This window comes from Cryptomeria japonica, chromosome 3 (genome assembly GCF_030272615.1).
Source record: "Cryptomeria japonica chromosome 3, Sugi_1.0, whole genome shotgun sequence".
Taxonomy (NCBI): Eukaryota; Viridiplantae; Streptophyta; class Pinopsida; order Cupressales; family Cupressaceae; genus Cryptomeria; species Cryptomeria japonica.
In genome coordinates this window covers 409,820,847-409,892,935 of record NC_081407.1, presented here as the reverse complement: position 1 = coordinate 409,892,935, position 72,089 = coordinate 409,820,847, and the positions used below count along the sequence as shown (strand labels likewise).

General features: G+C 36.8%; 1 protein-coding gene across 1 annotated transcript; it reads right to left on the bottom strand.

The window, feature by feature from the left end:
* Nucleotides 1–12,030: 12,030 nt before the first annotated feature.
* Nucleotides 12,031–63,574, bottom strand: LOC131069526 (chlorophyllide a oxygenase, chloroplastic). The gene is made up of 9 exons (XM_058005004.2): nucleotides 63,355–63,574; nucleotides 59,921–60,148; nucleotides 55,636–55,740; nucleotides 55,232–55,525; nucleotides 54,988–55,135; nucleotides 54,185–54,369; nucleotides 53,916–54,028; nucleotides 12,659–12,953; nucleotides 12,031–12,502 (listed from the first exon to the last, which is right to left on the bottom strand). Exons 1-9 carry the CDS (start codon nucleotides 63,496–63,498, stop codon nucleotides 12,335–12,337), a joined length of 1,680 nt encoding a protein of 559 aa, XP_057860987.2. The 5' UTR covers nucleotides 63,499–63,574; the 3' UTR covers nucleotides 12,031–12,334.
* Between the last annotated feature and the right edge of the window lie 8,515 nt (nucleotides 63,575–72,089).

Below are 72,089 nucleotides of genomic sequence, written 5' to 3'. Positions count from 1 at the left end.
ATCAAACTAAAGTAGACATGTATCATAATACAATGATGTCAAAAATATCGGCTACCAAAGAGCTATCCAAATATCAGTATAGTAGCAAATGTCACAAATGCAAAGGGCACCTCAAATACCGCTTGCACCAGATTTCGTGGTACCACCCCCACCACCACCCTCACCATCCCGTCGAGGAGGACCCATCACATTCCCATTACACTGACCCCTCTAAGACCGCTCTAATCTTGCCCGCCACATCTGGGAGTAGCTCATTGTCCGCTGACTACTGGGCACCACCTGCCCATATAATCCCCACCAATAATCAATCTGAGCTCTTGCCCGACGCATTTCCCTCATCACCTTGTCTCTGGCACCCTGTCCCTGTACTCCCTCTAATTCTCGAACCTTGTCATGTAGTTGCCTCACTCTACCTGTCGCATCATCCCTCTTCCTGAGTACAGTTGTCATCTCGACTCCCTGTGCAAATAACTAAACATCTCTGGCAGCAATATCTGCATCCCTATCATCAAGTTGAGCCTCTAAATCTCGGATGCGATCCTCGGCAGTGGTGAGACGAGTTTGTAACCACACTATCATGACCTCTCAAAGGTCCCCCAATCCACCACCTGCAGGTCCATGTCCCTCCTCTATCGCCACATCTCCACCTACATCCCCACTACCACCCATATCTCACTTTTCTCCTCCCTATCCCCTCTCTCCTACTGCTACTAATGTCGGTCCCTGTCCCAACCGCAAAGGAAGCCCACCCCTGCCTCTCCTCAAACCCCTACCACCTAATCCACCTCCTCCACCCTCATCTCCACCTCCTCTCCCTCCTCCACCTCTCCCATCTAATCTCCTCCTCCTCCCCTGCCTCGAAGCCCTGACATCCTCAAATGGTGGTATCGACTCTGCTGGATCTAAAATCTAGGGAAAGGGATGTGCGGGCAAATAGTGTGCATACTCATCTGTCACCTCCGCATCTACCACCTCTACTCGATATGGCCATGGTCTCGCCTGTAAAGTCTGAAACTCTGCCAACGGCTGATCGTAGGGCAATATAGGCCCCCACTAGAATCTCTCTCGAACAACTCTAGCATACTCTTTGAAACCCTGTGGCATACCCTGTGTCTGACCAAACTGCCTCATCACTTGGTCAGGCAGATGTCTCTCAACCACATAAGATGTACGCCAAATCAAAAACTGCACTGTGAATATATAGGGCATCGCCTCTACATCATCCTCCCACTTCTCACAATCCAGGTAAGGATGCCATATCACTGTATCTAAATCATCCAGCTCCTATCGCCAGTACTTCAGCTTCCCCAACTGGGTTTGTGTCATCATCCCTCCGTAGATATAAACATAAGGTTGATCAATCGTCCTAAATCTCATAAACATGGGTCTAGTGATTGGCAAGTTCTCCCATGACCAGATATGTAGCAACGTGATCCCTACGCCTAGCGAGGTGATGTCATGGTAAACCACCTCGTGCAAATCCCTGTACAAATGGGCCAATACACACGGCTCCTATGCATATCGAGTGCCCTCACTGGCCATCCGCTCAATAACCTGTCCCCAACCAACAGCAAGTCCATGTGACCTCCGATCAGGGCATAGGATCCCTCCAACAATGCCTAATAGTACTGTCGGTAGTGGCTCATATAAATCCGCTATATCCTCCCACGGGACAAATCCATCATACACCTCTAACCCTAGATAGGGAAACACTCGTCATAGTGTCACCTCGCCCATCGCCTTGTCATAGGTGACCAGCTCCCCAGTGATCAGAATGTGCAATACCCTCCAGACATCCTCCAGTGTAACAAACATCTCTCCCATTGCTAGGTGGAATGAGCATGTCTCGATGTGTCACCGCTCGGCCAGCTCAGTCAGTAGTCCATGATTCGTACAAATCATGGGTAGATGCATCATATCAAATAGTTCTGCAACACATATGTAGTCAATCTCGAGGTCTATCAACTGATCACGCAAACGTTATGTTGTTGGATGCCTCTCTCGCATCTGCAGTACTCCTAGGTGATCCTCCTACATACACAATCGAACAAAAGTGTCAATCTCTTTATGCAAAAATATGACTATTACCTAGACTTTATCGGATACTTTTTCAAAGTATCTAAGTCTCATCAGGTAAATTGACTCATAACACCTAGACTACCAACAGGCATGACATCATATTGCCTAGTCTCAACGGGTACACTGAGTCTCACACAAGTCACAAACATGCATACACTGGCAACATTGACATCAACTATCAACTTGACCATAAAATTGGGGCATCGACACTGACTATCTTATACTCGGATCCCAAAAGTGCTAAGCAAAATCAAGAGTGTTATTCTAATAACACAACCACGCTAAAACGCACACTAGTGCTACTTTAACCCTACAAAAGCGCTACATTGGCACATATGCGCTACAGTGTGCAATGATAGCACTACAATAATCACATTTCCATGACCATGACAATAGTGCCAAGACAGTGAAAACATCAGCACGAAAACTCCCTAGCACTAGCACTATCTTGACAAAAGCGCCATTGTGGCACGAAAGTACTGTTTTGGGCGACAAAAGCACTAAAACAACGTTTTAGCGCCTTTGTCATCCAAATTTTTTCCCTAGCTATTAAGTGCAATAAATGAGCTCTAAAGGCAAAAGTTAGAATTGGACATACCGGGGGTCCATAGTCGGCTAGCCGCTAGTACCTCTGAATCCACTCAAATCGATGATCTGCAAGTGGGAACACCATTTTCGCTCAACCAATCTACTACAAATCTCACTGTCAGGATCTCTGGATCGCTATAGGAGAGTGTGCAAATGAGGACCATTTTACCCCTTCTAGCCTAAATATACCCTAACCAACCCTCCCCTTGCTTCTCCTCGTTGACCACTGTGGACCCCAAAAACTTTTGAGGCTTGTCATTTCTTCGTTTTAGCCCCATTTTCCTCCATTCTTTCGCCATTAATTCCAACTTCATTTCCTCTATCATCCCCTAATTTCTTTCTCTTTTTTGAGAGATCGCCCCATTTTTCAAAATTCTTGGCCCATCTCTCGAGGGGGCAAACCAACCCATAAAACTAACATCCCTAGGGCATTTTTCTCATGCCTATCTGTTGTTCTTTGAAATGGTGTGATAAACCACACCATCTCAAAGAGAGGCAAATGTAGACACATAAATTTGTCTATTAATTAAATGAATATTAAATATTTATTTAATGACTAAATATTTTTCTATTAATTAAATTAACATTTAATTAATTCACCTTAGCCTATTCTTCTATTTTAAGAAATAAATTTAATCAATTTATTTAATTACTAACTATAGTCCAGGTTATTAAATAAATCTAATTTATTTAATTCATCCTCCCTTCTTCCTATTTAAATAAATTTAACATTTATTTAAAAATCAAATCCCATTTTTAAATAAATCAATGTTTATTTAAAAATAATTCATCCACTTGTATTCTCCTACAAATGCAAGTTGCATGTTTAAATAGATTTTTATTTTAATAAAAACCTATTTACTCACACCCACCTCTTTCTAGATTCTTCTAGATTTCTCTAAACCCCTTCTAGACTTTTCTAACCCCTTCCAATTTAGCCTAATCCCTATTTTAAACATTTTGCACAATCCTAATCCAAGATTAACCCTCAACCCATCATCTCACCCATTTAAGACTCTTACAGAGTCATAAATGTTTTCCTTCTCCAACACTCCAACCCACATGGGTCTTGACCCTTTGGTCAAGGTAAACTTTGCACAAGAGTTTACCCATTGGATAATAACCTTACCCTTGGATAAAAGCTTTATCCAATAACCCCAACCACATGAGGTTACCCTCATGTCCCCTCGGGTATTTAATGCTACCTTCCTCTCCTCTCAAGTCATTACATGTTGACACTTGTCATCATTCAATCATATCCCTTCACAAGCTCACTCAATCTTAGCCATTCAATCGACATTTTTCCCTGTAAAAGGAGTCATCATCCTCAAGCAAAAAAAGGAAGCATTAAAGCATTGTTACTATACTGATATTAGGATAGACATTTAGAGTTTTCTCATAGCATCATCATCTTGTTTTGCATAGCATCTTGTTTAAGCATTTTCAAACAATCTTGAATCTCCATATGGCATCCATGGCTTGTGCTAAAAGTTGAGAGCTTCATTACTTTGGGACTTGGAAAGGAGAGAAACAAGGGAGGAATAACCATTAAAGCGTCATGGAGGCATCTTAGGAAGAACTCATCTTTCTTTCTTTCTTTCTTTGTGCTTCCTTCATTTTTTGCTTTTAAATCTCCTTTCAATATGTTTTGGAATGGTTTTTAGTTCTTTGTTCTTGGTTTCATGTTTGAACTAACATACAAACATTGAGCTTGCTTTTTGACTCTTGTAGCCATTTCTCACAGCATCAAAATCCATTTAACATACAAAAATTGTTTAGAAATGGAGGAGTAAATGGCATGATCAATATATAAAGACAAAAAGAATTTAATGAGGAGGATTGGGCATTACTATATGATTCTAAGGACAAGGACTATAAAGACAAATTTCATACACATTGGTTAAGGCCCTATGAAATTCATCACATGTTCTTAAATGGAGTTGTTCAACTCACTACCATCGATCTAGTTCGTTTCTCATTAATGGTTAATGGGCATAGACTCAAACTATACAAGAAACCACTCAATAAGGATGAATTTTTACTCCACCTGCACCAACAATTTACACTGCCATTTCCATCCACTCCATCCAATTCTCCATTGCAATCTACTCCATTCGACTCTCCACTACCCTCCACTCCATTCAATGAAGCAATTCATATACCACCAATCTCACATGAGCTACAAGTAACGTCTACAGATGAGCCATATGGTTCACCCACAGCCATGATATCTGAATAAATTATCCCAGCAGCTCACATGCACACACTGCACGGTTTTTGTTTTCTTTCTTTTTGGTAACATTTGGGAACATCCAGCAATTGGGACCTAACACATTGCATTGCCATCGAGACCTGAGTTTAGTGTGTATGTAGCCACTACAACTTTATGCATTCTGCAAAATTTCTCCAATTACACACAGCCAAGGAAGACATATATTTGCATGCAGCCATTCACCCATTCACATCTCTGTGGTGGCACTTCCTTTTTTTCTTCTACATGTGCCAATCTGTTTGTCGTCAAAATTAAAAGTTTGTCCATGTGGCATTACAAGAAACTCGCAACATCTCTCCATCTATGACCGTCGTCACATTCATCCTATCCATCACATTAGGCGCATCACCCACATGACACTCGCTTCACATACGCTCCACCCCACTCACTACCACCTCATTGCGCATGTCTGAAATCATTTGTCTAATCAAACGCAGGTAAGATTTGCATTATCTCATTTATTACACAATTGATTTTGTATCAATTTGGCAAATTTTGCATGTGTATTTATATATTTACTTTATGTTATCATTATCCAATCTGAGTTCCTATTCTATGTACCCCTACTTGCCTCGAATTTAATTTGAGGACAAATTAAAACTTTAAGTTGGGAGGAGGGGGTAGTTGTCATGATTATTTTTTTTAATTTTTCGAAAATCATTTTCATGGTTATTTGATAGAATCTAGCAAATCTATATCTTGGCTAAGAGTGAACCAATTGTACACACTAGAATCATATGATTTCCCATGATATGTAAATAGAGGAACTTGAATTGGTAAAGGAAAACTTAGAAGTTGTAGAATTAGGTGAGCCAAGAAATTGTTGAGAAATTGAGTTGCAGAGAGGTACAGTCAAGTATTGGCAAAGTCATTTTTTTAGAACAACTCAATTACAATCATAAGTAGAGCACGGAGTTGATAATAGGGTCAAAATGGGTGGTGATCCTATTAGGCGAGAACCCACAGAACACATCATGTTGTTCATGGATATCAAGTCTTAGCCAATTTTTTAGAGATTAGGGTGGATATTCTATTGCTTGAGGTTGATAGAGTCTAACGATGAGATGACAAAGCGATTTGCAACAACCTTCCATAATAATGAAGCAATTATCAAAGGATTGAGGATTCATCAAAAGCTATCATTTTTTAGGTTTTTGGTCTTCCAAGAATTGGAGAATAGTTTCCAACATCTCCAGACACCGTCTTTTCAAGGGCAGAGTTTGCCCCATTCACATGAAACCTTTGACTCAACTACTTAGGGCACTAGATGGGTTTCTCTTCTTTATTCAACGAAAGATGTAGCATCTCAGCGAGTCAAGTATTTTACCTATGATGGAAGGCACTCTTTGCTTTATACCGTGAATTTCAAGCTATTGAGTCATCTTTGCCACAATAGATTAGTAAATGTACCTAATTACTTTCACCATATGTTGACAACAATGGTTGTTGAATATAAAAGGAAGAGGAAACTTTCTTCTCTAACCCATTATTGTTTAGTTGTTCTTTTGGTAAAAAGAAGCTTGTTTTCTCAATTTCCAAATATTAGATGGGAGGAATTTAAATAACGGGACAATATCCAAAATAGGCTCTTGAGAAATGTTCCAAAAAATGTTGATGGTAGGAACAAAAAAAATTGATAGATTTGAGGTACAAGAAGAACAAACAATGGATACAAAAGAGTTTAAAATCCTAATAGGGAATGTGTCAGATAACAATGAGAGCAGTCTATCACCCCCTACTCTACCTACCCTAATCCCTAGGGAACCAAAGAAGGAAGAATTGGAACAAGGAGTTAACAATGGAAATGTGCCACCACTTTCACCTGTAGATCAAGGAAGTCACCTGCAGTTTTTGACAAAACCCCTAGTTCATCCTCATCACAAAACCCTACATCTCCAACTCCACCAGAAATGAGAAAAAGGAAATAATTTTCCTCCTCTTTAACAACAAAATATAAGAAACAAAGGACCAAAGTAAAAGTTGAAAAACATATGTCAAAAAGGTAGAAATCTGTGGAAGAGTCTAGAAGAGTATCAAAAAGAGGGTCAAACAAAGAGAAGTTTGAGATCCCAAGGGCCAAGAAACAATCCCAACAAAAGAAGCAAGAGAAAAAGAAGCTTTAGGAGCCACAAAAGCCAAAGAGGTTTTCTAGTCATCTCTTGGGAAAAGTTATTGTAAACAAGAAGCTCTTAAACAAGACACTATAAATCTTGATACTAACTTTGAGAGGAAAAAAAATTAGGAAGTGCAAGTCTACTACAAAAGATGAAAGGATGTTAGAAAAAGAAACCATTGGGGAGGATGTACAAAAGGGCCAAAAACAATGTGATTTTGAGCATTAAATTGATGATGATGACCCTTTTATAGTGAAGAAGAGGGTCGTTGAAGCACTAAGCCCAGAAAAACAAGAAGTAATACCCCCAATGAGGAATTGTGATGATAATGATGAAACCGATGCAGGTGTTGGCACTTTTATTAGTCCATAGCATGCCCTAGAAGGGAAAGAAAGGAATGATAAGTTATAGGCAACTCTTAAAAAGATCAAAGATTTAGAACAATAGCTGGCAGAATATAGAGAGAGATTGGGTTAAAGGGAAGAGCAAAGGAGTTGGAGACACAATTGACACTCCACTAGCATGAAGGGTTAGGATTGGAAAAGTTGGCCAATTTGACTATTGTAGAATTGCAGAAGAAGGAACTCTGAATTGTTAAGGAGAAGAATGCATCGGCACCTCTCATTACACTCGCCCTTGGCCTTGCCTTATGGAGGGAACATTTGAAATTTGAATGGCACAAAAAACAATGGGAAAAGGAAAAGCAAGCACTTAGGACTAGTTATGATGCAGAATTGGAAGGAAAATAAAAACATAGGTCGAGAAATTGACTTTTAATCTCGAGAAGATGGTTAATTTATCCAATCAACTTAGGAGTTGTTGACCCCCTACTAGAGTGTATGCATTGTATTTACAAGAGAAATTACTTAGCAATGCACCTATGACCATTATTACACCAAGTTCATTTATCACTACATATTCCAGTGAAACCCCTCATACAAAAGATCAAATGTGCAAGTTTCATCTCCACAAGTTGGCAATTCCCTACAATACCAATTAGAACCATTTGCTTTATGTGGGGATGTGTAGTTGAAAGCACTAACATCCTACCTAAGGAATGAGGGGAACTACACCAAGTCTATCAGGAGAGAGAGAGAGAGAGAGAGAGAGAGAGAGGTCGCATTCACTAATGATTAGAGCTAAGTCAACTGACCCCAATAAAATTGTGGTTGAATGGGTTCAAATGACTAATAAACCAAAGATAGCTATAAAAATTCATGAATGCGGGGAGCATGATTATTAGTGGTTTAAAAAATTTATGCATGAAATAGGTAAGGAGAAGACCATGGTACATTGCTAAAATAGGTGGACAAAATTATCCCTGAAGCTTAAATAGAGGGAGTCAACCCCCTTTATAATTGCATCGCCTTGGATTTAAAAGAGCACGTGGGTATATTAAGGCCTTAGAGGACACTAAAGAACCTTTGATTCCACTTAGGTTTCATCCTCCTCTCCTTCTTTACCCAATACCACATTGGACAGGGAGGTAGGTGACTGATATGACAAAGGAAAGAGAATGATGGAAGTGAATCACAGAAGATAAAGGCTTTTACTTAAATCATCTCTCACAAATCACTAAGTCTATAGATTATAGGCTAGATGCTTTAAGGTTTAATCATAGACCCTAGTCTGCTTGAGGACAAGCAGAAGGAAAAGTTGGAGGGGGAAGGGGGAGTGACGAGTCTTAGAATTGTCACCATTTTACTTCTTTACAACTACTTCTATCAGACTTTTTATATACTTTAACTACATCATTGAACCATATTCTCATACATCTAATGATATATATGACATGTTGATATATGAATATGCTATGTGGTTTTCTATAATTGATATACTGTTAATATGTTATAAATGATAATTTATGTGGATGAATGCTTGTCTCAAGGAACTAACATGCAACTTAAGGAATTACAATTAGCCTATAGCCAAAGGAAGAGTTACCATGTTCGTGTGGAAGCAGTCAAGGGATTGTTAACCAAGATGTGGTCATGTTGAAGCTTTGTTGACTCTATCTGCCAATTAAACACGGAGAGGAATTGTAGAACCCTCAAGAATGATGAGGTTATGCCTCATAACTCTGTTTCAATGCATTTGTGTGCGTTCTTGATTTAATGTTGTCCTTGAATATAGAGCCCACTCCAAACTAGGATTCCTGCAAGAGTTAGTTGTTGTTATAGTCTGCTTTGGGAATAAGTCCTCAACAGTTGGGGAGGAATGACACGTCTTAGGTTAGTTTTGAAGATGTAAATGCTCCACTCTCTCATACTAATTTAAAAGAGAGTTATGTTCGAATAACTTCTTTAGCTTTTGATTAATTTAGCAGTTGAATACTTATGTATGATGCAAACTAGATTTGTCTCTAGATTCTTTGAGTAGCTGTGAATATTATTGTTGTTGTTGTTGTTGTTGTTGTTATGAACTAATGAATATGAATAAAGCAATGATTGTTACACTCTGAGTTAACGTATTGTTATTTCTGGAGATTGCATTTCCTCAAGTAAGGCCTCTTGAGGTAGTGTAATTCTCCCTTTCTTTCTTTTTGGTTAGTTAGTTTTATCTACGTAAAGCATTAGTCGGATTATTGTTACTTCTTTAAAATTATTATTAATTAGTTCAAGTGTTTTGCTAATATAGTTAATGGTTAGAGTTTAGGTTGCAACCGAGTCATTGTATTGTTCACCCGCAGCCACTTCTAAGTCGCTTTTCAACTTGCCCACAGCAACTGTTGTATAAATAGGATTTTCATTCCAGTATTGTTTATGCTTTCCTTAAATAGTATTTCCCTTTATACAACTAATAGATGGCTTAAGAATCCTTTGTTGCACATATAGTGTTAGCATCATCCAAGTGGATACATCCTTGATCAATAATTAAATGTCTCTATTTAGGACACTAGGTTACTCTATTTGGGCATTCCAACTGAGCTGAGTGCATTGATATACTATGCCAACCTTGTGTATATATTGGAGTGGAGACCAATCAAAGAGAGCACCATTAGACAACGAAAAATCCAAACCTCAATGGAAGAGGACCATGGCCTCCTCCACGATGTCACGCCTTTGTAGGGGTATGACCTCCTCTATCCTCTTTCCACTCGGTCCGCTCAGAAACCAATCACTTCCTTACGTTGCCTCATATTCCTATATGTTCCTTGATTTAGCAATATTTGATTTAATCAATAATCAATATTTATTTATGTTTACCCTTCAAACATTTGGTTACAATGTAGGGGAAGTGTACCAATTGTCGTTGATGTTCCAATAACATTCACTCCTTATTCACCTAACCCTCTAATTACTATTTTTTTTTTAAATCCAATACATGATAATTAAAAGCCCACTAAAATATTTCCCATGTACCAATAGCTACCTACTTGTACCCCCAATAGTAAAAATTTTAATATTTAATTCTAGTTGTGCAATTTTATTGTTACACAGAGCACAATTACTCGGGTATTTGTGCATAGGGATTAGTCAAAATAGTTATTAGAGGAATATGTAATGGATTAGTTGTGCAAATGGTTTAGATGGTTGTAATGCACTATCATTGGGGCGTCTATAAATGGGTATCGAGTGTCAACTCTAAATGACCACTTTTTGACAATTGTGCATGTTTCTCTCTTCTCATGTTTTCTTCAACAGATGATGGATCATAGTGTATCCGAAATGTTGGGTTTTAGAAATCTACATAGTTAAATCCAGAAGAATAAGCTAAGAACATTATGGACTATGAATTTTTCATGATTATAATTGTGCACATAACAAACCCTCCCAAATTCTTCATAACTCCCTAAAAGCTGAAACAATAGCTTTAAGCTCTTTAAGTCACATGAAAAAACCCAAAAATAATCATCAAAATCCAATGTACAAATTAAGAGCTTAGGATGCACAAAGTCAAGGTGGACGACCACTAATACCTTACCCTAGAAAGTTGAGCTTATCATTCACGTTTAATTACTTGTCTTTCTTTTCTATCCAAAAATCTCCCTGTATGGGGCTTAATTGTTGGCAGCCTACCCCATTGAAATGTGTTTAGAGTTTAGATCTTAGTAGCCTCCCCTTATAATTTGAACGAACGGTTTTACCGTACAATACTAAGACATGGTTTTCATGGGGGGCTTAAGCTTCTATTTTTAAGGGAAAGGTCTCATAAATTTATTTATTTTTGAGGTACAGGATTATTTGAAATCTTTACCTAGACAATAGAAGTTCCTACTTTTTAGGCCTGCATATTTGAGCGGGTGAAAATTTCTCCACCAGCTTAGGAATATTGTTTGTCATTTGTCAATTATCTGGGCTTCAATCCCACCAAAAAAGAGGAGCCAAAATAATTTAGAGGGAAAATTAAACTGAAATTCATTTAATTGTTTTTCACCAACTTTAGCTTAAAATTTTAAACTAAATTGCAATACAAAAATCAAGAGACCACCACCTAGAGGGCTTCCCAAAAATCTCAACAACTTCAATTCTAGTTCTATTTTTAAGAAACCCGCCTCCATGGGACCCCAGCCTAAACTATCAATTCAAGAAGCAAATTCACATCAGCAGATTAACTGCAAGTCAGTAACCTGAACGAAAGTCCGAGTCGGTGCTAGATTATACAAATTATTTTCGTATTATATGAAGCTTGTCCAAAATACCAGATGACTAGGATGTCATTACTAACAGACAATTTTATTGTCTGACAGTAATTCAAGCACCAGCCAATGATTTTCCAAATAATAATTAAATTGACTCTAATGGTTCCCATTTTCCTTGAAATACATAATGGAGCAAGCTTGCCTGTGTAGGCTCTCATCCATTCAATCCAAGTAGAGAAAAGTTATTCGACATAAGCAGAGAATGGCGTTCCATAACTTCGATGATCTTACCGAAACATCATATGGTTAAGATGCAACACGATTGGCAGATTACAATACTTTTTCAAAATTAGTAGACTCACCATGGAAACCTTCGAGTACAAAGTGGTTACGTGTATTCGTAAGTAACAATTTCCTTTATTAATGATGGCTTCAGCAAAGCAGCCAATACTGTACAATCAAAAAAGGGAATGACTCAATGATGTAGAATTTATGATGTCTTAATGCCTAGACACCACACAGATTATAATTTTACAAACGTGAAGGCTCTTCCTTTGACTGTGTCACAATAAGGAAATCCACGGCTTTTCAAATGTTTAACACATTTTCACCACCTGGAATTTCAAAAGCCAACGGAAAGCCTCAAGCAAAATAAGCACCTCCAGCAAAGCAACTATTTCATTCTACTTGTTAATGGCTTCAAGATTTAATAAAAGGGAGCTGCTTCTGCCCAGCCTCAACTGCATTCCTCCATATCCGATATCTTATACCTAGTTTATCATATGACACTGGTAAATTCCATACATTTGCTCCATTAATCATCCTGTCCTGTTGACCAATCACTAGTCTGAGGTCTTCATTTAAAACCTGTTTGTAGGAAATAAACAACATTTTTGTTAGTATCAGTCATACTAGCTTTAGACAAAGCTAAGTAAAGAGCACAAAATTAACAATGAAAAAATGCAAAAGATACAAATCTGATATGATAACTAATTAGGAATAAAACGATTATTAGGAATTTACCTTATCAGCAAAATGTCTCCACAGCAGATGCATGAAAGGAATATGCTTCAATATAGGTGCAAAGTCAAGTGACATTCTATAAAGCAACCGAGTCTTCTGCCTAGAAGAAGGTACACAGACATGTAACTGGTGCAAATGTGTGGAACAGTCCTTAGTGTTCATTCCTTGTATTTTACCAGGTTTTGATATTCCAATTGTAGACAAGACGATGCAGGGTGGCTGAAACTGCATATCTATTGGATAAGGATCCCAATAACCTTCCAGACCCTTAACTGGTGTCATAAACTTCACAAAACTGCACAAGCAGGGAAAACTTATCACAATAAGGATTTGTAATTCATTCATTTACTGTTACCATTACAAAGCAAAAATTGCAAACGAAATATTTAGTTTTAGAGTCAAACAATAAGGAAATCTAATACTGATGATGACTTTCCATCCCCAAAGCATCAACTGATAGAGAAAGTGCACAAGTGCCACTCTCCTTCAACCAACTGGTTAACTGTGTGCATAGGAGACCATGAATTAATGGATTTGAGCAACACTAGAGTGAACCACTGAGTTGTTAGGCCAAGGATCATTAAGCACAAGAGTGAACCACTCTGTTGTAAGGAGAGGTTTTCCCTCTTCCAAGGAAGAAGTGGGGAAAAGTTGAGGGGAGAGGAAAATGGCCTTAAGTCAGTTGATACCCTTGACCAACCAGAAAGGGTCTTTGGGAACCCAACCTCCTAAAATCACTGAAGGTCCCTAAGCATTTTTGCCTATTTCTTTTACCCAAGTCGTACCCAGGTTCCATATCTTGAGAATGTTTTATGCAGCTTTGTATGAATGAATTTGCTAGTCTGTTATTTAAAACAACCATCATAATCGAAATTGATGACATTCTTCGTTTCTTAGACATGCTTCTCTCCAATAAGAATGATAGGTCACTCAACACGCTTACTGAAAAAGTAAGCATACACACTGATCTCCACCTACATTTGAGTTAACAGAACCACTTGGCTCAAAAAGGTCGCATTTTAAAAATTCCTACAACAGGAGGTTGAATATTGGATGAAGAACATCTGGAGCTGGAATTAACATGTTTGAGGAAGGTCTTTTAGAAGAATGGCTATGAGAGCAGAGTGATTACTAGGATCTTCTGATGTGCTAGACTAGGCCTTGAGCAATCCCATGGAATGAAAGAACCATATATTAAAGGTATCTCCAATAAAATATCAAGAATTAAAAAGCAACAAAACATTAAATTCATTTTTACACCGCAAAGTAAAATTAAAACGATGTTGAGAACAACTAAGGATCAAGCCAAAGCATTGAAGTTGTGTATCCCATACTGGGTGTTCATGCAGAGTTCCATATAATGGGGAGAAAGGAAAACCCGTTAACATAAAGGGTTAGAAACACTGAGGAAATATGTTATGAAAGGACTAAGCAATTCGATTTGGCAAAGCATTATTGTATAGGCAAACATAAGACCAAAATTAAAGACACAAGCCATTGTGGATGAAGATCATTATCTGAAAAAAAGACTGAGGCGGTGGAAAGCGACAAAGATGAGCAAAGCCTTAACAGTGATGATAGTATTGGCTTGCCGCTTAAGTATTCCTTGGAGACCCATCATAAACAATTTTAAAAATACTCCTATCATCTTAGTAACGTAAGTCTTATTGTATTAATTAGTTGCTACAACCATATAATTTGAAACGGCTATTTGAATTTAATATATTTCTTTGGTGAGTCCCAGTGATGAATCATGTATCTATCCATACTAAAGAAGGGACTCTTGAGTGATCCAAACAATCGATGATAATAGTTTCTTCTGTTTTTACCTAGAAAATTTATTTTCAATATCATGGACTGTGGAAAGATAAAATCTCTCATAACCTTCAAAATTATGTTTATCAGTTTGTATTGATAGGAATCGAATGAATGTAATATCCCCCTTAATTTTTTTCAACTTATTTCCAGTTGCAACACAACAAGAAACACAACAAGAACCCGTTAAGGTTAGGAAATCGAAATACAATAATGCTGAACTTGTAACCCTTCCACTTTCTAATCACCAAGTGCCCAATATGGGAAGGTGAGAGCATACAGTGCTAAGGGGATCATTAGCTTAATGATCAACTGGAAATTACAATTCAAATAACAATATTGGATGGCAAGCCAGCCCCTTCCGCTTATCTAGCGGGTGATAGAACTTCCACAGCAGTTTGGCAGTGCAACCAGCCAATTACAAGATTACAAAAAATTGTAAATAACAACAATCACTCGACTGCTTATGCAACGGGAGGACTAGAAACGACATAGCAACCAGCTCAACCGTTTACTCAACGAGAGGACTGAAAATGAGAGTACAATCAACTCAACCACTTATTCAGCGGGAGGACAGTGTTACAATAGATAAGAAGGCGGCAAGCCAGCCTCTTCCACTTATTCAGTGGACCAAAGAACAACGATCCAAGTATATAGCTATTAGTACTACTAAACAGCTTTACAATGCAAAGATGGATTACAAATTACTGGAATCACTGCCCAAACTAGGCGGCAAGGCCAACCTCTTCCACTTATGCAGTGGAACTAGGAGAGATCAATAGAAATTGTTGTTAGTACTACTACCAACATTACAATATGAATCATAGAAGATAAAAAGGAAGAACCAACAGCTGCAAACAATTACCAAGATCACTTTCTCTCCACATCGAAGTACCCACACACCCTATGACCAACTACACACAAGAAGACACTCCAAAACGGAAAATCTCTAAATCTGATATACTCCCAACACACTGAAAACACACGGACCAGCAAGCTAAGAACTCACTAATTTACTCATAACTCTTTCCACACTTGACAGAATCACCTCCAAACAGATGCAAATGAGAGATATAATGATGGCAATAAGGATGGAAATGAAAGACATCAACTAACAATGCCCAAACCCATGGAACGCAACCCAAAGCACTCCCAGCATAAGGCATTTACAGGAAAAAATTTCGACTTGCATAATAAAATTCAATACTCCAAGATAACCAACGAAAATGTACAAGATAAATCGCCCATGACATAAGAGATGAATGAAAAAATACCCAGAATGATCTGACGCACACACAGTGAACTACGAATGAAAACACACTTCAGCTACACTGGAAAACAGCAACCTGGAAACACACTACAGCACTCCCAAAATTCAGAAATCTAATACATAAATCCGCAACATTATCTTCAATCCACTCCTTTGAATGAAGAGCAATCTCTAGCTCGACTACTTGTTGTATTGCAAGCAAGAAATCAAGCTATGGCTAGGAGGTAAGCGTTCCCCGAAGCTTTCACTCTACATTTCGGCAGCATTTCGATATAAAATTGTTCTTGGATAACCAAAACAAGAGCCCAACACTTTTATTTATATCTTTTTCTCCAAGTCAAACTTCTCATCCCTCCAATATGGGATTAAACAGTGGCATTCAAGTTTCCTTTAATTTACATTTCATTTCACTTCATTTCCTTCTTTCACCAAATCGCCCAAGTAATAAAATATTTCATTTAGCAACAAATGTATTTCTCCCTTAAGTGGCCGCCCAAATAATCAATCACCAAATATATAATAAAAAGTCATAATCTTTTTTTTTAATGAAAAATACCTCCATGGGCGTCCAAACTTAGGTTATAAGTTGAAAATTTAAATATCAAATCGGCCCCCTTTATGTCATACACAAGTTACACTTAGGCCAAGGGAAAAAATAATAAAGTATTAAAAAATACCTTTGCTTCTAAATACTAAATACTGCCAAAAGGAGTTGAGGCCAAGGCACTGAACTACATTGCCAAAAATAATCATCTAAGTTCGAACACGGGAGCCTATCAAAAATAACCACTGAGCTGAGTTGCAGAACCCCTGCCAAAAATAGCACTGCTAAAAATAGTACTTACTAAAAATAGCATACTACTAAAAATAGGAAGTGTTTCCAAAGTGATTTTAACCACATTCTGAGTAGCTGCCAAACTTACTAAAAATAGTAAGTCCTAAAAAGGTCTTCAGATTGATTTGCATGTTATACCATCGCGAAGCTCTCAGAAAACCCAGAAAAAAACAAGAGAAATTAGCTGCTTCCACCACCACTTACTAAAAATAGTAAGTCGGTCAAACTCCATTGCTTGTTATGCATGTACCCCCATTGCAAGGCTTTCTGAAAACCCAGAAGGAATCCAGAATCAGATTGTAAAATTCCAACATGCAAGCCACCAAAACTTTCAAAACATCCTCCTAGAAAATAGGAAACCCTAAATTTTGCCTCTGATTGACCAACGGGTCTCGAAATTGGCTAACAGTCCCCAAAACAAACTAGAGCGGAAAAGGGGACATTACAATGAATTTGTTATTTTACTATCGGACAAGGTTCTGAATTTGATCCTTTTGATAAAGCTATGTTTACATGTTCAAATTAATTAGATGGTAACCAAAGTGGATGAAATACTAATGGATATGCTAAGAATCATGTTCCCGGAAATGGAAAAGAGAAAGGTGGCAACTAAGTCATTTATTAAATGTGATGTTGCAATCAGTATTTTTGTAGGCCATGTATCAAAGAGGGGAGAGTTTGAAGGGAATAAGAAAAGTTTTGGGTTGTATAATTTTTCCTCATATCGAACAGCCTCTCCAAATGAAACAGAGGATAAGGTAACTAAAATAGAAGAGATTTAACTTGCCAAGAATTTTCTGCAGAAGTTCTTCCAGATTGCAGAGCAGTCCTCAAGAAGTCACAAATATTTTACTTCTAGATTTACTGAATGCATTTCTGCCATGATACAAAAAATATGGTTTCTAGTCCTGGCAATATATTTTCTGATGATATAAAATGGATACAAACATGGGCATCGCTAGTGGATTCAGCTATTTAAAACAATCATAGATGCTAAAAATCCTGACTAAATTTCATCAGTGGTCAAACTTTGAGAGATAGGCTAGGGAAGAAGAAAAATGGCATCAATATGGTTTCTAGTCCTGTCAATATATTTTCTAATTAAATAAAATGGATACAAACATGGGCATCGCAAGTGGATTCAGCTATTTAAAACAATCATAGATGCTAAAAATCCTGACTAAATTTCATCAGTGGTCAGACTTTGAGAGATAGACTAGGGAAGAAAAAAAATGACATAACTATGTTATGTGATTCAAACTTTGTGCTTGAATATCAGCTTCAGTTAGGTCCACTGAACCCATTTGAAACACTTCTAAGTTCATTATTGAATGGGATTTGTTTTACAAGAAATGGTAAAGATCATTGATATTGACATATTGTGATCCAGAAGTCTGCAAGTGGATTTGTTCCATTACTTTTCTGGATTTAAAATAGAAAGATTTCTTCATTGAATCTTAATCTCAAATACTACATTTATGCCTCACATTATTCATTCCAGCTAAAATGTATGGGTTGACCCATGCAATGTGCAATCAAGAGCCCCACTACAGTTTACCCCAATCAACAAAATGCTATGAACACCACTACAGTTTACCCCGATCAACAAAATGCTATGTTATTGGGTTCACCTGTCTCCAGGGGCATACCCATACTGAACCAGACCAGGTGCAGGTCTTGGGTCTGATCCGTCCTGGGTACTCCCAGGGTTCATACCAAGGAATGTGGGTTGCATACTTAGGACACATCCACAGCCCCAGGGATGAACCCAGGGAAAACCTTGGAAAAAAAATATTTTTCTTTTTAAATAACAGACTTTGAGGACCAGCCCGCACGGGTATGTGAGTTGGCTTGGGCGGTGAGTTTGCTCCCCACCGGTATCAGGTTCGACTCTCCTCCTGGGCTGAAGAGGGGGGACTGCTTGTGAGCTGTGGATTCACCCCCAGAGACTAGTCTCACCCCAGGCTCGCCCTTAAGTGGAAACACTAGACCAGGGCCACAAGGACTGGGGATACCCAGGGGAACAAAAAAAAAACAGACTTTGAGGACCAATTAATTGCAAGTAAGCTCCATCGGTTTTCTTCTCCTAAATGTATTTTTTTCCAATTGCATTTCAGCTCTGTAAATTTTCTTCCCATAAATCACAAATGTTCACGAGAGGTTTTGTCTAGGCATGAATTTGTTTTGAACATATGAATTCTGAGAAATATCTATGACACATTTTTCCACCATACACTCTGAATTTGTGTTTTATACATGTTTGAATCAATATTTCATAGTTTGCACATTAGGCTCCAAGTCCTACTATGAGTAGTCTAGAATTAGCATAATTGATTTTGGGAAGACTGAAAAAGACATTGGTTACAATTTGTTTCAATAAATGGATTGTAAAGACAGTGAAATCAGCAAATGTGGGCAAGGTACTATCACTCCTATTCACCCTGAGATGAGCCCAGAGCAAGCAGACCTTGAATACCCCAAGACTGCATTAATATGTGTAATTAAATTTTCTATAAGTAATAAACATGAAGAAAATCATCCACCATCAGCAATTCTTTTCATCAAAAGGGACCAACTATTGAACATATTAAGATATCCAATGATATATTAAACAATGGAGACGAAGTCTCCTTATATAGATTTACAAAAACGATGTTTCTAAAAGAAACAATCGTAAACTGAAGCCAAAATAGAAACTACCTAAAGACAACTAAGATGACCATTAAAGAAACATTACAATATTCTAATACCCTCCCTTAATGGTCATCGTTCTAACTACTGAGAGAAAAACAGAGAAGGTCCACTCAGCAGAAAGGACAACACACATCTGAGAACGGTTCCAAGAAAAATTTCCCCTGTCACTATTGTGGGAAGCTTGGTCATATCCAGAGGTTCTGCAGAAAGCGGTTGGCTGATCAGAAGACCAACCAGGGAGAGTCTCAGCAGCAGGCTTATGTCACAAAGCATTCTGAGGAGGAGTCAGCCTTCTTTGTATTTTAAAGTTTTTATCTTGTGTAGGGTAGTTAGTTAATAAATTGACCATTATGGGAGGGTATTATAATAATATCATATACTATTTACCTTATAATGGTCATTTATGTTGATAAGTTGTCTAAGCTAGTTTACTTAGCAACTTTCTATTTTCAGTTTGTCAATTAGATAGTTTAGTATCTTTCTGTTTTTTGTCTTTAGTTAACGATCGTTTCTTTTTAGAAACATCGTCCTTGTAATTATCTATTTAAGGAGACTTCCATCTCCTTTGTAATTAATGCATTCAGTTTATTTAATAATATTTTCAGAACAATCAATTATTTCTTCATCTTCTAGTCAATAAAAATCAGATTGATCACTGCAATCAGCTAAGCCATTTCAGCATCCTCAATTTTTACATTGGGAGTATTGTCTCTCAATATAGGTTTCAAGTTTTCAACATCGCTACTACCAAACACAATCAAATGACAGTCGTGTATATTACTTAGCTGACCAGTTTTCCACAATCAAGACCAATTGTAGATGGAATCTGGAGTGATGTTTGATATCCTGTTCAATGACATCATATTGTTTAGTTTCCTCCACAATACAATCATTAGGTGCCCATGGCAGATGATTCATCATTAAACTACATAATCTTGCACCACAATCTTACAATGGCAACTATGGCATCATTTGGTTGTCAGTGATTCTTATCACACATAAGCATCACTTGAAATCATCTCTCATAGCTTCCTGCATGGTATTAGTTTAGTATTTGTTACCATGCAGTCTTGGGAAATCAGTTTGTTTTCTCTATTGAAAAATGATAATTATTAGGTTAATGTGGGTTTGTTATAGCAATAATACGTTATTATGTACAATGGAAGAGGCATAGATTTTCAGTTTGGGTATTCTTCTGCTATCATTAGCGCTTTTTTGTACGTAGAGGTTTACTTGTTATGAGGTTGCTCCTCAATTTTGGGAAGTAGTTCATTTTCTCAAAGCTATTTAACAAGCATCTATGCATTGTAATATTCAATGGCTCAACAATATAATTGTAATATACAAAGTTACAGGGCGCACCTAGACTCACCCAAACTAAACAAGTCTCAAGGCAAACCATGTGAAATGAGTCTTGGGGACTTGAAACCTAGGTCTCAAGCACGTACTAGAGACTCGCCAAGTCTTCTAGACTCACCAAACGCAGCAAGTTCCCTTGGCAAGACTTGATTGCGGCAGCAAGTTAAAAAAGCCAAATATATTTAAAAATTAAAAGAACTTATAACAAAAACACAAAAGTGATTTTGTCCACCCTAAAAAGCCATTCATTTTGTTTTCAAACACAAGAAGAGGAAATCTACTTTTTGAGGAAAATTTGTATTTCATTGGAGAGAAAACCAACAAATTGATTGAAGACAAAACAGTGATTGAAGATCATTGGGGCAGGTTTGCAGCTGCCATTGACATATCCAAAGGAGCTTAAGAAGGATTTGGAAGAGGCTACCACTCATTTGGCACTTAAGTTTTTTTTTTTTCAAATTTCTATTGTGTTCTAAATTTTTTTTTTTTATTTTTATTTTAGATAAATGGAAAAAACAAGAAACCCTAGGTTATCAAATAATCAAACCCTATCTATGTTTTTTGTGTTTTTTCTTAATTTTTTAACTGCAAACCCTAATTGTTCTTAGTTTTTTATTTTAATTTAATTAGAAAGTGTAAATGTTAATTTTTTCCATTTATAATTTATTGTAGCCTACTATTCATTTATAAATTGATCCAATTTTTCAAGCACAATGTCTACCCAAGTTAGAAACAATCCTTGTTGGAAGCATGCCATCCTTGGGGCAAAAAAGGGATAAATAACATGTATCCATTGCAAAACCAAATTCCTTGGGGGAGGTATTAATCAGTTGAAGTATCACCTTGCACACAAACCATGCCATGATGCTAAACCATGCAAAGAAGCACCCTTTGAAGTTATACATGAAGTGCAAAGTCAACTACAGACTTCTGAGCAACAAAGCGAATTAAAAATGAGCCAACAAAAAAGATGCCAGCCATTGGTGGAGAGAGTTCCTCAATTCCTTCATTTCTTGAAACTATGAGTATTGGGTCTAAGTATTGGGTCTCAAATCCGTAAATCTTCATCCAATTTAGATTCATATTTTGTTCCACGCACTACTCCAAGTTCTCAATCTGACATTCCAATTTTACCTAGATTTCAAGGTCGATGAGGTGTCAAGTGGGCTCTACACAATTGTAGAGTGAATGGTGCCAAATACATTAATTGAGGCGAAGATAGTCAACGAGATAGAGATCTTTAGGCTTGCACAAGAGATATGTAAGGCAAGTCAGACAACATTGCGGCCAGGTAAAAATCTATTAAAGGCATAATTTATATTTTAAACATTAAACTTTTCTCTCTTTTACTATTTTATGTTAATAACTTTATATTTAAAGTGAACTATGAAACTCAAAGTTACATAGTAGAATTTATTTTTATTTTTTCTCATTTCATATGCATGATAAGAGATGTTTGGTGCTAAGATGCCAAATCTTCATAGGATTCTTGTTTGTGTCTTAAGCCAGCCATGTAGTTGTTCAAGATGTGAGCGCAATTGGAGTATGCTTGAGCACATACACTCCAAAAAGTGCAATTGTCGGTGCAAAGGTTAAATGATCTTGTGCATGTTCATTACAACCTTCGCCTCTATCACAAAATGATCTTGGGTGTTGACTTGTCTCCTATCAGTTTAGAGGAGATTGGTCCATAGTCAGATTGAATCACTGAGGTTGATGATCTTGTCTTTAGCAATGATGACTTGGCATGGGTTGATCAAGTGGATCGAGAAGTAGAGACAGTAGCCATGGTAGAGGAGAACGGAGAATGAAAAGACCTAGTGGACGTTGGACTTGGTATCATTGAAACACATGTAGATATCATGGCTGCAACATCATCCAAGACTTATGTTAGATGCCCACGTAGGACTTGTCGTGATATTGGACATTGAATGAGTGAGGCAAGCTCCTTTGAGCTATAGACTTATATTTTTCAGTTTTCATATTTGTTTTGATGCCATAGATTTCATAATCCATGAGATTTGTATAAATTTGACAATATTTATAATTTTATATATCTAACAATGTTGCTTCATTCAGCTAAAAATTAAAATTGGCTTTTACATTTAGTTTTTGTACTCATGTGATCAACATTGCTTTTATTTGATTAGTTTATTATGCTTTTAAATTTTATTTATTAAAGGGTGCATGAAACAAGTTTTAAATCCTTAAAAATCTCATATTTCATGGTTTCTTCAATTTGTCGAGTCTATGCCAAGTCTCGATGCCGAGTCCAAGTCTGAGTCAGAAATCAATTTGCCAAGTCTGAGGTAAATTCAAGTCTTGTAGCTACGGTTTATGGTATCAAATCCAACAACAGTGGGTTATTTAGTGTTGGACTGACTGCATTGAGGAATTGCATTGCCTTGCATTGATGAGTGAAAGTGCAGCAAATCCCAAGTTACCATATTGCCATGAAAATGCAGCATAATGCTTTAAATCTTCAAGTTTTTGGCGTGCTCTTCTTGGTCTTTCTCAGCATTGTTGTGCTCTTATTATGCCTTAACCACCTACACAGAAGCACTGAACACAAAGATCCTAAAATTTTTTATTTTTTTTTTTGAACTTCTTGCTCCAACATTTTCAAGTCTCTTGCTTTAATTGTTTCCAAAATTTGCCTGAAAAAAAATTATTAATTTAATATCTTTTTCTTGAAAACTTGTTACATTATGTCTAGTGGAATCTAAAATATCCTTGCAATGTGGCTTTGTTCCAGCTCTAACAGATCTCTTGAATAAATTATTTCCATAGACCCAAAGTCTAGGGAAGCGTCCTGATATGGCTAGAATCAAAACCTTTCTTTTGCCCAACTCTTAGAAGCTGACAGAAAACAACTAGCTTATAAAGTCATAGAATGCTCATCATTTATGAGCATCATGGCCTTGACAAAGTTGGGTTGAACAAGGAGGGACAATCTAAAAGTAATCCCAAGGACTATGACAAAATGCATGAGGAAGCTTTAATGCTTCTAAAACTACCTATTAGTGACGCATTAGTGCCAGGTATTAGAAATGCCACTATAACTTCAGCATTGTGGGACAGTCTCAAAACAAAATATCAAGCATCAGATGCTGGGAGAGCTTTGTATTTGAAAGATATATTGTTTTCCATTAAGTTGCATGAAGGAGGACCTGTTTTTGACTATATTTTGTATTTGAAGGATCTTAGTGATTCAAAATAAACCATTGAAAAGTTAGTAGATGATTAGGATTTGGTAGCTTCCATAATGCATAGTTTTCCAACATCATTTGATTCCTTTTTTGAGTCTCTACACCTAATTGTAGAAACTCGAGAACTTGATTTTGAGATGCCGCCCACACTTCTTTTACAAAAGGAATGAAGGCAAGAACAATTAGAAGTAACAATTTCAAATATTACAAAGAGTGAATTCAGTGCACAAAGCTATAGCAAAGGCAAACAAACTAAACCAGCTAGTTCATCAGGTGAATCTTCAAAGAGCAGTATTTCAATGCAAAGATCCAAGTGGAAATGTTACTATTGTAAAGAGTCGAGACACTTCAAGAAAGATTAAAAAGAAGTCACGATATGCAAATGTTGCTAAGGATGAACAAGGAGTAAAACATGACTTTGCTTTTGTGGCATCACAGAACCAAACTGGTGAGTCTACAATCTAGTATTTCAACTCTGGTGCATCTCGACACTATATGTGGCACAAAGACTAGGATGTAAGTTTTGTTGAGTACAAGACTAGTAGTGAATCTACTTCTTTGGGTGATAGTTGGACTCACTTTGTTAGAGGATGGGGGAATGTTAAGGTCACATTGAATAATCGTGTAAAATTATACATTTAAGAACATTTGGTATGTCCCCAATGTGTAAAAACCTATCTATGAGTGAGATCACCAAGAACCCTACTCTTTATAAAAAGTTTCAAAAAACATATGTAAGGTAAGTACTCGTCAAGATTACAAAGTGATTGTCATTGGAATTGGTGAAAAGGGACTGTATAAATTGATTGATCCTAGAACAACAAAGGCACATGCTCTAGCAACAGTTGAGAATACCAGTCAACTTTGGCATGACAATTTGGTCGCTTGAATTATCAATATATGTCTCTGCTTATAAGCAAGACTAATATTGTGGATGGATTTCCATCCATTCAAGAAAGTCAAAATATGTGCACAATGTGTCAAAGAGGCAAACAAAGTCAACATCCATTTGATATTGATAAGGCATGGTTGAGTCAAAGGGGCTTTAGATTTAGTACATGTTGATTTGCATAGTCCTATGAAAACACCTACAATGTATCTTATAGGTAGTAGACAGAAGCTATGAATATAGTAATCTACATCCTTCAAAAATACCTCGAAAAGCCTCACAAAATATAACTCCCAAGAAAGCATGATCAAACAGAAAACCTTATTAAGCGATTTTCGATTTTTCAGTTGTACTACTTTTGAATTGTATTCTTAAAGAAAAGAGAACTCAGAAGCAAAAAGCAAATCATATATGTTTGTTGGCTATAATGAACAATCCAAAGCATACAAACTACTAGATGTCTCAATAAACAAAATTGTAGTTCATACAGATGTTAGCATAGATGATAAAATACCATTCTTTTTAGTTAATGGTAATTCTCCAAGTAGTAGTGTATGGCTAACCACTCCTGATTCTGGAACAAGTTAGTGTGTTAAAATCAAACATGAAATTCTAGAAGCATCAAATTTCACAGTGGGATCAAGTGGATTAAGAGTGTTGTTTAGTCTTCACAACGCTATCAAGAGTACCAACAAAAGAGTGGTACTATACCATGATGAAAGATGTTTGGGAAGATGAATTGCAATGGAAGGCTGATCTACACATTCAAGAAAACTTTTCCAAGGTGGTAATAAAGTAAATTTTGCTCTAATTTCTGTTGTTCCACAGATATTTGAGCCTAGCACATTCATAAAGACCAAAGGCAAGTGAAAATGGGAAGCTACCATTGGAAGTGGAGTATAATGCCTTGATGAAATATAAAACTTAGGTGCATTGGCATTGCCCCCAAGAAAGAAATTCATCAAAGTATAAATGGATTTATAAAGTGTAGTGTAAATCAGATGGTTTTTTGGACATGTAAAAAGCTCATCTTGTTGCCAAAGGATATGCGTAAGAAGAAGGGCTACACTATGAAAAGACCTTTGTCTCTGTTGTATAAAATGATAACCTTTCAGTTGGTTAGCTCCATTGCTACTCAATTTGGATGGAAGTTATACTAAATGAATGTTAAAAGTGCCTTCTTGAATGGAGTCTCAAAGGAAGAGATCTACATGATCAACCACAAGGATTTCAAGTTCCACATTAAGAATAGTTGGTTTGCAAGTTAGTTAATTCCTTGTATGGACTTAAGAAGGCAACTCGAGCATGGGATTTTAAAATATCTTAGAGATTTTAGTTTCAAACAAAGCTATTCTAAACCTACTCTTTATGTCAAGGTCAATGGTGGTGATATATGATAAGCACTCATTTACATTAAGAGGGGTGGAGGGTAAATCAGTATAACAACAAACTTTTTCAAAACTTAATTAACCACAACTGTAATACTTCAAAAAATAATCTTCCACGGCAATAACACACATGCAAGATCTAAAAATAAACGAACACACAATTTACGTAGAAACCCCTGCGGGGAAAAACCACAGCAAAATATTGCTTATATAAAACTCTTTTTAGACACTTCATAGGCACTAACCCATAAAAGACAACAATTCCCTCTTGGTGATTCATAGGCACCAACCCATGGGAGACACAATCCCCATCACTGAGCACCAACTCAACAAAAGACACCAATCCCTTCTTTTGGGAAGCACCAACTTCCATATGAGTAAGTTCCACCACCATATGTTGCAACTTCAATGGATGATAGACATCTGATTTGCCTTTACAAACTCTTCTTGCTCTTTACAAATTCAAATTTGCTACAATCTCTGCTCATAAGTCTCCTTTAGATCTGCTTATAATTCTGATTCAGATCTGCTCCAATATGGTTTGTAAGTCTGCCAAAAAAAACAGTTCATAAAACTGCTCAAAATGCTTCATAATTCCGCTCAAAAAAGCTTCATAAATCTGCTCAAACATGCTTCATAATTGTACTCAAAAATGCTTCATAATTCTGCCTTAAATTTGCCTCACATCTGCTCATAATTCTTCTTATAGATCTGCTCATAAACCCTCCAAAAAATCTGCCTTCAATCTCTTTCAAACTCTACTATAGATCTGCCTTGAAGATCTGCTCCAATATACTTAAATGTCTGCTATAATATGCTCCAAAGATCTGCTCTAATTTACTTCAAGGATCTGCTCATAAACCACTTTTACATCTGTTCTTAATTCTGATATATATCTTCTCTTAACTCTGCTCTGCCTTCAATCTCTTTCAAACTCTACAATAGATCTGCCTTGAAGATCTGCTCCAATATACTTAAATGTCTGCTATAATATGATCCAAAGATCTGCTCTAATTTACTTCAAGGATCTGCTCATAAACCACTTTTACATCTGTTCTTAATTCTGATATATATCTTCTCTTAACTCTGCTCTGAATAGGAAAGATATTCGTTAGTTGCTTGACAATTAAACTTAATATCTTCTTCTTTTTATACCTTGGAAAATGTCCCTTCAACCAAGAGATGCAACCTCCCAACTAGGTTGGCCACATGTAGAATAAAATATTTAATTTTTAATTTACAAAGTGAGGGTGATTTACCCCCTGCAAGGTCAGCCAGATTTCTTCATGCCTTTTCAAAATAGGTCAGGCACATTTAGAAAAATCCTTTGACATACAACGATCTTGGACAACTATTTTATTTTTGACATCAATGATAAACTTATCCATGCACCTTTGACATCAACAACAATATTTCCAACTATATAGTGATCCTAACCATAGTAGAAAAACTCAGGCTTGGCAATTACTTGGTAGGCCCAAAAAAATTTTAAACTCACAAATAACTTGGTATATTTATCAAACATTTGAAAATACATAAAAAAATTAAACTATTCTTCAAAAACACATATTACGGAACTTGTTGAACATATTATTTATTTTCATCATATCAAAATTATTGTTTAAAAATTAAAACATATAATAGACCAAAAAATGAGTTCAACCTGTAAATAAGTTACAATGTGATTTCTACTAGCCATGTCATACATAGAAGTTGCCACATTTGAGGAGATTTTTGGCAAGTTGTGTGATAATAATGTCTAAGTCAGACGATTCAAGAGCTATATCTCAATTCCTTGTCACCCTCTCATTATAATCAAGCTTCTTATGTGACAGGATCCCAATAGCTAGTGGGGGCATGGTGGCAACGCCTCCAATAGGTTGAGGGGTATCACCCCTTGTGGGGGTCAAGGGGCAGCACCCCATGTGGGGGTCTAGAGGCAAAACCCCTAGCAAGGTCAAGTGTAAGTCAAGTGTAAGTGGTCCTTGAAGGGTTAAGGGGTAGAGCCCCTACCACCCAGCCCAAATTAAGGCCTTTGAAACCACACAAACCTTCGTGGTACACACCAATTTTAGAATTTTATCACTTGAGAGAATACTAGGTATTTTGCACTTTTTGTTAATAAAAATGTTTTAAAAAATTGTTTTTTTTGGGCAGTCCTTTGATCCCTATAGTGTTGAAAATTGCATAACCTTACGATTTCACACTGCATCATGTCCTCACTTTAGTGCCCTGATATAGAACCTCTTAATTACAAAATGTTTTCCCTTAGATTTTGTATTTCTTGCTTTTTTATGGCAATCCAAGCTTTGAGTCTAAATTTTCTCAAACGAGAGCACAACACACAAGCATTTGCATGATGAGAGCACAACACATAAACATCTGCATGATGTGCTAAAGTCCCATAAAATTCATGATTATAGTAATTGTTTGAGTGTTACTTATTGGAGCACCCAGAAACTCAACCTACAAACCAAAACATTTCACAAGAACCAAGAGAAGCAACACGAAAGAGAAGCTATTTCACCAAACGTGAATAATAGATTGACATGATACAAAATGTACAAACACCTTATATATATAGTAGAGGTGTGATGAGGTAGCAATAAGCTGATAACCACCAATCAACTACGAAGTGAAAAAATTAAATGCACTAGGAACATTATTAAATAATGTCTAATAATGTAAAATGTTGGTTACTTAAGTGGAACATAAGTAAATGTGCGTGGAATAAAACCACATTCACAACAACACCCCCCCTTAGGTGCAACTTAGGGAGATTATTATGCAATATGAGATGTAAGATGGGTCCCACCAACAAGGCCATGTTAGGTACCCATGCACAACTACAATGCAATGCAATCTCTCACAAACGAAGAAAAGGAGAAAAAACCTGTGGGAGAAAACTCCTCTCCAAAAGAGAGAACATGAAGAACGAAGAAGCCTCCAAAACGATGTCCCAAAAGCAAGAGCATGAAGAACATCAATAAAGCATGAAGAAGCTATAGACAACTGTCGAACAAAGACTGATATGGTGTTGTAACTAAAGAACCAATCTGCATGAGTGCCCCAAACATCACTACTCAAACATTTGAAAATACAGATGGAACATGAATCTGCATGAGTGATCCCAATGAAGTTGCATGAGTAATCTCATTATCACTACTCAACCAATACAAGTTGAAATATAGGTGCAATAGTCTAAAGAACCATGATCAATTGAGGATAGAAGGTTGCCTCCACAAAATAGGAATGCAACAGTGTCTCAACTCACTCCAAGCGAAACCAAGGAGAGTCTAACAAGTCCATTGATATTGTGTGTCACCAAGCAATGCATGAAGGAGATGATACAAAATCTGAAGTGACCAAAATAGAAAACCTGCAACTAAAAAAAGTGTGTGCACCAAGACTGCACACATGCATGAGGCAAGAATCCCGGAGATCCTAGGTTGTCATGGAGGGATGCTCACTTGACAAAGTTGTGGTTCGCAAACAACAAAGGCACTACACTACCCCCAATGGCATTTTATAATAAAATGCAAGAACAATAATATGGCACAAAATTTGTGCAAAATCCTTGAAAATACATAAACAAGATATGGCACTTTATCTCAATGGGTCTATAAAAGAAAGTGCTTACAAAATATGCTCAAACTGATCCGTAATGACAAAAATGCCATATATACATATGATGCAACCAAAAAGAAGCCAATCCACGCAGAATGTTTCAAAGTGCCATAACTTCCAAGAAATTAACTAGTGTCCAAACACAAAATCTTGAATTATTGTACCTAGGGCAAAATCTGGAAAAAGTGCATGCATAAACTGAAAGTTCTCTAAGACCTTTCCAACACCACAAGAATTGTGAGAAACAAAGAAATCAGTCAAAAGTTATGAGCTTAGGAGCCCAAAACACACTTTTGACTTTGACTGGCTACAAAATGCACCAATAGCAAAAAAAATGAAAAAACTACCTACACCATTGGATAGTGCATAGAACCACCTTTCCAACGATATCTTGTTTGCCAAAATCTAACACCGTACACCCAAGTTATGGCCAATTGAAAAAAATCACCTATATGGAGCCTAAAAATGTCAAAAAAGGCTCCACCCCCCTTTAGCACCTGGGTGCTAGGATTTGGTCACCCATGTGACCTAGCGATGCTCAAGAGACAAAAAACAATAGCCCCCAAAAGTGACACTAGCAACAAAAGAAGAGGTAATAGGATGGTGGGATCTGATGGTAACTCCACACGCCACCCCCATACTCATAAGTACAAACCATCAACGCCATAAACAACACATAAAAGATGCAAACCACAATCATCACCATTTCAAGCCACATTAACTCCACACACCACTTTACCCTATTGTCCACACACCGTAGCTAATATAGCATACACTGGCTCGAATCGAGATCAATGTGGGATTATCCCCAAAGAGAAATTGCCCAATTGGCTAATCTACGGGCCCACTTTGGATGCACTGCAAACCCTAACGCCACATGCTTTAGGCAAATGAGTAAAATATTTGCAATCAATTAAAATCCTCCAATCAAAAAAACCTGATGTAATGGCAAAAGGCAAAAATAGGCTGCAACAACCAACGATTGTCGACATTACAGCCAAAACGGGTCGGAACTAGATGTTGAGACCCCACACAAGGCACTTGCACACCAAAATTAAGCATCAAACTCTAGAGGCAAATGCACACAAGCCTCATAGTGAATCAATAAAGGCAACTGTCCTGCCAAAAACGATATCACACGATCAAGAGGGAAGAAGGCTCAATTCCAAACGAAACGCTGACCAATTAAGAGCATTCAACTTTCCACGCACAAAGGGAAATCGCAAGCAATCCAAAATGCATAAGGCACCAACTGTGGAAGGATAGGGCCGCTCCAAAAAATGTTGCCAAAGACAAAGGGGTAAACTTTGAGGGTTGTAAAAACTGGAGCAAACAAAACACAAATTTGCTCAAATTCACAATGTCCGAATCACCTTGCTAAATTCCAAGCAAGAAGAAGAAACCTGACACATAGCTAGGCATATGTTGTGCAGATCACGCAATATAAAGCTGACCACACAAGAAAATACACCACAAACCGTCAATTACAAACATTCTCAAAGAAAATCAGCGATGTAATAGAGAAAACCCATGTAGTGTGAAACAAAATGGCGACCACATAATGCACCATGAAATGGTAAACCACAATTGCAAGAAGAATAAGTCAGCGCCTAGTAAAGCCAATAACCTGCACTCAGGCACAAATCGCCAAACGAAACAAAAAACCATCCAAAAAACAAATGGATGCAGGCTAATAGATGGAAATAAGAGCCAATGAAGAACACGTCACAGCCAATAATAATGCCTAACTATGATAAATGCCAACAATAATAAAGTTTGCCAGTATGAATAAAAGGACGTTTCCAATAGATATAAGAACAGACCAACCTCCAACAATATAATCAATGAATCTAGCAACCAAATAAACCGTGGTAAAGTCAAGATTTGCATCCGACCTTGGCCTGTAATATCAAATGCGCTGAAGTTAAATGAATTGTTGTGCTTGAAAAACGGTACTCGGGCTGCAAATAATAACCACCAACAAGAAAATGCTTCATGGGCCCCTCCAAATGAGAACTCCCAAACCAAACAAAGCTCACACCAACCACATAAAAAAACTGCCAATCCAAAGTTAAAAAAAATGAACCCGGGCAATAATTGGAGGTTGTTGTCAATACAGTAATTATAGAGCCCAATGGCCCAATCAGACACCTAACAAGAAACAAAAACTGTGGGAAGTGTAAAATATAGGTGCTTAGGCATTATGCAAAAGGGTGGTCACCACAGACCACCTCACACAAAAATGCAACGTCACCATATAATGCTATAAAGGATGTCAATACGCCTGGCAAGGAGAATATGCACCAGCAAATAGATGTCAAAGAAATAATATGGCCCGATTATAGGAGTCTAGGACCTCAAAAATAAACTAGTGAAAACTCTCAGGCAGGAAGGGGTTGCCAGGTTGCTTGCTCTGATGCCATGTTAGAGCATCCAAAAACTCAACCTACAAACCAAAGCACTTCACAACAACCAAGAGAAGCTATTTCACTAGAAGTGAATAATGGATTGAGATACTACAAAATGTACAAACAAACTATATATATAGTAGAGGTGTTATGAGGTAGCGATAACAACCAACCAACTACCAAGTGAAAAAATTAAATGCACCATAAACATTATTAAATAATGTCTACCTTATATCTATTAATGTAAAATGTTGGTTACCTAAGTGGAACTTAAGTAACTATGAGTGAAATAAAACCACATTCACACCAACATTACTTTCCCCTGGTCTCACTAACAATCAAGGAAGTAATTGCTCTACATGTGAGTATAAACTATGTCTCAACTTAAAATTTCCCATTTTAACTTTCAAGCAAGATTTTTCACTTCTAACTTTTTGCTTTTCCAATTCGGAAGAAGCTCTGACAATTTTTTAAAGCAAAACCAAAAAGCTATAAAACTATACCAGCCATTTTACATGTGAATCTCTTCAATACTTTCAAGCAATATCTTCGTGGGATTGTGGAAAGCAATAGAAGCAAGGCAACAACAGTTTTCTTGGGAGCTTTTTAGAAACTTCCAAGAGATTTTGTTCCCACAATATTGTTTTCTTTCTCCTTTTTTTGATCAATAATTGAGTCATTTTTATTAACATTTAAGAGATAGTTACATATATTCCAATATTAGAAGAGTCCTCCACAACCACTAGAAATTACATACGGCCAACCCCAAGATCACCATACATATAACAGTCTAGCTCCAAAAGAACAAAATGCCAGATATTGGCTCCATCTAACAACTAATCCACCTTTACAACAGTATAACCTATGCAGAACAAAGACTACAGACCCATTAAACAAAATTGGGTCATAAACTATTAACAATCTATCTAGGCAAAACAAAGACAACAAACCCTTATAAGTACAAAATTGGCCATAAACTATTAACAATGAGACCCATTCAAAACACCCAAAAAACAATAGCAGAAAATTGAAAAATGCTACAAACAAAACACTAGATTTTCTTTTTTAGCCCCAAAGGGCCATTTACCCAATAATCTTCTAGGTTGAAAGAAAGCTTCCACTTGTTGTTCTAGGTGACCACCTCCTTTGTCGCCACCTTCTTCCCCACTCTCTCCACCTCCTTCTCTCTGAGGAATTTTTTTAGCACGCTCCACCCAATTGCCACCTCCACGCACCGCTCCTCTTTATCTGAGACTGCACTCCATCGTATGAACGGTTGCAATAGAGGGTCAAGCTCCCCAACCCTAATCCATTCTCCATTTTGTGGCATGAAACCAACATCCCGGTTTCACCATGGCCGACAGAGACCTCAGTCCAAACCTCCATTCCTCATCCACACAATTTTCCATGACCCACACAACATTCTCCATGTCACCCAATTCTAGCCCCCATGCCAAAACGAGCGACACAATATCTACATTTGTTCTATACCGGTGTTCAGCCTTCATGAATTCTTCTCCTAGCAGAATGTCTAAAATCTACAAAAATATTGGCTCATCAAACCTAAAAATCCCTCTCAACTTCTTCTCTGTCACCTGGCCAAGGAACACCCGTTGTTGCCGAGTGGTAATAAGTGTGAAGTTAGCCTCCACTACAGCCCACAACAGGCAACCCGTCGCCGCAGTCTACCAACACCACCCAGTGAAAATAAATGTTAGAAAAGTCTACCCGCTACCAGCATTTAAAACACCCCTCTGCCCCGTCATCAAAGCCCACCTCCAATCATCATTATTACCAACTTTGGTAGCGTATGAAAACTTTGAAATCTGAGAACAATATCTCGGTAATCCTCCCACCACCCATCCTTCACCTCATCATTAAGGGATGTTGCATACTTTCACAAGGTGTCCGCCACCCCATTGCCACCTCAAAGTGTATGTGTAATCTTAAAATGGGAGAAGTGTTGTGACCTTTTCACACATCGCCCCATTGCAAATGGGAACCCCCTTTCTTTCTAGGCCCCTTCGGTCTTTTGGCTTTGTTTTTTGGGTCTTCTCGCAACATTCTCTCCAGTCTCTTTACTTTGCAGGTGTTTGGGGAATTGAATTGATTAAGTCTGTTTTCGTTTGGGTGAATTTGGTTAAATCTAGGACTCGTTTTGTTAATTTTAGGGTTTCTGCCTTCAGTCCTAGATTTTAAGGGTTTCTTTTAGGGTTTTGGAAAAACTGCACTTAGAACTGGAATCAGGACCCTGCAAGGAACCTCCCAGTAAAATTTGAACGAATTCTGAGCACTTACTATTTTTAGTAAGTTTCCCTACCTCCCGGATTGGTCTAATTTTGCCAAAAATCAAACTTACTATTTTTAGTAAGTTTCTATTTTTAGTAAGTGCTTTTCTGACCTATTTTGCCCAAACCTTGACATTTTGAAACACTTACTATTTGGAAAAATCTATTTTTGGCAGGTTCTTCACAAGAAAACACTGAAAACTGAACATCCCTGAAGACGCTGAAGACTGAACGCTCTTGAAGATCATTTCTAAATCCGGAAGAGTCAGAAGGCAGACAAGTTGGATCAAAATAATGGTTAAGTTTGGAACTCCTATTCCAAAAGAGGAAAGCATGCAAAATCATCCAAGTCTGGAAATTCACATCAATCCACCAATGTCATCCTGATCCGAAAATGGCCTAAAAATTTTGACTGAGTCTGAAAATTTGAAAGATCTTCCAAAATCCAGAATTTGCATTATGATTCCTAGGGACCTGAAACCACTCTCAAACATCCTGACAATATATATGAAATATAACTTAAAGTATAAGATCTTATACTTAAATGTTATATTTCATATACATATTCTGATAAAGGAAAATTCCTCCATGGTCAAAATTCCTTTCTCCTAGCAAAAATCCGCCCAAAGCCAAGTGAGGGCGCCAAAATGGACTCTCCAAGGAGAGGTGGAAAAAGTATAGATTCCATGCCTCATGTAAAATTCCACCCTAGCACCTGGGAGGGTGCCAAATAGCAAGAGTCGAGGAAGGATGGAAAAGTTCAAAATTCCTCCTCCATGAAGAATTTCCGCCCGAAGACAAGGAAGGGCGCTATAATGAGGTATACAGGGAGAGATGAAGAAGTGCATGAATCCTTCACCAATGCAAAACTCCGCCCAGCACTCAGGTAGGGCGCTAAAATGAATGATGCATGGAAAAGACTAAAAATTTATTCCTCCATGAACAAGTGAAGAATTGTGCCTTGACCAAGGAAAGGATGTTGAAATGGCTACTTCAGGAAAAAAAATCAAGGATAAAAGGATGAATTCCACCATGAAGAGTGAATTCCACGCCTAAGTTGGAAAACCGAAAAATTTGTCTGAGGCACGCGAAAATCCAAGTATCAAGGATGAATGCTTCAAGATGAAATTTCCTCCATCAAGGTCAAAATTCCATGCCCAATCAGGAAGTTGAAGAGAAATTTTCCGAGGCATGGAAATAATGAAATTCCTTCACCAAACTGGATTCCACGTTCAAGTCTAAGAATGGAGGGAAATTTGTCTAAGGCATGAAAATCAAAGGGTCAAGGAGGAATGAAAAGCACAAATCCCCTCGAGAAAAAATTTGAAAAATCTATTTTTAGACACCAAATTTTGTTCGAATTTCAATTTTTTTTGCAGATTTGGAATCACGAGAGAATTCTCTCTCTTGGACCCGGGTCCTAAATTTTAGGAAAATTCCTAAAAAAATAGGAATTGTGGAAAATTGATGGAAAAGCTCCCTGCAGACGTGATGAATTTAAAGAGCACAAAAAAATTCCTTCCTCAAAGAACAAATTTCCTGAATTTCTTCTCCTGTTCCAAAATGTGCCCAAGGTTGGAAGCAAAACATAAAAATCAAGGACATAGTTCTTGGAAATCATGAAAATTGGCTAAGGCATGAAGAATTTCCTTCCTCGAGGTTAAGGAACAAATTTCTTTCCAAAGGAGAATTCCTTCACAACATGAATTCCACGCCGAGATGAATTGAAGGTGGAAAAAACAATTTCTAAGGCAAGGAAGAAATCAAGGATGAATTGAACAAGAAATTTCCCCCCCCAGGGAAAAATTTGAAAAATCCATTCTTGGGCATCAAGAATCATCCGAATTTGGAAATGATGGTAGACTTGGAGTCGTGAGGGAATTATCTCTCTCCTGGACCGTGGAACCCTAATTTGTGGAAAATTCCTAAAAAATAGGAGATGGTGGAAAATCATTAAAAATCTCCTCCAGAGCAAGAAAAGTTCGAGAAACTTCAAAAAAATTCATGGATCAAATTCTTCTCTCCTGAAGGTTTCTCTCTCCAAGGTTTTCTCGCCAAGTGGCAGCCAAGTCAATGCACGTTGAATTAATGAAGCATCTCTTGGCATGCAGCCGTCACATTTATGGCATTATGGCAGATTCCTTCTGCATGCAACCATCACGTTCAGGAGATGATTGTGCATTTATGGCATCATGGGCGATTTTTGCATGAAGGTACATTCATTGCATAGTGGGCACTTTTAGAATGTAATGGTTAATTAATGCTTTATGGGTGCCATTTTTGGAAGGATTGTAATTAATTGTATATGGGCTTTATGGGGTATTTATTGTTGATTCCCACCTTGTTTCATCTTGAGTGGGGAATCTTCTAGGGTGAAACCCTAATTAGGGTTTTGCATGTAATCATGGCTTGAGGCCTATATAAAGGGGTGACCCCCCTCATTTGTAATAGGAGGGAGACTTGTATGAAATTGTTGTGATAAGTTTTGAGATAATAGCAATGAAACATTGTTCTCTGATGGTGTCCACTTAAGTTATTTTTTCAAGACTTGCATGGTTTCACCTTCCTCACTTAGATTAGAAATAGTAAAGTGCTTTGATTTCAATGGAGAATGTAATGGTGTCTGATGAATTTCCATGGTTCATACTTTTTGCATCTTGTTGATTGTAAGTTTAAGTGTAAAGTCAGTCTGAGCCCCCTAAATTCGTGCTAAGTTCGATTGTGAATAGTCGTTTGGATTGCGCCGCTTTTGGGTATTCAAATGTACTTTCTAGATTTGAAAATCCTCTAGAATCCCCAAAAGATTGCACCAGTTCTTGCGGAGTTGTAGTTAAACTATTATCACTGCCCTTAGGAGTAGATTTAGATTCTTCTAAACCCTTTCCCTTTTAATTTCAGTTCATTTTAGTTCGTTCGAAGAAAAAGCATCACAAATTTGCTATATCTGATGATGGAGTTCCAGCCACAACAAAGAAGTGAAAGAATGATGCAAACGTAAGGCCCCTTGGATTACCAGCAATCACATCAACCAATTGAGTCACGTCCGTAGCATAAAGGAACCTTGGAGTCTATTGTTTGAACTTCTTGCAATCTTAGCATGCAATCGCACTTTGATCAAGAGAGAGTGAAGTGACCATTAGGCAACTTTATTTTGTGTACGACGTAGTCATAAAAAACGCATCAACAAGAAGGAATTTAAAAAAATTCTTATTAGAATAATATATTTATTAAGTTTTCATGCTATAGCTTCACCCTTGATAATTGCATTGACGACAATTTGCAAATCTCCCTCAAGATGAACTCGATCAACTGCTAATTTTTTAGCAAATTGAACCACCAACAAGGCAGCTTGACATTCGGCTTCATTATTTGTTCCTTCCCCAATTTCTTCACTCCAAAAGCGATGATGTTTCCTTGCCAAACCCAAGCAACATATCCCGCTCCCGAGGGACCCGAGTTGCCCTTTGAGACCCCATCAAAATTTACTTTGATCCTCCCTCTTCCGATCTTTGCCATTCAGTCACCTTCTTGTGCAAAGAAGTCAGATTATCCCGATGAGGTCCATTAACGGGCCTTGTTCTCTTTTTCCTTTTTCTTATTTTTATTTACAATTCCTAAGTGCTAACATAGTGTATTTGTTGGTTGAAAATTTTGTACAACTGGGGGATGTACAAAATTGTGGTTTCAGCCACAGCGTGTGAATATGATACTCTCCTAATTAAGAGAAGGCTCCCCCTATCTATAAACTATTCTTAAACTGAAAATGGATGAGACAACAGTCTTTCTTCTTCTTTCAAGAAAAACTATATCTTTTTCTCTTCACAGAAAAGTGATAGCAATTGAAAATAATAGTAGCAACAACTTATAAAACAAAGTGAGAGAAAGGAAATGAAGTTTCCTGAAAGCACAAAGACTTTTGTCACTTCCTTCGGGACTGGACAGCAATATCAAGCTCAAAGTCTTGAATATGTGAAATCCTATCTACCCCTTTCTATATTAATGATAACAAAAACAAAGTATGGCAGCACAAAGTCTAAAATATCTTGCTCTTCTCTACAAAAAACAGCAAGAACTAGTAAAAGCTCAAAGTCTCACAGCTATTCCTTATCACAAAATCTACTAAATTCTCTCAAGAATAAGTGTAGACACAAAGTCCTACAGCTTATCTCAATAGAAAATCTACTCTAACAGATATTAATCTCCAATGCTTGCAACACAAAGTCTGCAAATCAAATTTGATTAAGCTCTTATAGAAATACTAGCAAGAAAGATAATATTGAACACAAACTCAAAATATTTAGCACAAAGTCTCAATCGTTGAGCAATCTTCTTCTATTTCTTTCAACTTCGATTTACACATTAAAAGCACAAAGTCTTTCTTGCTGTAAATTTAGCAGAGTTTACTTGCTTGCTTTCCAAAAGATAAAAGATACAATAGACTCCCTCAAGTATTTATAGGAGAGGAGTCTTAAGAAAAAGGTGGGAGGATCTCAACCACCATGACTTATTCAACTACTATCTAAGACTTATTCAAAATTACAAGTCCTATTCTAAATTGACTTGTAATCAGCTTACTTGTAATTACAAAAATGCAAGTAATGTCTTAACTTGCAATTTACAAAATTGCTTTTATAAGTAAGCTTGTCAAAAGGGAAACTACAATACTGAAATTACAAATTTGTAATTACAACTGAGTGTTGAAAAACACTTATGTTACAGCATGTTTGGCCATGAATCCTTCAAACTTTTGGATGATCACTTGCAGTTCATCAGGATTCGGTTCGTGAGTATTCTTCGCAACGATCATGCTGCAATGAAGGATTGTAATGTTGTTCTTCTCAAGAGAAGACTGGATTTCCTACAATAAGATTTGATATTTCACCAAAGCTTGAATCGATATAGCTGAAAATCGTTCATTCCTCCATTCATGGTCAATCTTCATCTGTAGATCTGAGAGAACTTCTTCTTCTGGCAACAATTCACCATTCTGATCCATAATATTACAAGAGGCTTTCTCACAATGGGAAACAACATCTTGCAAAGCTTCAGTACGTAATTTCATGGCATCATCAATATCCTCAATGAGTGATGTGAGAACAAGGACTTTATTCTCCAAAAGTTCTTCAAATTCTAGATACATGACTCTAGAAGGAATAATGTCATGTTCTTGAAGAACGTTCAACTTTTCTTGAGGAATCTTGTGACAAACCATCAAATTGCCTTCAACTCTTTTCAGGTTATGTTTGAAAACCTCAGAAGCCTGATCCAATTTTTCTTCAATGGTCTCCAACTTAACCATCATTTGGAACGCATCTTTCAACACTTGGGTACATAAATCATGAAGTTGATCTACCCAAGAATCCAACGCTTGTACCTTTTGAGCAGCTCTTTCAACTCCTTGGACTAATTCTTTTGCATTTGAAGAAGTTGAAAGATTGTACCCTTCATTTGAAGACTTGGTAATCATTTGGATTGCTGCAACAAGTTGCACATTTTCCTCTTCTAGCTTATCCTTCTTTGCTAGAAGTTCATCATACCGCTGCACCAATGAGGCTACCGAATGTTGAGCATCATGCTTGACCACCACATGTATTTGTTTGCCCAACTCCACCCTCGTGATCTTGTAATCAGCAACTTGCATCTCTTCCTATAGCTTGTCTACAATTGGTTCAACAATTTCAGCCACCTTCATTCTGTTAATGTCCAATGTTACCCTTGAAATCATCTTAGCTCTTTTGGCAACTTTGGGTTTTAACTGCTTGAGATGCTAGAAATCAAAGGGTGTTAGGAGAGATTTCTTGCTTCTTTCTTTTAGGAGTAAAAGAACTAAGCCATGGAGGTAAAGCCATCAATTCTCCTTGAGCAACAGCTAAAAGTAAGGGAGAAGCAGTTTCTGTTTGAATGACAGTCGTCATCCTGGGAGAAGTTATTGTTTGAACAGCAACTATAGATTGCTTATTAACCAAAGAACTTGATGACTGCATCATGAACTCATCAAAACTGGAAGCAGAAGTATCAATCTCTAACAAAGGGGCATACGCAGGATTACCCTCAAGGATATTCATCAAATTCTCTTGAGGATGATCAAGAGACGGCTCTGTTGCTGAAATTGGAATGACCCTCCGAGGAGATTCACCCACTGAAACAGGAACAACGTGAACAATGGAAAAAGCATCCACATTCGCGTCAAGAGAAGACATAGGTAATTCTAAAGGAATCTGAGGGGGAACTTAATGAGGTGACTCCAAATGGGTGACTCAGGAGCATTATCTGATTGAACTTCCTCCTCTGGATCTTCAGCATCAATTACATGAATATGAAGCTGAGGCTTTTCTTTCCCTCGAACTGTCACTTCTTCAGGAGGAAGCACCATTGCTCTGCTAACTCTCAACTTGATTCTCATGCTTGAAGATGATGCACCTTCCTTGTTGTCTATTTTGATTTCTAACTTGAGTCCGACAGGTCCTGTAGAATCATCTTCCTTTCCAATCTTGATCTTGATGAGTCTAACACCGTTGCTCTTGAGCCAAGTATTGGTGTTAGCTAAGATAGGCTGAAATCTATCAAGAAAGGAAGTACATTCCTTATGTGACCATTGAATTGATGGAAGTGGTGCTTCATCAACTCTCTTTTCAATATATTCAGGATCAAGTATCACTCCATCATCAATCATTCCTTCAGGAATGTTCACCAAGTTCAGGTCAACAATCTGCTCAAGAGTGAGTCTGCAATAATCCATCTTACGAACCTCCTTTTCTGTACGGAGATCAACCCAAATGTCTTCTATCCGATGCGCATGCGTGAAGGACTTTTTGATCTTTTCCTTCATGCGTCGGTAATCAAAATCTACTCTTGGCTTGAACCTTTTGAGTTTTATTTCCTGTATTTCGATCTCCATGGCCTTGGCTTTGGTGGATGTAATGAGGGAATAATGGCCAATTTTTAATGGGTTATTTGTAGAAATTCCCATTCCAACCTTATGCTTAACAGATTGATGCGCATGAACAGCCATAATTTGTCTTCCCAACTCCATAAGAATGATCTTATCAGTTGGATATCTAGGAAGCATATATGGCTGGCCGCTGTAACATCCAACTCTCATATAAGTGAAAGTTGGGAATTGAAGGAATAGGCAGCCATATTCATTCACCTTCTCCCATGTGGCATTTGACACTCTTCTGTTTTTCAATGTCTTGTCAAACAGGCACATATAATGACCAAAGAAGGCGTCCTGGACCCTCCTGTAGTGCAATTTGTTGGGTCTCAAAGGCAGTTGGTCATAGTAATCCCAAACGAGTATAAGCAAGCAATCACCCTTGGTAGATAGACCAGGGAAGTGTCTGAGTGATGCTGCTATATACACTAAATATGAATTCATGTAGAACGTCATAGTGGAAGGAACTGCTGCAAGTTGTTCGCAAAGGGTATCACTGATGATCTCGCCCCAAGAGATGTGTTGAGACTGCCTTATGAGCATGAACTTATACATCCATGGTTCAAAAACATTAGAATGTTCCAAACCCATCATCTTGCTAAGAAGAGTGATTGTGTCTCCGATTTCCCACTTGAAATCACTACGGTACAACTTTGCCCACCTTGTAAAAGCAGCCCGTGGCTCACTGATCCATCTATTGATATGGCGTTTGCAATCTTTTTCTCTTGAAGCATAGTACTCAGCTGCACTATCTTTGGAGATCTCTATGTACACAGGTGTTGGCGGTATTCTGAAAACCTTCTCAATAGTATCCACATCAAGACGGATTATCACTTCCCCATCATCATTCCTTGATAGTTCTTGTCTCTTTGTCAAAACAATTGGCACAAGCAAGAATGAACTCAAGTTCTAGGGCAGCCACTGGAAAGGAAGAAGCATGGTGAATGTGGCTGTCCAACAGGCGCTGCATATTGCTATCCTTGGGATCCTCCACCCGTTTAACGAACTCTGACATGTCAACATGCCCTATTTCCGTATCTTTGATGTGCTCCATGGGAGTGGAAACTTGGGATGGAGATATCTCATTTTGGTACTTATCATATTTTTATTTCATCTTCTTTTGAGAGGAAGATGACGGTAAATCAGTCATTGAACAAGAGCCTGGCACGCTGCGACGAAGATCTAGAAGTGTCAAAGCAACATCAAGATCAGCCGAATGAAACATATTTCTTCTTTTCAATGGGGAAAAACTCTATCCCTCTTGAGAGGAAAATGGTGAATGAGTAGGAACACTTGAAACTTGGCTTTTGGTCAATTTCGGATCTTGAGAGGTGTATTACAAGTATGCAAGTGGGGTAGAACATATTCGCAATCGGGTTTTTAAAACCCGAATGCAAGTATACTTGTAATAAGAAAAATGGAAGGATGTGTGAAAATGGAATTTTGACATGGAAAAGATAATGGGAATGGAAAGTGTGAACAAGGGTAATGAATGCGGATGAATAAAGAAAGAATTTTGGATGATCATCTTCACTTTAACCTCAAGGGAATGGAAAAAACCTTCACTTGTAATCAGGTTTTTAAAACCCGAAATTGAAAAGACAAGCCTTTTACAACTTTGAAACTTGAACTTTTGGCAAAAGATGATTAAGTCTTTTCAGCCAAAGGGGAAAAACTCACTTTTTCATCTTACTTGCAATCGAATTTTAAAAAACCCGAATGCAAGTAAAGAGGGAAAAATGTGAAGGGAAAGATAATGCAATTCTCAAATTGCATTCAAAACTTGGATAGAAATGGAAAGATCTCTCTCAAACCCGAAACAAAACAAGAACAAAACAAACAACTACCATGATCAATCAAGGAATTTCAACAAAAATAAAATAAAGACAAAACTGAAAAGAAAACATACCTTGCTTGATCAAGATGACCTCCAAAGAGATGGAATAACTTTGAAAGAAACAATCAGCTCCTTAAATAGAAGGCAAAACCAAAACGTTGAAACCCTTGCCACGTTTTTAACAAACTCGGATTTCAACCATAAGCATCAAAAACGACATCCAAGGAGGAGGAAGAATGAGTCCAAATGCCTAGCAAAGGTACGTGTTGAAGCAAGGAAGCAAAACGTTTAGGTAGAGACCAAAACGCCTCCATTGATGCTGAAAAAACGACTCCAAAGGAGGTAAAAAATGGCTCCAAAACCAGCAAAAACGCCTTGCAAAAAGGGAAAAACGTGGCCCATAAACCAGCAAAAGAGGGATAAGAATAACCACGCCTCCTTCATTCAATGCATTCTCCCACAAAAATCGGTTTGAAATTCTTCCAAAAAAACAAACTCCTTGGAGAAAAACCAGGTCGAGTTCTTGGGAAGAAAGAACAAGTTTAAAATGCAAGCAAAAGACATGAAATCGGGTTTGTGAGAGAAAAGAACAAGAAGAAATGTCAAAATAACTTGTAATAGGGAAATAAAATCCCCTTTACAAGTTCTAATGACTTAACTCAAAAAAAGAACTTGCCATAGGGAAATAAAATTCCCTTTACAAGTGACCAAAAACATCAAAACATGTAATAGGGAAATAAAATCCCTATTACATCTCAAAAGCACTTAAGTAGGAACTTTTGAAAGAAATTACAAGTTCTTTTTAAACTTATAATTTTAAATTTACTTGTAATTTTTCCACAAAGTTCCTACAACTTAAAAGACATAAAAAGCAAGAGGGAAATAAAAAGTAAGTTACAAGTGACAAGTTTTAAATAAAGTGCACTTGTAATTGTTTTAAAATTTCCCTACAACACTAAAACAAGAGAAAAATAAAACTTGCAATCAAAGGAAAAATTTCCACCTGTAGTAAAGAAGAAAAAACTCGAAATTGAAGAAAAAACATAGCAAACGAACTTAGAATGCGATGAAATTTGAAACGTGGATTGAGGATGGACTGAGGATTAAGCCAGTCCAAGGGCAAAGCAAAATTTTGGAGCGTGCCTTAGAGTAAAATTTTCATTTTTTAACAAAAATTTTAAAGCGGTTGTCTATTTTTGTGAATACAAAAATACGGACAACATTATTTAGGATTATCTCTATATCATTCTCATTTTTCAATGTAAACATTTTCATTTCTTATTTCAAATACATCAACAATGTAGGTTGCCTTGGAAGTTGTTGGCTGCCTCAACTTCCAAGGGAGTTTCTATCTATTTGTCTCTAGAAAATTGATGTTGAGTTTATCTAGGTTCTCTTTGTAATATTCACTAACTCTATTACTAAATTGCATATTAAGGAAGACTAACAGGCTGCCAAGATCCAGCTTTGATAAAAGTTGTAATGTCCTGTTGTGACCTTTTCACACATCACTCCATTGCAAATGGGGACACTCCCTTTTTCTGCTTTCTAGGGTTTTTTTAGTTCCTTGTGACCTTCCTACGTGAGTATTGCCAAGTTTGTCAGATTTGAGCGACCTAAGTTTTGAACATTATGAGTTAGTGTGTGCAAGCCATGGTTAGAACAGAGTCTAGACATCGTCATTGTGTCTAGAAAGCCCAAAGGACGAAGATCGCAATTGATTTGAGCTAATTTAGACAACTTTCTATTTTTTGGAAAGTTTTGCTTTTTGCTTTTTCCTATTTTTTAGAAAGTTTTGTTTTTGGCATTTTGAGCACAATCTCGGAAATGGCTATTTTTAGAAAGTTTTTCCTATTTTTTAGGGAACCTTGTTTTTTCTATTTTTAGAAAGTGGATCTAGGGTTTGCACTGTTCACACTGAGATACACCAAAATGATCGACAAATTCCTCCTAAAATCCAAATTTTGACCCAAAAAGCTAATATCCTAAATTTTAGGAATTCCGAGGAATTCAATGAATGATTGAAGCACGGTTTTCAAATTTCAAGGCGATCCAGTAAAAATTGCACAAGTTATGGAGATTTCAAGTTTTGATCATGTGGTTCCTGACAGTCAAGAAAGTCCGCCCTTAGTCAAGGTTGTGGTTCCTGAGATCCACCAAGTCCGCCTTGGTGTTGGTGCACAAAGTTAGCAAAGTCCACCTTGGGAAAGGTGAGGTGGGTCATGAGATTGATGAAGTCTGCCCTACCATGAGCTAGAAGTGCAAGCAAATGTTGAAGTCCACCTTGCCTTGAATGAGCTGAACCCCACCCATGAAGATGGTGCCTAAGGTTGATAAAGTTCACCTTGAAGGAGATGGTAAGTGGTGCCCAAGATTAATGAAGTCTGCCCTATCATTGCACATGGTGCCTAATGTTAAGAAAGTCCGCCTTGCCTTGCAAAAGAATGTCACCAATAAGCTGAAGTCCGCCCTACCATGAAGTTGAAAGTATAGGCAGATGTTGAAGTCCACCCTCCAAAGGGTCATACATCAAGCCAAGTCCACCCTATAGATGATGGGGAAAGAGCACAAGTTGAGGTGAAGTCCACCTAAGGTCGTGAGCATATGGTTCCCAAGTGTGAAGAAGTCCGCCCTTAGGGAATGTGGTGTGCATGGAAGAGATGAAGTCCGCCCCATGGACATAAGGAATGGTGCGCAAGTTTGATAAACTCCGCCCTCTTTGGTGCATGAAATCAGTTAAGTCTACCCTCATTGATCACAAGTTGAACAAAATCTGCCCTAGCAAGGAGAAACAAGTAGAGGAAAGTCCGCACAAGAGAAGGATACATGCTATAAGTGATGTCAGCAAGATCTTCATGAAGTTCGAACTGAAAGAGAATTAGAAAGTTTTTGAAAGGAGAATATTGCAGATTTAGTCCGAATTATGAACTAAAATCAATTTAGAAACTTGCACTCGGTGAACCAAGAAGAAGAATTTGAACCAAAATAGAAAGTTTTTGGATTTGAAGATTTGAAGATCAAGTTCGAATTATAGACTGGGAATGAGTTTAGAAACTTGCATTTGGAATATAAGATGAAGTTCGAACTTGCTTAAGTGATGACAAGTTCACTAAAGACCAAATTAGAAACGTTTCCCTGCAGATCCAAAAGACTAAATGACAAGTTAGAAACAAATTTCAAAGGTCTTTTGTGTTTCTAAATACAGATTCGAACTTCATTACAAATACATTGTCCATTCCTTCATTCTCACATATGAAGTTCCAAGTTCTAAGCATATTGAGAGCAAGTTTGTGATTTCTTGTGCAGGTTGAAGGTTATTTTGAGGCGCTTTTTGCAGATTGAAGGTGTTTTTGAAAAAGTTTTAAGTATAAGCCTGAGTTTTTAACCTTTTGTTCATCAAATTATACTTGGATTTTGAGAATTTCTGACTGGTTGGAAGGCAAAACCCACTGATTTTCTGAGTGTAGCAGCTTCTTCTCTCATTTTTTTTCTTCATTCTTCGAAGGTGAAAGTTCATCAAGGTTTTAACACGGTTTTGTTTGAAAAAGAAAAGTAAATTTCACAGATTAATCTTCTTCTCTTTCTTATTTTCTGCCCTCCGGATCGAGTTGAAATAATGTTGAATGGAATTTCTTGGACTTAATGTTTCAAAATCTGATTTTGAAGTGAATCAAACCTTAATGGTCAAGTGTGGAAAATCCCATTTTGTGACTAAGTGTTGAAAAGAAAGTGAAAACCACAGATTACTTAGCCACCAAACTCACAAACTACACTTAAAAGTATAGAATTTATTAATTTAACTTAAGTTGGTTTGATTGTTTTGCAGATTTTTTTGGAATATCTCACAGCCAGGATGAAGTTTCAGGTGGATAAAGATTCCCCTCCAGAATCCAAGATGAGGTCTAAGTGGAAGCTGGTCGAAGACACTAACTTGGGACATATCAACCTAAGGGAATTCAAGAAGCGAATGTATGGCCTAGAAAACTTGATGCCTACAGCAACTGCCAGAAAGATGATGAGAAATGGAATCATACAGGTTGCTGGTTTCCTTCTAGCAATGCAGTGTACTAAGTTGGTGGTGGAATGCTTTAAACACTACAATCCTATAAACCGAGAAATCATAGCACCTGACGGGGGAGTCTTGGCGAGTATGTTGCTATCAGGGAAGCTTTCTGCATCCCTGAATATCATAACCCTGTTTACCTGACCAAGGAGGAAGCAACAGGGTTGTACCAAGATAATATTGAAGAATATGAGGCCAATATCAACCGCTCGTGGTTGGATAAGCCAAGGAAGGGTGCTTCCAAGTTACCCAAGGATCTTGTGATAGCCTATTTCAAGGAAGATGTTGGAGACCTAATAGTTTTGTTAAACAAAGTCATGGGTAGTCCACAAGGCGTGCCATTTGAGCCTTGGATGTACTACTTCATCAACAAGATAACTACCGGAGCGAAGATGATTGATTGGGCAAAGATTATAAGTAATAATCTTGATTACCAGCTGAAGAACTTAAAGGAGAACTAGACATTTTATATGAGTTCCTATTTGATGCACTCTCTTACTCGAACTTACAAATATAGAGGACTCACCTGTAGAGGAGAAGTGGGAAATAAGGAGAATTAGTTTGTTGTTTATGATTGCTACCCACAACTACACTTGGAGGAAAATTTTCACTTTAAAAGAGTCAATGATACATTCTTGATGCACATTACCAGGACGCTCCAAGGTGGTCTTCATCAAAGGCTCTCTCAGGAATCTAAAGATTTTATCAGCAGATTCGAGCATTGGCACATCCAATACCCTAGATTTACTTATCAGAGAATTCAAGGATTCTTTGGACCTCCTTACAAGTTACCTATGTATCCCACCAGCAAAGTAGTGTTGCTTGAAGTTGTTAGGCAGCTTGAAAATTATATGATTGTTCAGAGAGAGAAGCAAACGAAGGCAAGAACGTCTTCTCTCACTATCGGAAATTGGATTGGAGACATGTTCATCATCACAGGCTGCCACTAGTGTTGAAAAGGAGCTTTCTTGGTACCCATTCTTCCAGTATAAGGCTAGAAAGCATTTTGACCCTTTTCACCAGATGAAAAAGGTTGATGGAGAGATATTTCAGCATAGACCTGATCTCAAAGACTATTGGGCTAATGCAGCTGATAGCTTTGAAATCAGAAAGATATTGTAGTCCAGACTTCCCCTGAATTTGATTAGAGTAACAAAAGTGTTTCGAGTAGCAGATCAGCTTGAAGATGATCCCAAGTTTGAGCAGCCTCACTTTGATAAACTGAGAAATGAGCCCCTTGCCTTGGTCGATTGGTTAGATTCTGAGAGGTCTGATTTGAGCGACCTCATGAAACCAGTGATTGAATATTCAAAATGGTGGGCAACGGAGAAGACAAAGGGTCTTAGATCCAAAGGTATCAATCTCACATATGATCTCATGGGAACCAATGAATCAATGTCTTCAAACCATGGTGTTTTATCAAGTGTTGGATCCAAAAAAAGGAAAGAACCCACTGAAAAATTCTTTGAGGGGTAAAGGAAAGAAAATAGTTGGTGATGCAAGCAGAAAGTATAAATCAGATGAGGGTCATTCGACCTTAAGTGTTGCATCCACTACTCCAGTCAAGGCTATAGCTAAGGAACAGGAGATGAATGCTGATATAGGGGGTAATGAAGTAAGAGCTCCTTCCCCTTCAGTGGAAAGATAATGGAAGAACCAGCTCAAGAGCCAAATTCTGCTAGGAATGTAGAAGTTGAAGAACCTGGGCCGCCAAGGGACTTCCTAGATGGTATAGTTACAAGACCAAAGGAAATAGAGGATAAATTTGATGAGAGTGGCATGGAGCAATCAACCATTCCAGATTGGTTGAGGGAAAGAATAAAGGCTAAGGATCCTGAGGAAGCTCATTCAGAAGAGAACACAACGGCATTCTTGGCTATGGTGAGTAAACCAGTTGAGATAAGACCGCCCAAACTAGCTAAGAGGTTCTCTTTAATTCAAAGAGATAGTGCGAGATTCATATCAGTGCAAGTAGCTGTACCCAAAGAAGGTAAAACTCGGGATAATATTGCTCCAGAAGATTATGAGATCACTACAGTGGATTTGGGTAAGACTACTCAGGCCCATGAGTTCCCAGATTTTGATGATTCTTGCAACGCCCTCAAGGCAAGACTAGCCAAGGAAAAGGAAAAAAGAAAGAATGTTGAAGACGAGAATGAGCAATGGAAGAGATATGTTCAACATTTGACAAAACCTATAGATCGGGAGGAGGTACCTGTTGCTCTGCCCATACCTCTTCCACAAGAATCATTAAAGGATTATGAGGACATGAAGACAACTTTCAGAGAAGCGAAAGAATGGACTGTTGATGCCTCGGAACGTGCTAACATATTCATTGAGAACCTGATATCAGCACATGACTCCACATCTTCGTTATTGAGCAGAATTCAAGACACAGCTAAAGCTTGGGAAGATATTGAGGATATTCAGAGAAGAATCATCCATGTCTGAAAACAATCAGAGGACTTTCTCAGCAGGATCTTATAAACAGAAAAGTCATCCAGCCCGGTGACCTATATGATTTCAGCACTTGGTACTTTGCCTTGGTTACAAGGGTTGAATCTTTGAGAAAAACCGAGGCTAAGTGTTTAGAAATTGAAAAGACCATCAGAGATATTCAAGACAAGGTCTTCTTTGTGGCAGCTGAGATCATAGATGGCACACTCGCCGAAAACTCGGCGAGTGACAAAAACTCGCCGAGTTTTTGGACCTGGCGAGTAGTAATGACTTCTACTCGCCAGGAAAACTCGGCGAGTTTTAAAGAAAAACTCGCCTAGGTTAGCATAACAGCAGAAAACGGCCAAAAATACATGCATTATTTGTTTTTCTATATGGTTTTGGGCTGAGAAGGGGGAAACTCACTTGGAAGGGCCACGCTAAGAGCCCACTATGCCCTCAAGTAATCGCCGAGTTTTTTGGTCTATCCGTCAGGATTCATATATGGAATATAACATTTAAGTATAAGAAAGAAGAAAGATATAAGCACTTATACTTTAAGTTATATTCCATATATACTGTCAGGATGTTTGAGAGTGGTTTCGGACCTCCAGGAGTTATAATGCAAAATCTAGTTTTTGGAGGATTCTTCAATTTTCCAGACTTAGTCAAATTTCAGGATCCTTCGGCGATGCCCCTTGACCCCAACTTGGGGCCCTGCCCCCAAACCCCCGTCAAAAAGTATAGGGGGAAATTGCGTTGATGGAAGTAGGGAAAATTTAACCTCCGAGTTTGATTAGGCTCCATATAACAACATAATTAGCATTGAAGAAATCCTGGTATTATACATTTTAGAGTTGAAAGTTTGAAACTATGAGTATGAATGATGAAAGTTTGAAACTATGAGTATGAATGATGAAATTTCAAATATGATGAAAGTTTGAAAGTAGTTTTAGCTAGAGCTGGGAAGAGGAAGTTGTATTTACTTTTGGTTTTACAAAAACTATTTACTATTTTGCTTCCAGCCATCAGCATTTCTCATGAGGATGCGATTTTGTAGACACTTTGCATTTAAATATATCTAGAATCAGCTTGTTTCTTTTGTGTTATCATTTATTGACTCATTGGATGCATCTTCTCATTAAATTTTGCAAAAAAAATGCATTTTTTATTAAAATTAAGCGTGTTTTTACGTTGCCGAGTTTTTCGCCGAGTTTTTCCGAGTTTTTCCCAAGTTTTCGCCGAGTTTTTTTTTCAGGGGCTTGGCGAGTCGAGCCGAGTCGCGAGTAGTTCAACTATGGCTGAGATATTGCAACAAGATGAGGTGCAAGAGAAGTATCTGCATGCAGAGAATTTGAGGGCCAAAGTTCAAGAAAACTTCTTCAAAGTTTCAGGGCCAATTCTCAAGGAGGATCCCTCCAGAGTTTCAAGCTTCATACGCATAGATGAAAATTTCCTGACACAAGCAACTGGCTGGGAAGACACTCTCGCCCCCTATACTGATGATGTGGATATGGTCGACTTCCAAATTTGCAACTTGCCAAGTGTCACCACAGAGGAGGTGTGACTTCTTGTGTCCAGGTACATTGAATCTACAGAGAAGGAAACTGGACACTCACCTCAGTGAGAATAGCAGCTACACCACTTGTCTCCTTGTTCATTTTAACTGTTAGAGTTTGGGGAAACCCTAATTAGGGTTTTGAACTTTTAATCTGAGCCCTTAATCATTGTTCGATTTCAGTCGTTCATAATTTCTTGACTACTATATAAGGTTGCCTCCTCTCATTTGGAGAGTGTGAGGTTTTTTAAAAATTGTTGCATGAAGATCATTTCCAGATAATATATTACGTGTGCTTTCTCTTAAGGCTTTGTAATCCCTATTGTTTGAGTGATTAAGCAAGGTTTTCAATTTCTTCAACACATTAGTTAGAATTTATTTCATGTTATTAGATTGAATGAAAGATCTAATAAGTATTGGTTTATGGTGTATCTCCGCTCATACTTTTGGTGAATGGATGATTTTCATTCACTGTGCAAAGTTAGTCTGAACTTTCTATTTTGTGCATGCTTAAACTTCCAATCATAAGCACATCCCTTGAAGATTGCATCCACTTTGTGTAAGTTGTCTTAAGTGAGGCGGAACAAAGTATGGTTTATTGAGTTCACCGAATCAATACCGTCTCTGGAATTCATAGGATTAGAGTAGAATTCTCAACCCTTATCCCTTTGGTCTTTTTGAAAGTCTTAAACCCCAAAAATCCCAAAAAAGAAAGAAAGAGAGAGAGCTTTAATTGACAAATCTATCTAAGTCCCAAAGTTGTTGACAACTCGTTCAAGAGGAAGTCCCTTTGTGTATTACGAGCAAATCACAACGCCCATTGAGCGTATCCACACGTCAAGACCTGACAAAAGAAACCTTGGAATCGCTATATGGTCTTCTAGCAATCTTAGCATACGCGGTGATTTTTCAAGAGAGGATAAATTATCTTTGGCTACTTTATTCTAATGTTTGCCATATGATAAAACGTACACCAACATGTCCCCTTTAAATTTTCCTTATTTTTCTTTGAATAATATAGAAGCACAATAATTATAAATATGATATCAACTTTAGAAACTGCAATTTTAACAGTTTATTTTAATTTAGATATAACATTTAGAATATATTTCATAAAAGAGGGAACGTATCCTTTGTATCGAATCTGCAGTAATCTATCTTCACTAAAATGTCTTTGAATTGTCTCCATATCTGCCTGAATTGGGGGTTTTCATCCACTAAATCAGCAATGAAAATTAGGGGGTTTTCGTCCTCTAATTTCAGACCTTGAGGGGTTTTGTCTTCAGGTTGCTGAACCAATTATTTTAACTTTTTTAAGTGGACAGGGGCATTACATTGGCTAACTTTATAGATTTCACTACACAACCACTCCATTGTCCTCTGAATATGAAATGCTATGCTAATCATTGTATTACATTTGTTGATTGGGGAGGCTTGTGTTTGCATCAAACTTATACCACCAGTTCTTTTTTGTTATGTGGGACAAGTGTTCTAATCGAAAATTAGACCACCCTAAGATTTTTATTTATTTTGATTCATATCAGAATTTATTGTGTCATAAAACAGATCACATATTGCTTCTAACAACTGAAATTTACAGTTTAAACCTGTTTGGAAAAATTGAAGATGATCGTGGTAATAAAAAGAGATCTCATATTTCTCCTTGACTAAACAAGAAAGGAGGGACCAAAAATCTTTAGGAATGATGGCTTTCAATGTTCAAATATTTTGAATGCTGAAAGTGCTTTCAAGCAGAAAGTATCGGGGTGATTGCTTCTCCAACAAAGCTTACTTGTCAAGGCAAAATTATCTAAGACAGGTTTCACAGATGCTACTTGTGATTTGTCAGCACAAAGAAACAGTGATGCATTTATTCTGGTGGTGAAGAACACCTAGATCCATCTGAAAATGAATCCAAAGAAGGGTAAGGAATACATTTTGTGGGCCCCTTCTATTGGAAAAGATCACATTTGTGGGATCGCATGAATGATCAAAGATTATGGGAAAGAGTTATGCACAACCATCCATTTTTTTGCATTCTTATTTCTTTTATTTCATTGGAAAAGGAAACATTTGGGAGACATGTAAATGGCCAGAGCTTATGCAAAAGACTTATGGGCACCTATCCATTTTGTTGCAAATCTTATTCATTAAAAAAGGTGTCATAAATAAACCTTCCAGGGAAATCTATTTCCTTACACTCGGAAGAACTTGAACCATAAAGGACAAAAAATAGCTAAGCCTGTTATACCTAGATTGAATGTGACCTGAAATGATATGAATTATTTACCTGTAGGAAAAACCAGAAATAATTGGCTTCCTTGCTTCGTTTGAACACCTTTCAAACAATATATACTTCTATGCACTTCTTAAGGTTTTAAAAATAAAGATAAAAAAAATACAAGAATTGTTAGCTATTAATTTCCTGAATACATTTTGGGCACAGCAGACCTCTATCATTATTAGAAATATACATATAAATTGATTTGAGAGCATTTTACTTGAAATATTTAGAGAAATTCCAATCATGTGATTATGGTATGCAACAAAATGCACTACTAATATTTGTACCCAAAATTATAAATATACCACAAAAACAATTGACCTGACTTTTAAAGGCAAAAATCATTTTATTAATAGCACAAACCTGGGAACTTCCCAGCCTTTAGCAAAAGTCGTAGTGTGGGTGAATGGAGCATGAGCAAGATCCAAAAGGTTATCCAGAAGGAGACCATGTTCAACAGGCAATTCCATAACAATCTGTACCAAAATGAGAATTAAAGATATGCCACACATCAAGATAAGTCATCAACCGCACAGCATATGTGCAGAGAAAGAACTTACAGCTCCCTAATAAGAGACAGAAGAGATTAACACATAAACCTGTATGACAAGTAAATCAAGAAGTCCATCTACCTCTGCATGAATATTAAATCCCGATGGAGGAGACAAGGATGGAAGAGGCGCATCAGGAATTGCATTTCCAGGCCAGACCCATATCAAACCATCTTGCTCAATGCATGGTAATGATCTTATACGTGCATTCAACAAAGTTGTAGATGGCATCTTCTCACATACTCCATCTGTTGCATATTCCCAACCTGTATGCCATACGATAAGGACAAGGCTAGAAGCATTCCAGTTAGATTCTCTAGCTTACTATCTCTGCTACTTCTATTTTCTGAACATACAAAAGTTTCATAATTTCACATGAAATGGTCATCTAAGATTGTAGACATGAAGGACATTTTCTATTTGTGTCTTACAAAGTTTGGAATTGCATAATCCTCCTGAAAATCACATCTCATAATGATGTGATGTAGATATGCCAAATGTATAGAAGAAAGAGCTAGGGAGCTCGATTATGAATGATTTATATGGTACAATAATTTCTGAAGAGTTACAAATGGGATAGCAAGCTAAGAAGGCTTGGCTATGGGGAAAAATTGATGTACTTGAGCCAGAGTGGTACTGGGATCGGTTACTTCTCACAAAGTCACAGACTAGTCCTTCACCCTTGTGAGCATCACCTAAATGTAATTAGTTTTTTTTAACCATTCATGATAATGGGAGATGGGTTCTTGCAAACGACTCATTGTGAATTGGCTCAAAATTAAGCAACTGAATCTCAAAAAATCATATTGTGTAATGATCTTTAGTGGAAACATCAATTAGATAAATGGATTGTATTAAGTTCAATAAGTTTGGAACCCACTCACCATGGTATGGGCACTGGATGCGTCCATCATTCACTGAGCCAAGATGTAAAGGACATGCCCTGTGTGCACATGTATTCTGTACACAACCTGCTCTACCGTCTTTTCCACGGAACATCACCCATTGCTCTTCAAAACAATCAAATGGAACCTGCAAAGCACCACACATTTCACAACTTTAATGAAGAACACCATACAGGTGTCAATACTTAATGCCCCATGTTTTCATAGAGCCCAAAGACATTACCATTGTATCATCCTTCAGATCTGCAGAAAACCCAACTGGATACCAGAAGTTCTTCAGATTGACAGAATATGATTCAACAGGACCAGATACATGTAAATGCTTTTTATGATGTTTTGTCTTTTCTAATCTCCCGGAGTGGGAAGATGTCAAGGATATATCTGAGGCTTCCAGATAAGCTTCATACTGATTGCTTTCTGACAGATTGTTATCCTCTAACAATTTGTCATTTACAAGGGCTTCCATTTCAGCCAGTTTATTTATGGCACATGCAACTCTCGCTTCAGATATATGAATCTGAAATGAACCAGATAATCAGCTTCAAATATAAAAGTAGTGAATAGAAAGCAGCTGTCCCTTCTCCGGCTATGAAAATAAAACCAAATTCTGAAATTTAAGCGAAGTACCTGCTCATGTGCTTTTGTAAGATCGTTTTGCAAGTCTCCTAATTCTCCTTTCAAGGTCTCTACAGACTTATGATCACGGGCTAATGGATTCAGAACTTCCACAACCTGTGAAAAATTTTTGATATAAGGCAAGAACTACAATTCATAGGCCATTGTGTCTGACATTTTCAAATTAGTAGGTAATATGGCAAATCAACCAATAACATTTGTGAGCACCAAAGATAGTAAAAGTTTAAGCATATATTTCTTCAAACACAAGAATATCCTTTTAGCACATGTACCACCCACCAATGCATAAAAGGCAAATATACATTTTACTGACAGCCCCTTTCCCAAAAGAAAACTCAAGAAAGATCAATAATCCTCATACATCCTGCCCAACAGCTGAATAATAGCAGCTCACATACGGAAAACATTAGAACAGTGACAGACTTGAAACAAAGCATGCCTAAGAATTGATGCAATTTAAAAAGTTGTAATCCATAGGCAATCCAAACAGTGCCAGACTCTTCCCAACAATAACACCAGTACACAAAAAGTTTAAAACACATCAAAGAGGGTCAAAAATGTAACAGAGACTGCCTATATATAACAAAAATCAAGAATGAATCTGAAACAAAAGTAAACTGCTATGACTAAAAGAAGATTGAAGAATAATGTGAGCATCAGCAAATAGACTTTTGAGCTGATATCCCCACCTTAATTTATTCTAATACCACCTAGTGTTTGCCAAAAACTTAAAACTGGTTTCTGGACACATTTCCATGCATTTATATATCCTTCTAAGTTTCTAACTATAATGCCTGAAGAAGAATCTATCATTTAATTTATCTTGGATGATCATTCAGTTCATCTTCAAAAAAATGTGTGTATTGATTTGGTGTAAACAACAATAGCAGGGCCCAAATTGGACATCACCCAAGCCCTCATGCTAGTCAAAGATTGCTTTCTCCAAATGAAAAGCTCACCCAATGTACAACTCCAATTGCAACAATAAGAAATGTTACAAATAGCTAACACTCCTCAACAAATCACTTTGGGGAATCCCAATCAGTCCCCCCCACCCCAAATACTAGTGGGAAATGGATCCCTCAACCACAAATTCCAAACAAGCTTCTCTAATCTATTCAAAATTTTCCTCTAACTCCACATTTAGTAGGAATTGACATCAACTCAATCTTGCTATCATTACCTATGAAAATGCTAAAGAACCCACCTCATAACTCAAAGCTTTTCATAATCTTTACAAGGATTGGATTAATGCAAAACAACATACCAAAGCTAAACTTCTTTTTAAAAACCCTTGTTGAAGATGCTTTAGAATGGTAAAGCAATAATTTAAAAAACCTACAAGAAATCACTTGGAAAACTCGAACCAAAATATCACAGGTAAAACTCTACATCAAGTTTTTACTATAAATCGCCATGGGATTTCATAGAACTTACTAGATATCATAAATAACTTGCCAAAATCACATTTTTCAGAAAACTTGACCAGGGATAAGGTGAAAAACATGACACAAAATTCATTTTTCTACTCTTTTTGTGAATGAATCCTTTAGTGGATGAATAGGTCAATGACAAGGGCATGATTTCTTACTAATACAAAGGGATTTTTGGTTGTGTGTGGACTTTTGTAGCTCCATTTATACTTTCAATCTTCACGAGCCTAAAAAGACTTTTGTAGTTTTTAATTTTTTTCTTCAATAGGCCTGTTATTGTTTAAAATTAACGGCTATCATAGACTATTAAAAAATTCAATGGCTCTCATAGGTTGTATAGCCCATGATAGTCATCTTTTTAAATTTTAATGATTGTCATGGGTTTATAGCCTGTTAATGACAAAAAAAAAATAGGTACAATATTAATTTTTCTTTTATATTGTTTCCCTTTTGTCAGGCTGTATTTCCATCTTCTTGAAAAGAATATGACATCCATGACAACAAATAGGAAAATTGGCAAGTTGCTAGAAACATGGGACAAAAGGTCTAGAGAAAGGAATGTTTATTTGCAACTATTATACTACAAATATGAGAGGACCTATAAATCCTCTAAAATATCACCTTGCACATATCCATTGCCAAGATGTATAGCCATGTAATGAAGCAAGTCTGAAGGTTCAAAATGAGATGAAAGCTCTCTTTTGGCAATTGAATAAAGTATAGAAAATAAAAGAGAAGGCAATGGGAGCCTCACCCCCATTTCACAATTCTACAAGATTAGATGTTCAAAGAGATATGGGAGGCATTCTTCCGTTGGGCCATGAATTTGAGGATTAGGCAATTTGAGCAGCCACAATTACAATGTTTTTATTTCTCATAACACTCCTCGTGTGCAACCTCCATTGGAAGGTTGTGTGGAATAGGAATGGTGTGAAATTGGCATGTGCCAAATTTTGGTACTACAATAGCATTTTGTTTAATGTTGCAGTTTTTATTAAAAGCATCAAATTAGTGCATTGGCCATGGCTGGTAATGAGTTCAAGGCCCTGAATGGTTATGACTTGAGTGACCCCTATTGGAGGCTAAGGTGCAAAACAAATATATGCTAGTAGAGGAACAAAAACCTATGCTACCTGAGGACGCGTATCCAGCCAAAATCAGGCCATCCCAAGTTGGAAATGTCCCGAGGATGCCAGGACACTTTGAAAACATCCCCTGTTGTCCCTAAAAATCAGAAAAGAAGGGAAATGTACTAGGAATGTTTGCCAATTCAGTGGAAATGGTCAGGGAAAGTTAGTTGTCTCCTCCGGCACAGGAAACTTTAAGTTGCTTTTGAAAAATAAAAACTCAAAAATAATAATAAAAAAAATATATATTTAAGTAGAAGTTATTAAGACCTGAAAATCAAGTGATTTGTAGACAATATTCACAACTGCACATGTTATCCCTCTTTTTCATACCTAATAAGAGCTCATTTGGCTTGCAGATGATTCCAACATGTCCCATGACTTTAAAACAATTACCCCTTCTTTCCATGATTTTGCAAAAATCAAAAGTTGTTTTCATAACCTATATGGTGACCTGAGACCTGCAACTCTTATTCCACTTTTCCTTGATTTTGTATGTGTCAAATTTAAGATTATATTACTTGAATGGAGTATCATGACCTGTAGGATTAGATAATTAATTTTATAATTCTTTACAGCTATAATTTGTTATAAACTGCATATATCTATATTTTCATGAATTGGGAATAAGCCCTCTATCAGCAAACAAAGTTAGTTAAATAAATAGTACAAGTAATTATAAGAACTTGCATGATTGATTTTCTAACTATTTTGGATAGTGAGCGTGACTTTGCTCTATTGCTTGTAGAATATTGAACCTTGGGGTGGCTTGATAGGTCTTGTAGGAATTATTAGATCCTTCACAACTTGTGGATGTTATTATTTTGTTAAGGATAATTCCCACACAGATTTTAATTGCACAACTAAATTTTAGCTAAAGCGTAGAATGATAAGATAAGTGAAACTATCAATGCTATCATATGAGTATTTGAAATTTTCTATATTTTTAAATTTTCCCTTTTTTTAATAGTCGTCCCATGCCATCCCCTACAAAATGGCTCCCTCCCATCCCCGTCCATGTCACCAAAATGCATCCCCCTCCCCACTCTTCCCCATCTCTGAAACTTGGGGTAACATAGACAAAAACAAGTTTGAAAAAGTGAAGACTCCTATATTTTATCTAACGAGTGGACAAATGTTAGACATAGGACGCTCATTAACCTTTTAGACTTTTAGTGGCTCCAAGAGGACAGTTTGGTGAATTAATACAGGAATAATAAATTTCATTGATGTGAAAGAATATAGATTGCATAGCTTGACAACTCACTTCAATCTCACAAGAGATACTTATAGTTATATGTGGCCTTTCACCTTTCACCTTTCACCTTCCAATATTATTTCAATATTCTTTGGATCAATTTCTAAGGGAAGATTGGGTTACAAATAAAATCTATTGAGGAGAAAATATCAGTTTGCATGATTAAGTCAGGAAATTTGAGTAGCTTATAAGAATCACAGCATGAAATAAACAGATCTTGAATCAAGAAATTATAGTCAGCTTACATACAAGAAAGAAGCACCTTAAATTACTACCAGATGACAAACACAAGAATAAAACAAGGGCACAAATAATACCACTATAATTGTCATTGTAACTTAACAAATTAAAAACTTGAAACATAACTCTTCCATAATATGAATGTATTGGCTGAAAAGCACCAAACTAAACAAATAGTCAAACAAATCAATTTTTGTTTTGACTAGAAATAAGAAAACCTTATCATGAAGCAACTTGATGGTAAGCACATCCTGACGAGCCCTCCAATCACAATAATGGATATCATGCCGTGCTACTTCCCATGCTTGATACACATCAAAATATCTCCCCTTCCAAGGAGGTGTCTTGCCTCGAGGATCCTCAACATCAAATAAGTGGCTCCATCCCTTCCTTGTTTCAGATGACGCATCTCCAATGACAGCTACAACTTGAAGCCCTATTTCACTCTACACGAGAAAAAATATATGGATGGTTGGAAAAACTTATGAGAACGAAGCAAAGAAAACCAAAGAGCTTAGACAGAATTAATATCATAACTAAATAATACTGAGGCAAATGAGAGCTAATGTGTCTCTTCTGGATAGTTTACTTAATATGTAGATGTGATTCACTTAGTTAAGCTGCATACTTTCAGATTAGATTAGTCAAATATCTTTGAAGGAAAACTTTCTCTGTCATAACTGAAATATTACGATTAGTATGGAAGTGGTATACTGCTAGTAAAAAAATTTAAAACTTGACTAGAAATCACAAAACACACCAAAAGTTGTATGACTAATGTAATAAGAAAATCAAAATAGATTTTGAGGTGAGATCTCAACAATGTCTACAAAACCATAACTGTTGTGACAACCTAAAATTGAGACTTCATGAGACAAAACAACAATTAAACAAAATGACTTTATAGACAAAAACTAGTGTAACCATAATAATTACGAAAGATTTAAGGACCTTGCTTGCATCCCTTCTCCTTATAATATAATTGTAAATACAAGAATTTAAAATATTAAGAAAATTAATCACAACGAATAGTTAAACAAATAGTGCTGCAAGTAGATATCAGAATCATTGCACATATTTGTAAGTGATGTCAGATTATGAACAAATCATAAATCTAGCTTCTAGATGTGAGACACCGCCTTTATAGGTGTGCTCCCACCCCTGCAGCTGCTGAATCCTCCTCGCTGGTCAGGATTTCTAGGTATCTAGTGACAAATATGATCATGAGATTTCATACTATTTTATTAGGTATAAATAGGAGTTAAAGGTCTCTCCAAATTATTTAATCCCATCTACAAAGACTAATCTTCATTAAGAAAAACATATCCTAATGTTACTCTCCTTAATAGATTAGATCCATACTTTGCTCTAAGGTCATAAAGACAAAGTGCTTTGGTTAAATATCAGCTCGCTCCTGTCTACACAACATTATATATTGGATATGTTTATTCATGTTTTAGCAATATATAGGCTGTCTGTATTCCTCTTTCCTGGTGTTTTTCTCACTGTATATGATAGAAAGTCATATCAAGAAACTATTCTCCATTAGTAGAACAAAAGCAAAAACAAGGGGAAAGCAGTTATAGTCCTACCGTGTATGCATGCTTAATCAACTGAATCTATGATAACTAAGTCTAACTTTGTTTGCATTGTTAACAATCTTTTATAAACTCATATTTAGTCTCAAACCAAAACTCAATACCAAAGGGGCAAAAATATTGTAAAAAACCTACTTTTATGATTTGCAACCTAAACGAAAATTTACAAGGTCAAAAGCAATGGTGAATCAATATTACAAAAATGCCATCTTTTGTGTCCAGCATTTTTGGGGGTGTTATCCTAGAATGGGAAATCCTCTTCAATCTAGCACCAGCTTAAGGCTTATTAGTTATTAGATATAATAGTTATTGACAAAGTTGATTTGTGTAAGCATGTACCGGTCATAGTTGGTTAAAACCATGGCATATCAAAGCTATAGCCTATAGGTGTACAAATGGATTACATTAATGAGATTTTGGAGATGCGAACCAATAAAAAATAACTATATTCATAAAGTATTTGCATTATATCTCAGACATTCAAGATCAAGTTTGTGTTTATCCAACATGCAATAGTTCTATCCCTCTTTGTGTTTTGAATTGGTATGACAGCTCAGCATCATGTCACTCCCAAGTGTTGTAAGTCATAGATGAAATGATAGTATGTATTTGTATTCAACCTAAACAATGGCCTAGCAAATCACTCTGCCTTTATATCAGAAATATTAATAGTAGTCTAAACAGGTATTATTATAGTTTCAAGTGTCATTATTGTAATAAGAAAAATCTTTGTTCTGTGAATTTCTTGATTAAGTATAAAGATGATGTTAAAAATATCTCTTTCATCAAAAAGATCTTTATTATTCTAAATTCTAAATAACGTCACACATTGAATAAGAGAATAATTATTGTTCTTTATATATTAGCTAAAAACAATGAACCAAAAAAGGCATCAAGAAATTAAAAGATGGTTGGGATGCAAAATCGAAAATAAATGTAGACAATGAAAACTATTCAAACTTTTCCAGAAAATGCCAATAAGGAATACATTAAGAAGAATACCAAATGTTGATCCACAGTGGCTATCACGCCCGAAAAGAGCTAATCAATACAGAGGCTAATCTGTTAGTATCAACTTCCCAGTTTGTGTTATTAATTCTTTTTCTTCTATCTACTAGCCCAGTTATTGAATTAAATAACATATCATCATAGTTATTTCTCTTTATGCAAAATAATTCAGCTTGGGCTGTAACGATTGAACACTCGATCCATGGACTAGCAACAGTCACAAATGGGACCGTGTTGCAAAGCATAAGTTTAATCATAAAATGAAACTTCAATTATAAGGTACTGTGTAAGAATCAAGGTAAATCGGGTCTAAAACATTGCAGTTTCTGACCGAATCTCAAGAAATCCACCGAACCTCAATAAATCCACCGAACCTAAAGGTCATGAGAAGAACTACAAAGGAGAGCTAAAAATTAGTGTGCTTTCAATCTTTTGTCATTCTTTAAAACAGGACTGTTCAAAATTAAATTACTAAGCCAGAAGTTAATAAGGATTTTTCTGGTGCCATGACGATTTAGCTTTTGATGCCTTTGTTTGTGGCCCTGGCTTGCTGAGGCAATTCAGGGCACCCTTTGTTTTTCAAGTCGGACATATTGGATTCTACAGAGGAAAATAATAAGTTATCCAAAACGCAAAGTGGAGCAACCTACCATAGGACGAGATGGAATCATCAAGAAGTCCGAGAGGATTAAACAGATCATTTCAGATACTTTAGTTTGCTAATTATTTAACCTGCCTATCATATTCATTTGCGCTATCTGTGAGCTCATATATTAGCATGTCACGATTCACATGCGACCATAAGCTGCAAACATGTGGCATTCTAGTTTTAAAATGTTTCTTGTATATTAGCCAAGCCATAGGCCCAAGGAGCTTTGATTATATTATTTGAATGCCCAGGCAATTTTCTTGTTTGCAGAGGCAGAATTGATGTAGGTAAACAGAAATTGAGTAGCAAACCAAAAATGCGGGCATCAATTTATGTATTGAAGTAGTTGAGATTAAGCAAAAGTTAAAAATGAGAAAAATGAGATGAAGAGGTGCACCTTCTTTGATTTAAAATGAAAGTGGAACAAATGGGCGGCTGGTCGAGAAGCGGAAGAAACGGGCCATGGCCTGCAGGATCTCTTGCAACTTCTGGAAGTCTGTGGTGGAGAGGGAACAGAAGATGAGAGCGCTGCAGTCACCATGGACGTCTGTACTTCTGAAATTATGGTGTCAACGTATGGCAAATGTTGAAGAGGGGATTAATAAAGGATATGGGTTGCTACAGGCATTAGACAAGGATTTGGACGATAAGAGTCGCCACAAACTCACCCGGCGCGATCCACCTCCGCCTCCCACGCCCTGACACGTGGTGGCTACCCCAACTCCCCTCCGCCATGCGCTTTTCCATGCCCCACACAAACCTTTGTTTTTCCTCCCTTCCCCAACTAGCTTTTACACGTACTTGCCTAGTCCATAATTCTATCTTATTTTTATACTAGCAATTGCACTTTGGTGTGCAATGGGTACGCCGAATAAGTGTGGAGGGTCAATTAGAAAAAACAGGGTCCATTTCTTGCATACATTTATGCAATACATGACATCAATTGGTAGGTCATTTAGCAAATGATGTTTTTTTTTTTTTTAAAGGTATCAATGGAGAAGTGATAACTTCAAATCAACTATGCATCCTCTTACAAGGACTGAAATGCAATTGAAGCAAAACCTCTGAATGAGAAAGTTAATTAGGCTCCATTACCAATAAGCTCTCAAAGAGAGAGAGAGAGAGAGGGGAGATGCACAAGGATTTTTCATTAGCTTGACAGATTCCAAGGATAATTGCATATATATTTTGTGCATATTTTACGATCATAGAAATCCATGACAAGATGTCTATAAGAAATTCTACTAAGCAATTTTCTCCCACATAATTGGATCACTTTAACTATAATAAAGATTATTTCTCTACTTAGAAAATAATATTAAATTAATCTATAAATTATGATGTAATATTAAATAAAATTTTAATGATGTTTATTATAAATTATATATTATAATATAATAATGAGTAAAACCTTAAAAATAAAAAATAAGATATATATATATATATATATATATATATATATATATATATATATATATATATATATATATATATATGCAAGAGTAATATTAATATAAATAGTTTATTTAGTGTATAATTATATAATTCATGGGATCAATTTGCAGCCCATCTAACAAATGATGTTGTTTGTTCAAATAATGTCTTAATGAAGAAAGGATAGCTTGAAAATAATTATGCATCCATTTATAGGGTTCTAAATATGAGAGAAAATCCTCTAAATCAGGAAGATAATCAAGATCCGTTATCAACAATCTCATATTATGTTTGTAAGAGAGAGAGAGAGAGAGAGAGAGAGAGAGAGAGAGAGAGAGAGAGAGAGAGAGAGGCAAAGAGATATTGATAGAAAGGTATAGAGAGAGGGAGATGGATGGTTACAGAGAGGGAACATGTCTAGATATAGAGGGGGAGAGAGGACGATAGAGGTAGAGATGAAGATAGAGAAAGACGGGAAGATTAAGATAAATAAATAGAGATAGAGAGGGGAAGAGGGGGAAATAAAGACAACAAGAGATAGGGAGATAGAGAAGAAGATGTAGAGAGAGATATAAAGGAAGAGGGAGAAGGAGAAATGGAGAAAGATTTAAACACAGATAGAGATATAAGAAGATATTGTGAGAGAGAGAGAGAGAGAGAGAGAGAGAGAGAGAGAGAGAGAGAGATGAAGGAAGGGATATAATTTATTCTATAATATAAAATTTCACAATAGTATGAATTTTAATAGATTTTTTTTTTTAAAATAGACATTTTTATAAATATTTTCTTAAAAAAATAAAAAAGATAAATTAACTTTTCAAATTTATATGTTTTTAATTAACCAAATTCACTAGCACTTATCACGAATCTTAGAAACAATGACTCCATATATGGTATACATTACACTACGATAATCATACTCCATGAGATGTGATCACATTCTTCTTTTTTCATATGGGTAAATTATTTATGGGTGTCCAACAATCTTCTATGCTTGACTTACATGTAAACAACCTTAATTTTAACAAGTCACTATTATTTTCTTGTTCATGATTATAATTTGTTCACTTTGTTGTAATGAGGGATAGACTAGTTGAAAGGTGTTTGCCAAAACAATATTTTATATATTATATATTAATACATATATAATATATGTATGCATTTAACATTTAATATGACATATTAATATACATGTGATATTTATTATATATTAGCTATAAAAAAAAATTAATTATATATTCATTCTATAATATTTATATGTATTTAATATCTGCATATATTTAATATAAAAAATTAAAACTAAATAAATATTATAAAAGAACAAGTGTTTATCACAACAATGTTTAATATTTAATAATAAAATTTAATATTATGCAGATAACTTTTTTTATTCTTTAATTTAATATTGATTTTACAATACATATTAATATATTATATATCTATATAATTATAATTAAATCTATTTACTTAAAATTAAAATGGACATCTTTTTAGGCATATTTAAGGCTGGTGTATTGTTGTGTGGAAGGAAATTTTGGAGTCTATCAAACTTGTAATCCTAATAATAAATAAAAAAATTTGAAATGTTATCACTTGTGTTGAAAGATGGAAAAGGTACTTTCATAACATGATTAAGATAGGTATGTGATATCCCATGCTATAATTTTGTAATATATTAAGCAATATCTGTACGGTGGTGTTACCGCGTCATTTATTCCTCATAGCAAGAGTGGGTCATCTTTTCCTTTTTATGTTGGAGTCCTAGTTTATGCCATATTACCTTGGTTCAAGTCTTTAATGCATCCTCAAATCCTTTTTCTAGTCATTTAAAGTCAAGTTCAGACAATTGATTGAACTCCTTGAACACGTCGAACCGTTCTGAACTGGGTTCAACAGGTTCATTTAGGTTCAATAGGTTCCAAGGTGTTCAGAAAAAGTTTTTCATACTAACATTTTCTCTAAGTGTTTTGCAGCGGCTCTTCCAAAAAGTTTTTCCTGTTCGGTGATATAACATTTGTGTTGAACTTATTGAACTGAGTTCAAAGGGTTCAAATATGTTCAACATGTTCGACACAGCAAGTGGTCAACAATTTGACGCGGCGTACATCTTGAACTACTTGAACACTCAAGAAGTAGGTTCAAGATGTTCATCTGGGTTCAATGTTGGTGGGTCCCACGGTTTCTAATGTTTTGGGAAGTGCATTCATTGCTAAATACAGAGAGGCAAAACCATATCTTAAAGTGATGTCATTCTTTGGCTTTTTCGAAGTAAGTGAACATTTCGGGAACTAGCAGTTTCTTAAAGCACGCCGCCATGCATTCAATGCATGTGTGCGAGGGTCTAGTCTACCAACTTGCTGCGTCCAAACTAAAATTGTGAAATCATTGCATTTAATGTATCTGTATTATTATCTTTCTTAATAAGGTATGAAAATCATTTGTGTTCTGCATTTGTTACTTGTTGCTGGACTTTTGTTTATGTTATCCTTGGATAGGAGTCTTTCTTGCTGCTAGCCGTCGTCCGATTATACAACTGTGAAGGTGAGACTTTCCTTATTTTCTCCAGTGTTTTCCATTGCATTTTCTCTCATACAGAAGGTTTCACTACAATCAAATTTAGGTTTCTTGTTTTGAAGTTATGAAGTCCACTCTGCATTTGTTTGGAAACGTCTTTAGCTTGGCATCCACATAAGCCATAGTTAGTGATACTGACCTGAAAGGAGAGAACCTTGAAGATTTGAAAGAAAGGGTGTTCAAGGGTATTGATAAGTCTTTTTGTATAGAGATTTTGAGTAGTGGACTTTTAGAAGCCGCAGCCTTTCCTCCAACAATTCCTTGTCCAGAGTTAGTTCAGGAGTGTATTGCTAGATATGACCCAGTATCTGAAACTATTAAGAGAGATAATGGCGAAACCCTTCTTGCCATTAACTGTGAGGTGATTGCTTCAGTTTTCAAGATACCGGTTTACCAGTTTTCTAATTTCTCTCCTGCCCAGTCAATCAATGAGTTCAATGCAGATAGAGCCGAACACCAAAATAATGTGGCAAGATTCTAGTTAAAGGTCCCTTAGAGAGGTGGTTCTAGGTTACCTAAAAATCCTAACAAGAACCACATGTTGCCACATATCCACGATGTGATGCTTCTGTTGCATCGAGCCAAAGGTTCTGTCGAAGCTTATAGCTTTGATGATTGGATTTATTGCTATGTGCAATTAGTTCTGGAAGGAAAACAATATTTGGATTGGGCAGAGTTAATTGTTGATTCAATGAGAGAGCGATTGAGTCTAGCCAAGCAATTTCAACAAAACTTCTTCATGTGTTCATATCTCTTGTATTGTCTAGCTTGTGTTAAAGAGTTAACGGGTATACCAAAGCAGCCCACTAAGGAGGATGTTCCCGTGTATGAGTTCTATCCTATGCTGCAAAAAGACAATACCCTACAAGATTTCAAAAGGATACACAATGCGTTCCTAGGTGATATGTGCCATGAACTGAAGAGTACAAAGGCTAAACGGATTTCAGATGATGCACAGATCTTGACTAAGAAGTTCGGTAGCTTTTACATCCAGTTCCCACGCTTTTGCTATATACGAGTAGAAGGCTTTGAAGAGGAACCCTTCAAGCTCCCTCATTTTTGTTCTGATTGTTTTGTTCTAGCAGAAGTATGTAGGCAACTGACCTCTGTAATAAAAAAGGCATAGCCTAAGGACAAGTGGGAAGGTCATTTTCCAATGCAATTGGGAGTGTTGTCTTGTAATTCAATGTCTGATGCACTAAGTATAGGAGCAGACCTTAGGAATTTTAATTTCTCTCTATATTCTGAAAGGAAAGGGTTTGACAATAAGGGATTTTCTCGGAGCCTTGGCTTAATGCCTTATCTTCCCACGCCACAGTTAGAAGATTTCTGGGAAGACTGTACAGATGAACTTGAAGTTTTCAAAAGGGAAAACATGAGATTGGTGCTAGAACAGGTTGTCTCTTTGCAAATAAAGTTAGACATTAAAGGGCTTGAAGAGGATTATCTTGAATTTTTTGAATCAAGATATTTAGCCCATGCAGAGACTGAAATGCTCTCAATTAATTGGGATGAGGAGGAAATGATGGCATAAAATTGAGGACCGAATGAGTTCTAGAAAGAACCATGGCATGGGTGGCTAAAAAGAAAGCAATAAAGTCAGGCGCCAAGTCCCTTTCTACAAGAAATAATAAGGATCCTCTATCTTCACCAAAACGTCCTTCTAACAGTGCTCCTGTTCGTGCAGGTAAGGATACCAAGTCGTCTCAGCCTAAACGCAGGTCTAGCCCAACTCTGGATTTCAGTACCCCTCGGCATACTCGATCACGTAGTGTCGCCCAGAGGAAGATGGACCAGGTCAAGGATATGGGAGTAAAAGATGTCGTGCTTGAGGCTCAGATTTTTGAAATTGAAGATTTGGATGGTGAAGTTGCTTGTGCTCTAGACTCCCAAACAGTGACCGTGGCAATGACGCCACCACCAAAAATGATTGAAGGAACTACTCATTCCGCTGCGACCCCTAAATGGTTAACAGCCTCAGTGAACAAGAAAAGGAGCTTTCTTCCTGTGACCATTCCAATTCAGGAAATGGTTGCTAAGTACTCCGAGAAGAATCCAAAGCCGAAAAGGTTCAAGACCACTGCTCACCTAAACAATGACGAAGAAACTGGAAAATGGATGGCCGAAATTGTCTCATACAAGCCGAAAGATGAAAACAGAGAGGTTGGTCCTGATGATTTTGAGATCACAAAAGTAGAGTTGGGAAAGATGAGCAGAGATATAGATAACCATTTTTTCCAAGTGTCAGCAAAGAAAATGCTTACCCGCTCAGAGAAAGATGGACGGGAGAAAAGAGAACTTAAGAGACACATAAGTGTTTTGGCTCAATTCATCGATAGTATCGGTTGCCTTGGAGCAATTCCAATATCCCATGCCACTGAGAATTTCAACCCAACTTCTCTGGAAAACAAGAAGTTGATGAACCAAGTTCAACGAGCTAAGAGCATCGTTGAAGCGGTTGAGAAGTAGATTGAACAAATAATTAAAGACGATGAAAAGTACATTACCGACTCCCAAAAATTATGTGATGAAGTACATAGCCTGATTTCTGAAATCCAAAACCAGCTTGTACCATGGGAGAAAGAAGAGCACAAATGGCAAAATGTCCTGCCTCTGTTTGCCAAAATCGAAGAATATGGGACTACCATGTTTCTGACAGAACATTCAATTAAGCTGGTGGCCGATGAATGTCAACTTTTCGTGCTGAAGAAAACTATCATGTGGCGAGTGCTTACCTTTCAGTCGGTGATTACGGATGCAAGAACCTCTGTCTATGAACTCCAGGATTCGCAAAGTAGTATAGTCAAGGATAATAAAGTGGTTAATCCCGATCATGACTGGGAGTTAGGAATCTGCGGGTCAAGCACACAGGAAGCAATCAAATCTTTCTGGTTAAACATGGAGAAGATCAGAGTCAAGAGTGGCTTCATGCCAGAGGATATAACCAAGGTGGCTAGGATCGAATCTATTGTTTTAATTGGGAATGATCAACTGTCGAAACACTCAGAGAAGATGGTGCAACATAAGTGGAATAAAGAGGTGGCAAAGGCAAAACTCAATGCAATGAAAGTCCCGAGCCAATCTATGGTACAAGAACTCACAACTGCTCATGACGCCCGCGAAGACGGAGAAGATGACAATGATGAAATATGCCATAATGCATCAATTTAGGACTAGTTTCCTTTATTTTTAAAACATTTTTCATAGTTATGCAAAAACTTCGGGACATCTGTCCCAAAATACTTTTTTGTTGGTTTCATAACTGTTTTATCGGGGAGTGGTCGAGTTTTCAGGGAGACCTCCCCCGTTTAGACTATAAATTAAGTAAAACAGATGGTAGAAGGGTTAGATTTTAGTAACTAATTTTGTGAACTTCGACTTAAGTTTTTGGTTTTGGTATTTTCTAGTTTTTTTAATCAAAGGAAGAATCAGATGATTGAGATCTATTATGGAAAAATATTGGCAGATGTATTTTTGTGCCTTTGTTGCATAAGGATATATATATATGAAATCTGATCATATTGTTTTTGGGGAGAAGAAAGATCTGTGTATTTTGAATCCGAATAGATAACATGTCTTTGCATATGTTCATCCGATCAAGTAACAGTAATTGATCATTTCATTGCAGTATTTTATTATTCCTCTGACGTTCTTTCCTTTGAATGTGTTGTTTACTCTAGAAAAGATTCATGATTGAGGGCGGATTTATTTTCCTTGAATCTGTTCGTCTTTTATTAGTTTAGGTGGAAGAAGTATATTGAACTTTGTTTCAGTTGTTGTAGTTACATGTATTGAAAATTAAGGAAATAGCTTTCATTGTTTATGAGACATGAGAAAAGTTGCAGCCTTTCATCCAAGAATGAAATAGGCGGCCTTACACGCTTTCTGGTTAAAAGCTTTCATTCAGATATAAATAAAAATAAAACACATTTCATGAAAAACCAAGATAGGGAGCTGTACCTATGCAAAAATTCAGAGGGAAGTGATTTGAACAACACTTACCCAAATGTTATGTGAATCATTTGTTCTTAGAATAAGGTAACAGAGTTTAAGATTAATCATTTAAAAACAAAGAGCAAATTTGTTCACCAACAAGTGGCATATATGAATTTTTAGACATCAAATTGAATCTGGTCTTACATTTGTGAAATATGGGATTTCTTATGCCAAAATATAAATTAGATTTGAAAAAGGCAATAAATGTATGGGATTATTTAAAACAGTGAATGTTGTGCATTTCCCCATGAGAACGCCAACGATCTGCCAAAAAGTTCAATTAGCAATTTTTTTTGGTATATAGATAGAGGGATAGGGAAAGAGATAGAGAGAGAGATAGAGAGATAGATGTACAAAAAGATACGAAGAGGACAAAGAGAGGCCTAAATAGAGAGATAATGAGGGAAGGAGAAAGAGGGAGTTAGAGAGGAGAGAGAAGTAGAGAGAGAGAGAGAGAGAGAGAGAGAGAGAGAGAGAGAGAGAGAGAGAGAGAGAGAGAGAGAGAGAGAGAGAGAGAGAGAGAGAGAGAGAGAGAGAGAGAGAGAGAGAGAGAGAGAGAGAGAGAGAGAGAAATAGTGGGAGAGATGAGTGAATAAGATAGAAGTAGAGATAATGAGACAAACTGTTATAAATGAAATTAATCCTAATCACTTTTAATCATTATTTGCAATTCCATAAAAAGATATAAATAATTACAATGAGTTTCAAACTTAAATATAAATTAAAGTCAAAACCTATTAAAAAGATAAAAAATCAATTCCTAATTTTATGATTTATTCAATTCAACTTATATATTTCTTATTACTTTTAATTATTATTGGGAATTTCATAAAAAAGACATAATTAAAAAAAATAAAACTTAAATTAAATTAAAATGAAACATATTAAAAAGATAAAAAAATAAATTCATAACTTTATGATTGTTTTAATTTAACTTAAATATACATAATAATTATTAAAATAAATGATTAATAAAATTCTTTGGCCTCAACCTTTTATCAATCAAAAAAAAAAAAATTATTAAAATAAATGATTGGAAAATAATAAATATTATAAAAGCAACCCAAAATATTATCAATGGGTTTCCTTACATACTTCATTTACTTGATCATGCATAGTGTCTCGTTT

Bases quoted from the DNA above. Each gene is read 5' to 3' on its own strand.
- LOC131069526 (XM_058005004.2), bottom strand. From the start codon at position 63,498: ATGGTGACTGCAGCGCTCTCATCTTCTGTTCCCTCTCCACCACAGACT. The intron at 54,029-54,184 runs GTAGATGGACTT...ATTTTGGTACAG, and splicing joins GATTTAATATTCATGCAGAG to ATTGTTATGGAATTGCCTGT. The intron at 12,503-12,658 runs GTAAATTCCTAA...TCCTACAAACAG, and splicing joins GGAGACATTTTGCTGATAAG to GTTTTAAATGAAGACCTCAG.